Consider the following 72,089-nt stretch of genomic DNA (forward strand, 5'->3'; position numbering starts at 1 on the left):
TAAATGATGTTCTGAGGGTTTAAAACCCTGGAATTGCACATCGTAGTGCTATATTGAGGTGAGACACACGCTTGATGATGAGTGTGGGGTCGTGCACTATTGGGGATTGTGACTTGGTCTGTCCCGATTGATGATTTTACCGCGTATTTGATTGAAAACTATTTGCTATCATCATTATTTGGGCTGAATGTCATATTTGGGCCTAGTTCCAACTATTTGAACTCTTCGGGGATTTTTATTGATATTTCATCACTGTTTTGACTTTACACTTGAACTCAGTCCTGTTATTTTTCACTGCTTTCATACTCAGCCATGTTTACTCAGTTTTAAGATTTAAATGATATTTGGGCTGAGAAACATTGTTTGCTATTGCCCGAGGGGCCTGTGAGTATTTTTGACTGAGTAAGGCCGAGGGTCTAGTTGTGAGGAAACACTGATACTGTTTTGAGGCTGAGGGCCTGAGATATGTACGCCATGAGGTGGCTTGACTGATATGAGGCCGAGGGCCTAGTTTTGATGTCACGAGATGGCTTGTTATTGTGCTTGGGCCGTAAGGGGCTCCTCCAGGAGTTTGCACACCCCCAGTGAGCGCGGGCACCCATCATGATGTGAGATTGAGCCCGAGGGGCTGTTATTGTTCTGAGATGTTGTCCGAGGGGCGAAGTGGTGATACTGTGCCCGAGGGGCGAACTTCTATTTGTTTACTTTGCCTTAATTACCTGTCAGTTACTTGTTTACTTGCTGAAAGAGGATTTTACCTGACTTTCCACTATTTTACTATTTTTAAATGATTTTACTGCTTCATTATAGAATGCCTTGTGTCTTACGTGTATTCTTACTTTCAATCGTTATTTACATTTGTTACTCACTGAGTTGGAGTACTCATTTTACTCACTGCACCCCTATGTGCAGATTCAGGCGTAGCTGATTCCGCTCCCGAGTGCTGATTCATCCCAGCTTCATGCGGATCTTCGAGGAGTCTTTAGGTAGCTGTTGGCGTTCGCAGCCTGGAGCTCCTTCCTATCTATTTCCTTTATGTTCTTAGTTCAGTATTTAAAACTCTGTAGTCACATTTGAGGATTCCGTATTGTTAGATGCTCGTGACTTGTGACACCCCGGTTAGGGCTGTGTTACGTTGTACTTCCGCATTTTTATCGATCGTATCTGCTACTTCGTATTATTAATCATGTCTTAGACTGTTTTACTGTTGTTTTAACTATTTAACGTCGGATTGGGAATAGTTGGCTGGCCTTGTTTTCACGAGAGGCGCCATCACGACCGGGTTCGGGGTTAGGGTCGTGACAATCTCGGATTTTCCAAAAGCCAGTTTGGTTTTCAAAAATTTCTGTTGCGCTTGGTATTACTTTCTTTGCAAAAAACGATGGAAGATATACTGATAGCTAACCGTTTGTAGGGAATAAAAGGGCACGTGAGAAGGTTACTGTTAAAAAACTAACGATGTTTAAGTTATGACTAAAAGTGCACCATTTTGTTAAAGTAAATGGATTATTAATGCTTCATATAAAAGAATATGCATGATTTTGAGTCTAAAGCCAAAGATAATGTATGATTTTGGGTTTTATCTCTACAATTTTTTTTAATAGAACTTACGAAAAAAGAGAAAAAATGATAAAGCAAAAATCTGGGAATGTAAATCTATGATATTGACTGCTTTCTTACATTTCTCTAAAGCCTTTTTTCTTAATATGTTGCTTCTACTATTAATTGCTCATATATAAGTTTCGTAAAATTGACAATTTTTCAATTCTCTCAAATAAAAGTTAATTAAAAAAGTAGAAATAGAAGGATAGAAAAAAGAAAAGAAATTGAAGAAATAAAGAATCAATTCAATGCATTTCTCTTATTTAGTTGACCAAAAAAATCTCTCTTATTTGAGTAATTATTCATCCGAACCTTCTTGCTTTTTAATATTTTAAAACATAGAGTTTCTATACCTCATTTTAACAAAATCTGTTGTTCTAGGCTCAAAATCAGATATTGCACCAAACATGCATGTAGTGAACTTCTTCAATAACAATGGCAGACTCTTCAAGTAGCGTAAACCTCAGAAGAATATGACCCACTTTTGTGAAGACGTTTTATGGCTAATCTTCTACAATATTTCATGTAGTTATTCTTTCCACTCCATATATAGCCCTTGACATAAAGATAACCTAAACCTTGTAAGCAGAATAAAATTGTTGCAAGAATAAGTCACTCTATTGGCTTGATAAAGTTCTTTATACTCTGCCTCTCACGATGTTTGATGACGATGTTAGCATATTTTCAATATTTACCATAGAGTAGGATATCAAAAAGCTAAGTAACCAAAAATTATCAAATTAAAGACAGTTATTTGTCAACAAAATATGAAATCAATAAAATAATACAATTTATCGATGTATTATTACCTCTGGCACTATTGTAGTACCATAAATTACTCATTGGTGAAGTACCGATGAGAATGGGGAAGGAAAACATGTGAACTATAGAATGACTCATAAAAGTCTTACATTTGTTTCATAAAAAAAACGTTGCATTCAAAATAGATGTAGTAAACCCATGCCGGTATCTCTATCGTTAATTTTCTTTTTTCGGCTAACCAAGTGACTTCTTTTATTTGGCTCTTGCCTTCTCTTCTTCCAATTCTTCAGATCTTCAAATATAGGTTTTTTCTCAAGAAGTGCAGTAAGTGCTTTTGGACTTCTAGATGCACTTGACTCAACAGAATAATGTACAAATTATCGGATAAAAAGAAATTTGTGGAGGTTAAAACTTAAGCTTGGAATATGGAAAGACTATTATGCATCCCAAAAAGCACTTATGAAAATTTAATGACCCATTATTTCAATCCAACCCTTGCAACTTTAATGACCTATTTTAATATCAATTCAATCATTGTAACCATTAGTTGAATTGTTGCAACGTTTTACATTCTTCATGTTGGAAAAAAGAAATAAGACATCTAATATAACAAAAAATGAGAGGAAAAGCCAAAAAAAGAGAAAAAAGATAAATGAGTTTCTTGGCCAAAGAGAGGTGTCACCTCACTTTTCTATTGCCTCTTTTATATATATATATATATATATACTAATTAAATTGTCCGCGCTTCGCGCAGGTTAACTTACATTTTTGGAAAAAATTAATAATTAATAAAAATAATTAAAAATTTAACTTAGAAATAAACATAAGTTTAGTTCTAAGGAGTTACAAAAAGAAATCCAAATATTCTAATAACTTCTAACTAATGATGAAGAAATTAGCTATTGCTAAATTTTAATTATATCGGTTGTGTAGGCAAATCATTACAATTGCATATATAATTGATGTGTTAAGTGTGGTTTCAGAACAAAATATTATATTAACGGCATGCTATATCAACCAATCGCAAAAGTGAATATTCTCTTCTTTTTTTTGTAAACATACGAGATCAACCACTATCTTGGAAGAATATTAACGATAGTCGTGGTATATGATCGGCTAATTGCAACCTTCTTTTTAAAAGAAAAAATATAGCAACATAAGCATAACTATATGATCTGCTAATTGCAGCCTTATTTTTACAAGAAAAAAGATAGCAATAACCAGTAAGGAGTAAAATTGCATTAGCATGACTCATAGATACTGTAGAAGCTCAAACATTCATTGTCCCAAGAAAATTTAGCACAATTTCACTCTACTCTACACTTTAACTTTTTGGGCCGATCTTTACAAATACACGTCTCTCTCTAATTTAATTCATCGGATACACCATCGGACGGGCGAGCAATCCATTTTTCATCCACATTCAACACTCTCATACAGTAAAAAGAGAATTCAGTCATTCACTGATACAATTTTATCTCATCATGTGGGCTCTCCTTGACGCTGCAAAATCAAGCCACCACCTTATTCTCCGCCTTCTCTGCCGCCTATGACCACTATGTGAACCCACCTAAATTTCACCTGTATGTATCAACTAACAGTGAATTGTCATTCATCATTTTCACAAAAAAGACTATATATACATTGACAGTGGAGTTTTTGAGTTTAAAGCAATATCGTAACTTATACGTTACAATCTTTTGGTGTGGCCACAATAATAAGGAACGAAATTAATGATACACATTTAAGGAAGAGATAAATAGGGTGTCTTAATTTTCTGCAATTTTTTTAAGGGAATACTAAGAGAAATAAAGCCAAAAAAGTGAGAGAATAGATAAATAGGAATCCTAATATTAGAGAGTGCCACATCACTTTTTTTATTCCCAACTTTATATATATATATATATATATATATATATATATATATATATATAAAGATATATAGATGGATTGTGGTACAAATTGCCAAGATGTCGTTATTCATGCTTATATTGATAGGAACTATGTGATTCATCTATATGCTTGTGATATACTAATATTCATCGTTTTAGGAGATTTTATTCTTTACAACAAGCTGGTTGGCCTATAAAGACTGAAAAACTGTGAGTATATCATGATTTTATTAGTAAATCTAATTAATTAGTCTGTCTTTGCATGTTTGATATATCATTCCCTTTTAGAGGAGTGTGATATATGTCTATGTGCTCAGTGCTCTAGTTACTGGTTTACCTCTAGCCTTAAGTAACTAGATAAGTGCACATGCTGGCACTTGGTATGTTGGGAATAAACCCCGTAAAAATAATATTCGTGGTATTAGTGATAATCGCGGACCACTAAGTTATGGTTAAATCAGCAAGAATAAAAATGCAGCAAAAATGACACCAAGATTTTACGTGGAAACTCTTCTGAATAAGGGAAAAACCACGGCCAAGAAGAGCAACTGATATCACTATAGCGAGGATTTTACACGGTGTAGTAACGAGTACAAATACTCCTAAGATCATTATACCCTCAAAAGAAAAAAATACTATTTTGCTTTTTTCACCTCACTGCAATATCTCTCACACTCTATTTTTCTTCACAGACTATTTTCTTATAGTCTATGGAATACATTGCTCTCTCTCTCTTTTCTCTCTTTGTTGTTGTGATGAAATGAGAGTTGAAGCTCTTCTTTTATAGCCAAAACCTCACTCTCTAAAGCCTACAATATTTGACAATTTTGCACACACTTTTCACAATTCAACAAGATTGGCTACCAAACCAATACAAATTCAACAAGATTGGCCACCAAACCTTTTGAATGAGTGGACACCATCATGGTAAAGGTTCATCCTATTGTTTAATCTACAAAAAAATGTTATGTGTTTCAGTTAATATGTTTCGTTAATTTATTTATTTTTTATCCTTAATATATTTACTTTTTAAATAGTCTTCTACTTATATCTTGTATACGGTGGAAATCGGGGCTACCCAATTTCATTCTTTGGTCGAGATAGGAATGTCACGTCAAAGAGCTAGGACGTTCAGTTCGGGCCGAGGTCAACCTCGGTTGCGGACAGAAAGAGGCAGACTTCAAGTGACACTAGCATGGCTTGATAACTGAAAAGGTGAGATATCCGCGATTGGCCGAGAATCGTGGTGTGAATCTCAGAACAGATCGATCTATAGCAGTTAATTAGATGATTTCTTACTATAATTAGAAGTGTACCTTATTTAGGACTCTTCTCTTAAGCAACACAAGATCAAAGGCCATTCAATTAACCACAAGAAGCACATAGTTGAACAATTAAAAAGTACAAACGACTCAATTATATCAATACGCAATCAAAAATTCATCCAACAATTGGTTCCATCAATTCTAGATGATGGGTTTAGCTACTCATAATACTATGTAAGATTACAATATAAAAAGTTATAACCAACAATGGAAATATGAAGAAGAAAGTGAAAAACTCGTAAAAGAATTCCCCGCCTTGCTCCTGGTGTGTTCTTGCCTCCTAAAGTATTTAACCCTCAAAAACGGCTTTAAGTTGCATTTATGCCAAATAGGGTTGATGTGGGGTGTCCTTGATCTCTCCTAATTCGAAAAGGAAAAGCTGAGTCGCGTGCTCGGGTTGGTGCAATGTGCGACCCCTGGGCACGCTCCCAACTATTTTTTTTGTTCTTTGTTCTTTCGCGTGCCAGGTCCAGTGCCAACCTCCATATTTCATTATTTTTTGGTTCATTTCCTAGTCCATTTCTCGCCTACCTTTCAGGTAATGCACCAATTATGGCACACTCCCAATTCTTGCATCTCTACTCTTTTTGCATCAAATTATCTAATTTTGCCAACTTCCATCTAAATTCTTTCCTATACATAATAAACACGTAATGAGTATATTTCACGTTTGTAATGTTACGCAGCGCCTTCCTAAGATTCCTTGGAAGGGCGACGTAAGGCTAAGCAACTGATGTTAGTGTTAGTGCAGTTACTGTCCGCCAACTGAGGTCTCCTCCGTACGCTAGATTAGATTGTCAATGTCGTATGGGAAAACCAATGTCAAGAGCAAATTGAGAGAACAGTAATGAGAATTGAGAATGAAAGAAATCTTAATTGAATAAATAAAAGCTATTATAGAAAGCAACACGGTGTCGAGGGGGAGAGACACCAGTACAGAGAATTGTGTGTTTGCTAGAAAGTTTGATTGCTTGATCCCCCCTAATAATGTTTAAAAAAAATAAACCAAAGCTACAAGACTAGACTTGACTAAGCTAGAGAAACATAATGGAAGTACATGAAATAAAACTACTCTATATTTACAATGAAAAGGACTTAGTTTTCTACAAGGCAAAAACAGGTCTATTGTCAGCAGCAGCGTCTTTGGCATCATGGTCGGCGCACGCGGCGCTGTAGGCATCTGCCTGCAGCTGGGCGCTGGCAAGGGATATCGGTGGGGCGACAGAGGCACATGTGCGCTTGTCACTTGGCGTGGCTAAGACCACGGGGCCATCCGTGGTGCTAGGCATTGGGAGGCTTGCTAGGACGCCACGGGGCGCGCCCAAGGAGTCATGGGGCATGGCTAGAAAGCTGCTCATGACATTCTCCCCCACCTGATTTAGCGATTTCCTCGGCGTCTTACTTGAAATATAATCTTCAATTAGGCTCTTTTAGGCTTTGAGGTTTGTTCCCCTCTCCCATGTATTCTCCTTTGCATCACATCCCTGCCATTTCACCAAAAACTCTTGGTGATCTTTCCTTGAGGTATGAATCACTCCATCATCAAGGATAGCTTTAACATGCATTTTCCCGGTTGAATTGGGACCTCGAATACTGGGTATTGTGAGCTGGCTCCGTGAAGGATCCTCCGTGTCTTCTCGAAAAGGTTTCAGGAGGTTGACATGGAAGACAGGATAAATTTTCCACCAAGCTGGGGTATCCACCTGGTATGCAACTTTCCCAATGCGCCTTTCAATGGACAAGGGTCCAATGTATTTTTGCAATAGGTGAAGGTCATGGAACCCGCAAATAAGTACCACTTTGGAATTTTGACCATCACTTTGTCTCCTACCTGGTATTCGACAAAGCGACGATTCTGATCAGCATGCCTCTTCATCCGCTTTTGAGCCTTGACAAGATAGCTCCGCACTATCTCCAAATTTCGCTTCCACTCTTTTGAGAAGCTAGCAGCTCAAGGAGATTTAGACATATTTGGTGCATTGACTGTGTATGGGAGTAGTTGTTGCTTTCCGGTAACAATTTCAAAAGCGCTTTTGTTTGTACTAGAGCTCTTTTGTGAATTGAAACACAGTTGAGCAGCATCCAGAAGCTTCACCCAATTCTTCTGTGATTCAGTTACAAAGTGGCAGAGATATTCCTCCAACATACCATTGAACCGCTCCGTCTGGCCATCAGATTGCGGATGAAAACTTGATCTGTGACTCAGCTTTGACCCAAAGAACTTAAGGAGTTGGGTTCAAAAGTTGCTAGTGAAGAGTGAGTCGCGATCACTAACAATGTCTTTGGGCAGGCCCCAATATTTAACGACATGAGAGAAGAAGAGTCGAGCTGCATCTTCTGCTGATATATATTGTGGGGTGGCAATAAAGGTAGCATACTTGGAAAACTAATCTACCATAACCAAGATAGTTGTGAGTTCTCCGACCTTGGGCAATCCGGTGATGAAATCCAAGGAAACGCTTTCCCAAGGTCTCTTTGGGACAGCTAGTGGTTCCAAGAGTCCCACTTGTGTCAAGCGGTCCGACTTGTCCTTCTGGCATACTAGACGAGTCTTCACATACTAAGCAACGTCATCGGCCATTTGAGGCCAATAATATGCACGACAAAGTAACGCCATGGTGTGTTCCTCACCAGGATAGCCGGCCCACATAGTATCATTACATTTCGCCAGAAGAGTCCTTCACAGATCTCCTCCTTTAGGAACATAAAGTCGGTTCCCTTTCACTTTCAGGAAACCATCTTTTATGTAGAACTGGTGAGTCTTGCCCTGTCCTAACAAATCAACCAAATATTGTGCAGCAGGATCCTTGATGAGTAGATCCTATATCTGGTCCTTGATGGAGGTGGCTACTTCGCTCCCACTTAGGGTGGCGAATAGGCACACTGATGCTAGATCAGCTCTCCGATTGAGTGCATCAGCAACATGATTGGTCTTCCCACTTCGGTACTCCAAGTTGAAGTGGAATTCAGCTAGGAGTTCCTGCCACTTGTCCTGTCGACCATTCAACTTCGGCTGGGTCATGAAATGGCTAACAGCGGTGTTGTCTGTTTGACCACAAACGGGGTCCCCAACAGATAGTGCCTCCAAAGGCGCAAGTAGTGGATGACAGCCAATAATTCTTTCTCATGGGCGACATAGCGTCGCTCTGCATCCTTCAGCTTCCGACTCTCGCACGCTACAGGATGCCCTTCTTGTAGCAAGACTCCACTGAGGGCATAGTCGGATGCATCTGTTTGTACCTCGAATGGCTTGGCCAGATCAGGGAGGGCCAAGACTGGGCTACTAGACACAGCCGCTTTTAATGCGTTGAAGGCCTCCGCTCTCCTGGGTCCCCAATTCCAAGGCGTGACCTTCTTGAGGAGTTTTGTCAATGGTACTGCAATGAGGGAGTAGCTTTTCACAAATCGCCGATAGAGATTGCATAGGCCAAGGAACGCCCTCAAGGCGTGGATATCCTTAGGCGGCGGCCAATCTGTGATTGCTTGAATCTTCTGTTGGTCCATCTTGATTCGCCCTTCCTCGATGACATATCCGAGGAAGTCAATTTGCTTTTGAGCAAAGGAGCACTTAGATAGCTTCGCATATAGTTCATCCTCCCGCAATCGAGCTAGGACCTTCCGCAAGTACACCAGGTGTTCCTTCAATGTTTGGCTATATACCACAATGTCATCCAAGTAGACCACCACGAATTCGTCAATGTACTCTCGGAAGACTTGGTTTATCAAGGTGCAAAACATAGCTGGGGCATTAGTCAAGCCAAACGGCATAACCAGGAAGTCGTATGACCCATATTTTGTCACACAGGTCGTCTTGTGTTCATCACCCTCTGCAATCCGAATTTGCCAATAACCTGTCTTCAGGTCTATCTTGGTGAACACCGTCATACCACCCAGTCTATCGAACAAGTCTGCCATTAGCGGAATAGGATACGTGTTCTTCACAGTGATTTTGTTTAGAGCTCGATAATCCACACAGAGTCGCATACTACCATCATGTTTCTTTTAGAATAGAACAGGGGACCCGTATCTCGCATACTACAGAGGGCACAATGATCCATGTATCTAGCATTTCCATCAATTATCTCCGAAGCTCGGTGAGTTCGGATTGTGATATTCTGTAAGGCGCCCGGGCAGGTGTCTTCGCACCCGACACCAACTCAATTTCATGGTCCATAGTGCACCTAGGCGGGAGCTTCTTTGGCATGTCTTGTGGCATAACATCTTCAAACTCCAGTAGTAGCTCCTTCACGGGTTCAGGAATGGGACATGCAGAGGATTGCTAGGAACGTAGGTTCATTTCTTTTGACCCCTTTCTTCAAATACAAGGCCGAGATGTTCTAAACGTCCATCTTCATGGGCATGCACGGGATAATGCAGGGCTTGGCCCTATTAGTTCCCATCATCAGTAGCATGTCTGCAAATGGTACAGGCATGGTGTTGGTTTGCCTTAGGAATTCCAACTCAACTATCAACTCGAAGTCATCTATGATCACCACTCATAGGTTGAATTTTCCTTCGTAAGGACCAAGCTTCACCGGTACCTCTTTGGCTATTCCACCCACTCGTTGGGGAGGTGAGTTGATAGCCTTGACACGACCTTTAACTTTCCCTACAACTAGACCAAGGTGCTCCACCTGAGTCGAGACTAGGTAGCTGTGGGTAGCTTCCGTGTCTATCATAGCCCGAATGGGCTTGCCATTCACCTCCATCTCAATGAACATTAAGGTCCTCTCTTTTTAAGAGGAGTCTTCTCATCCGCCTTCTTTTTTCCTTTCTTGGTGACTGGACATGGGTCCTTCTTCTTGCGGATACCAGCACTGGTGTCTGCTAATGCCTCAGAAATGGAGCCAACAATTGCATTGAAGGCACCTACTGGTTCAGTCTGACCCGCATCATCTGAGTCGTCATCAGTCTCATCATCAAAAGCCTGTTGGGCATTCATCTATGCATGTGGGCACTCATTATTCCAATGTGGTCCGCCGCAATGACGGCATCCTGAAGGAGGCTTTCTCCCCCGATCATTGTTGTTTGACGCAGCACTGTTGTTGCTTGATGAGGGAGCCTTAGATTTGGTTGAGCTCTGATCTCCCCCACTTCCGCTAGGGCCACCATTGCTAGGCTGGCCCCCTTTGAATCCCGCTCGAGCAGGCAGCTGAGGCCTATCCTTTCGAGCTTTCATTTGATAGGCCCCAAGGCATTCAACTGCTTGGATTGCCTTGGGCAGGGTATCTACCCTTTGTCTTTGTAGTTCTACGCGGGCATAAGGATTCAAACCTTCCAGGAAGGTGAAGAGCTTGTCTTTGTCCACCATGTCACGTATGTTTAGCATGACCGCGGAGAATTTCCGCACGTAGTCCCACACTGATTTGGTCTGGCAGAGCTCTCGTAGCTTTCTCCTTGCATTGTATTCAACATTTTCGGGGAAGAACTGTAGGCGTATGGCTGCCTTTAGTTCTGCCCATGTCTCGAGAGCATCTTCACCGGCTCTGATGGCTTCGTACTTCAGCTGCCACCAGAGTTTAGCATCACCCTGAAGATACATGGCAGCAGTTGCTACCTTCTTAGCTTCTTCTAGGCCCCCAACAGCATCGAAATGTTGTTCAACATCAAAGATGAAGTTCTCCACTTCCTTGGCATTCCTAGCTCCAATGTATGGCTTTGGCTCAAGAATTTTTAGTTTTTGTTCGCTGAAGCGGGGTTCGCAGCGCCCCCGATTTGTTTCCACCGCCTCGAAGCAGGCCCTGTAAAGCAGCATTGACAACATTGAGCTTGTCTGTCAAGTCGTCAATAGTTCATTGCATGGCAGTCACCATGTCTGCCTCTTGTGCCCTATAAGCTAAATCCTTGGCATGCTCCTGTTGGAGTCCCTCGAATTTGCCAAAAATTTCGGCTGCCTCTGTGACTGCCGTTTGCCGGTCTCCCTCGGAGTCGCGACTGATGTTTTCTATGTCAACTTTGGCCTGGAGCACCCTGCGGTCCAGGTCGTCCAACTTTTGCCCTAGGCTAGTTCTTAGTTCAGGCACTGTATCCACAATGGGCTGTAATCCGTCAACCGTCTGTTCAAGGGCCGCAATGCAGTCCCCATGATTCACCATGGTCAGAAATGGTGGTAATGGCAATGCGTTCCCTCATCCGATGTCGAGCCTAGGCTCTGATACCAACTGTTACGCGGCGCCTTCCTGAGATTCCTTGAAAGGGCGACCTAAGGCTAAGCAACTGATGTCAGTGCAGTTACTGTCTGCCAACTGAGGTTCTCTCCGTACGCTAGACTAGATTGTCAGTGCCATACAGAAAAACCAATGTCAAGAGCAAATTGAGAGAACATAAATGAGAATTGACAATGAAAGAAAGCTTGATTGCATAAATGAAAGCTATTACAGAAAGCAACACGGTGTCGAGGGGGAGAGACACTAGTACAGAGAATTGTTTGCTTGTTAGAAAGTTTGATTGCTTGATCCCCCCTAATAATGCTTAAAAAAAATAAACCAAAGCTACAAGACTAGACTTGACTAAGCTAGAGAAACAATGGAAGTACATGAAATAAAACTACTCTAAATTTACAATGAAAAGGACTTAGTTTTCTACAAGGCAGAAACAGGTCCGTTGTCAGCAACAGCGTCTTTGGCATCACGGTCGGCGCATGCGGCGTTGTCTGCACTCGCGGCACTGTAGGCATCTGCCTGCGGCTGAGCGCTGACGAGGGATATCGATAGGGCGACAGAGGCACATGCGCGCTTGTCACTTGGCGCGGCCAAGACCCCGTGGCCGTCCATGGCGCTAGGCATTAGAAGGCTTGCTAGGACGCCACAGTGCGCGTCCAAAGAGTCATGGGGCATGGCTGGAAAGCCGCCCATGACATTAAGCATGTTATCTCTCCCAACTCACACAAAATGATATGAAACTACACTAAAAACGTGCATTTTTAGTCATGTATCACTGTTCTACCAAAATTCTTTTAAAGTGTGAAAAGTAACAAACAACAAATGAATAATTAATTTGTCAAAATGATCAAACTAACATGCCATCATACTATTTTATAAAGTATAAAATAATTAATTAGTCAAAAAATGATTGACTCTATTGGTAAATGCCGATGTTGAGATAAAGAAATCTCTGAGTTCAAATACAATATTTTGTAGTATGATTATCTGTATCTAACTTAATGCTAGTAGGATGTATAGTACATGTTTTTATCGATTGGTAGCATATAAATATCGTAATAATAAATTCCTACTTCGTGACAAAGTTTTCTCAAGTTGATGATGCATAAATATTGTACATCATATTTCCACCTCATGATAAACAAAAAACGTTAAAGTCTAAAACTATGAAAATATGAAACAAGAGAGAGAGAAAGCGAAAACGGTTTTTACGCTTCTTATTTAGAAGGGAGTTGTAAATAGGTTTCTTGCAAATATAAGATATTTCTGAAATAATAGGCCCGTAATCATTGCAACGTTGGTTTGTCTCATTACAAATTATTTAAAAATAAAAAAAAGACTACAAAGATCAAACACAAAGCTAGAAGACATGAAGCAACATGCTGCTCTTATCGAAAAAAATTAAAATAAATGGCAACATGTATACAATTTTCAAATGAGTCCAAAAGGGATGATGTTGGTAAGTAGCCACTTTTTAGGCCGGCAATTAAAGTTTAGTCATATTTTGAAGTATATTGGCAAAGTAACCATTTATTAATGCGAAATGTAAGTTTGAACAAAAATATTCCTAACTAAAATACGGAAAAACTCCAAAAATGACTATTGGACTTTGAATATTTATAAGTTCAAAATTCAATAATTATTCCTGAAGTTTGAATGACCTAAAGTAGTAGCTCTCAATTGTTGAAGTATAATGTCAATTCAAAAACCATAAATTGTTTTTGAATTTTCTCGAATTTTGTATTTAAAATTAAAGTTAAAATTGCTGAAATATAATATAAATTCATAAACTATGAATTATTCCTGAATTTTGCAGTAGTATTTCAAAAATCAGTAATTTTTCTTGAATTTTATGTTTAAAGATTAAAAATTGCTGAAATATAATGTGAATTCAAAAATCATGAATCGTTGCTGAATTTTCCTGGATTTTGCACTACAGAGGATTCAAAAACCAGTAATTTTTTCTGAATTTTGTATTTAACAGTTAAAATTTGCTGAAGTATAATTTGAATCCAAAACCATGAATGTTTCTTGATTTATTTTTTTATTTTTTTGAATTTTGCACTAGTAAAGGTTCAAAAATCATTAATATTCCTAGATCTTATATTTAAAGGTTAAAAATTGCTGAAATATAATGTAAATTCAAAAACCATGAAGAGTTCCTGAATTTTTCTGGATTTTGCACTAGTTAAGGTTCAAAAACCAGAAATTATTTTAAGGAGTTTGAATTTTGTACTAGTAAAGGTTCAAAATTACTGAATTACGCTTTGAATTCAAAAACCAGAACCGTTCCTGAATTTTGCGCTAGTAAAGGTTCAAAAATTAGGAAATATTTTTGGATTTTGCACTAGTAAAGGCTAAAAAAATATGAATAATTCCTAGGTTTGAAAATTCAACAAATTTTTGAATTCCAACATAGTTTACCGAGGTTTCACTTGTCAAAGTTTCGAACTCCAATAACGACTATTAGAGTTATGTTTCGTGTTTTTATTGGGGATAAATAAGTCAATTTAATTAGATCAGTGACTACTTTACCACTAAAATTTAAAATAAAGCTAAACTCTAATAGCCTTCCTGAAAGGTGACCAGCCCAACTAATTTTTTCATTCAAAAGTCCTGCCTCCTGAGCCCATAGAGTAACGAGACATTGAAGAAAAGGGACCAAATTTTTATGTGGCGCCCAATTTTGCACCATCAATTGAATTTGTATCCACTTTTTAAAATAACTTTGATTGATACCTAATTTTTGAACAACTTGGGATACATGCACTTTTCTCTTTTTCTTTATTGTTGTTTTCTTCTTTGTGCTTAGAGTTTCTTCTTCTTCTTAGTTGCAAAATGAGTTTGTTAACTATTGTTTTGATGATTGATATTTGTTATTTATGATATCGGAAAGTTATATTTCAAATTTGAGCTCATTTAGAGTAGATTTGGGTACTAAATCGTGTATTGAATTCTTGAAATTCGAAAAACATGTTTATGCTTCAGAATTGAGACCAATTTAGCCTAATTTTTCGTAAAAATAGCACCGGCTAGCCAGTTTCCGGACTGGTCATTAAAAAATAGCCAGTGTTTGCAAAGTCATTGAAAAATAGCCACTATTTTGCTATAATAGGGAGCGGTCCAACATAATATACTGGAGATCGGTGCACCTGTGTATGAATTACCAGCATATTATGCTGGAACTCCAACACGCGGAAAATTCCAGCATAATATACTAGAGATTGGAGCACCTGCGTATGAACTTCCAGCATATTATGCTGGACCGGTATATTACACTGGAACTATGGGTGTCTAACGGGTGGGTCGGGCAGGGCTGGGTAGGGAAATTTAGGAACCGTACGGGTTGTGGTCCGGGCCGGTTACGGGTTGAGGTTTACCAGGTTTAACGGGTTCGGGTTCATCCGGGTAAAAAATAAACCGTAAAGGTTACGGGTACAAGGGGCCGGGCCGAGTTAGTGTAATTTTTATTTTTTTTTATTTTGTATAATTGTTGTAAGTTATATTAATATAAAGTAAAAATATAAAGAATACAATGAATATGAGAAAAATTGCACTTATAAATTGCAAGTGCTACATTTATTTCAAAATTACAAAATCGAAGTTTGCATTTAACAAGTAAATTTACAAAAAAATAGTAAAACTAAATTTTCATGCATAATAAATTAATAATACTTCAAATTAATCTAACAAACTAAAACAATAAACATAAATACGTCTAATAATTTTAAATAACACAAATTGTCTCAAATCAACTTAAATACGAATTTCCGGAGGACGCTCAAGACAACTCTTCATATGCCTCCTTAAACTGCATGTGTCATACTTTGGACGAAGATTTAAGACTCGACCATAACTCTTGCACTTTACTTTCTGAACTTCTTCATTTTCTTCTACCACCTCAAAGTGTTCCCAAACATATGAGCGCACTCTAGAAGTACGAGGCATGATTTAACTTGAATTGAGAATTTGAGATTGAAAAATGAGAGACGAGTGAAGAAATGAAGAAGAGGGGGGTGTATTTATAGTTTTTCAAAGAGGTGTTAATTTTTTTTTTAAAAAACAAAAAAATGGGCTATTTGTGCAATTCAGTCGTTGGGCAACAACCATAATGGGAAATGGACCGTTGCCAACAGTCAGATTTAGGCCCACAAGTAAAAAAAAAGTTACTATTACCGTTATACCGGTCCGGGTCGGGCCGGGCCGGTTAACCGGATGAACAATGATTTGCGTTGACCGGGTTTGACCGGTCCGGTTAACCGGTTGTCAAAACATGAACGGACCAAACCCCCTACCCCTTTAACCCAGCCCCACCTGGCCCCTTTGTACCAATCTGGGCCGGTTTTGGTTTCAATCGGTTTGGGCCGGTCCGAAAACGGACTGACCCGGCCCGTTAGACACCCTTAACTGGAACTCGAGTATACTTATGCTGGAACTCCATTATAATATGTTGGAGTTCCAGTATACTTGTGCTGAAACTCCATTATAATATACTGGAGTTCTAGTATACTTATGCTGGAACAGTATATTATGCTGGAATATTTTTCAGATTTTGAATAGTATTTTGGTTTAGATTTATCTTTACATAAAAAGTGGCTAAATTTCGATTATTTTTAAAATTATGGCTATTTTTGAATGACCACTTATAAATCTGACTATTTTTGAATTTCACGCCGAATCCACAAGTCCTGCCTCCTGGGCCATAATGTAACAAGACATTGAAGATTAAGGCCCAAGACCCGGATGTTGTTTCCGTACGAATCACTCATGCCATGATTATGCCTTCATTAAACCGGCCTCAACATTGACCCAAAACCCAAAAAACCAACGACTGGACCGGTTCGAATCTCATTATCGAACCGGTTTTCCTGCGAATTTTCTTACTGTAGATAGATGTTCCGTGCGTTTCTCTTGGAATTCTGAATCATAGGGTTTGGGATCTCGAAGATCACAAGCTCACAGCGGTTTATTTCTTACTTGTTCATACAGATGGAGGAATCAACTAGCGAAATCCTCTTTGAGACACGTCATCATGCCTCTAGGCCTTATATTTCCAATTATCCTCCACAAATTCACCAGGTTTCTACTGATTTGAATTCTATATTTTTTTGTTTAATGATCTTCCGCCTTTTTTCTCAAATGCTTATTTGCTTATGTTTGATTTAGCTAAATGAAGGCGCCAAAAGCAGTTATTTTTCAAGATTGCTTTCTTCCTCAGGTACATTCGCTTTTTGTTGAAATTCAGTATTTCGTGAAGTTATTATTACTAAATTGGCTAAATTATGTTTAAACTAATTTCTTTCTGCTAGTATGTAATGTAACTTCCAGTTGATAGTTGAGGACAGCTTTCTTTTGTTTTCTTTTCTGGTGTGATTTAAATGTAATCTTTTTTGTATTTCGTAAATGTAAGCCTATTCATGATTTGCTTGGATATTTCTTTGGCCGGATATATTCATATAGTGCAAAGACTTTTGAGTGTGAGTAGATTGTTTTAGTTTTGAAAATAGAAATTTTACACTGATGGATTATGAGGACGACGGGAAGTTTCAATTTTTCTTTCTTTTGGAATTGGATTACAAAAATGCAATTATATAAAGAAAATATGGCGTTATTTATCAAAAATGAAAAGAAGATATGCTGTTATTCTACAAATTTCATTATTATAAACTATGTATTGAAGTCACCCATCATCACTGATTAAAACTGACATGATAATATCATCAAGAAGCTGCATTGCACCCTTGTGAGTTTCTTATTCGATTATAGTGGAACTTGGATGTGATTTTTCGCATATGTGGTCTTATAGTGCATATCATCTTTGAGATGCTTAAATCTTGAGCTTCTTTTCTCTTTTCCTTTTTCTTCTTTTGCATTTCTTTTGGTTTCCCTCTCGTTAGTTTGGAGGCTTTGTATAGCTGGTTCACATTATTTTGCATAAAAACAATCATTTAATATTTCGAATTTTTGAATTCACGTGATCTTTAAGCAATTTCTCCTAAGTTAAATTACATGTGTTTTACTAGTTCAGAGATTCATGAGAAGAAATAATAGATTGTTTTATTGGAGTTTGATAGAGAATGGATTGAAATAATAGGTCGATAAAAGGCAAAATAACTAGTTGACTAAACATAATGTGTAAGTTACGATCTTCATCAAAAATTATCAGAATTACAATAAGATAAGATAGTAGTAGTCTAGTTTAAAAATTCTTGAAGGATAAGAAATTTTCCTTTTAAGGAAATGGACTAAGGAAAATTAGAAAGAAAATAAAAAGTCATTAGGATATTTGACTTTGTATATAGAGAGTATTTTTCATTTCGCTTGTTGTTAAGACCTTTTAGTTTATAGTATCAAATTTTTTACCATGTTTGAAGGTATTGCGCAACTCAAGGAGAGATGGAGAAAGCAGGGGGATCCAACAAAAGTAAGGAGATATGCATCCTTATTTGTTTCCGCAAGGGGTGATCTTGTGGCTGTAGCATCTGGGAATCAGATAACAATAATGCAGAAGGGTGATGACTACCAAAAGCCTTGTGGAATATATATCTGTAAGTTTTAGGAACCTAAAATAGAAAAAAACTGTGGTCGCAGTAACCTCCTTCAGAGTATGTCCTGAATAGGGCCATCATTTTAGCATGTTAAAAGGCTTCTTTGTTCTTAAGGTATCAGTGCTGCCTTCCTGCCTGCAGCTTTTCAGTGTTTTTAATTTTTCCTACTCTTCTGATCCTATTTAATCACTGAACCAACACATTGTGCCCTTTGATATGTATTAGTACCTAACTGGCGCTGGTTTTTTCCTCTGAAAATTCAATTGAATTATGTGGACATAGACAGAACTGTGTCACCGATGTGTTAACTTTCCTCTCTTTTCCGGTTGAGAATTCAATAAACCCAGCCCAGAAATAGATCAAGAGGGTGACGAGGAAGATTAGAATGACTGTCAAGTTACCTACTTTTATATATACAGTTGGTTTCCGGTGCCATTCTTTATGATTATGCAAAAGTATTGCTACATTTATCTATTACTTACTGCTTTTGTATTTCTAGGCAAAAGCATTACTTCATTCTGTTGTGGGGCTTGGTCTGAAACTCATGATGTTCTTGGTGTTGCGGACGATAGTGACACAGTCTATCTCATTAGAGCTAATGGTGAGGAAATTACCAGAATTTCAAAGAGTCATATAAAAAGTTCTTCATCAATAGTTGGCCTGATGGTGCGGGATGATGCTGATTTGAAGAAATCCTGCTTGTAAGCTCAATTAATTGTACAGGTTTCTTCTATCGGATTTTTCATCTTATTTCCTTAGCTTATGTCTTTTTGGGTGGATAACTCTTTTTCAGGTGTACCTTCACTATAGTTACGGCAGATGGCTTGATTCATGACGTTGAGATCAGTCAAGATCCAAGTGCCTCTGTTTTCTCACCCCTTGCCTCGACAAGTGGGAGAATGCTGCAGCAGTTTCCACAGAACATGTTCTGCCTGGATTACCATCCAGAACTGAGCTTATTTTCTGTAGTTAGCAGTGCTGGCAGCTTGCAGCTGACTAGTAATGGTAGCTCAAACTCTTTAACTATATCTGGACATATTTATGATTTTCTTAATTTTGTTTTACCAGACATTTCGAATTGGCACAAACTACTTATTACTTTTCCTTTATTACTGACAGTACTTCTTTTTCTAGGATTGTACAGTCTTTCCCTTTGCCGAAGAAGTGGAAACTTAGCCCTAGAAGTTCTCGTTTCTACTCAGTTTGAGGGTTTCTTTTCTATGCCTAAAGGTTACGTAGGTCATATAACTTCTCCTAAGGTGTCAATATCACCACAGGGAAAATTTGTTGCAACTCTTGATATGGGAGGATCTTTGAGTACCTTTAATTTTGATAAGGAACAGTGTTCTCTCTCAAAATTTGCTTATGGAGAGGAATTACATCATGGAAATAAGGAGTCAGATAAGGGGAACAATCTTGCGAATGAAGTCGTGGATTTTACCTGGTGGTCTGATGATATACTTGCTGTTGCAGAATGGAATGGTAACATCACTATGATTAACATATCTACCGGTGCTATGCTATTTAAGAAGGATGAGACTATGTATTCGCTGCCCCTTTTAGAGAGAGTACCACAGTTGTCGGGAAAACTTTTTCTACTAGAGACAAAACCATCCATTCAGAACAATGAATCAACTGAAGGAATTAGAGCAAGCAGCTTTCGTCTTTTTGAATGCAATCATGGTGATATGAATAATAAGTTTGACTGGGCCAGTATCCAGTGGAGCTTAGTTTCATTTTCTGAGCGATCCATTCCTGAAATGTATGATATATTAATCTCCAGACAAGAGTATCAGGCTGCTCTCACATTTGCGGATCACCATGGGCTAGATAAAGACAAAGCTCTAAAGTCACAGTGGTTGCACTCCTCCCAGGGTGTAAATGAGATAAAGACACTACTTTCGAATGTCAAGGACCAAGTTTTCGTACTTTCTGAATGTGTAGGTCGATTTGGACCAACTGAAGACGCAGTTAGGGCTTTGCTCGATCTTGGACTTGGCATAACTGACTGTTACAGATTTTTTGAGTCTGACGTTGATGAGCATAGTAAGGTTTGGGATTTTCTTGTGGCAAGACTTAAATTGTTGCAATACAGAGACCGACTAGAGACATTTCTTGGGATAAACATGGGCAGGTGATGATATTATTGCTCCCTATTTTTTTTCCAATGGTGAATGTTTCTATTTTTAGTTCTGGATTCATAAGGTTTGCATCAAACATTGAATTGGGATGTCATGATGCTCACAAGCGGTCTTACTGTTATTGCAAAGCAAAGAGCAATATCCTATTATTTAATATTGCTTTGAAGTTTCTACGTACCTAATTAGATTTTCTGGAAGTGTCAAACAGAAGCTGAAAACTTCAAAATTGAGATGAGGTTCCAAAACTTGCCACATTACCTTTGACTTCCAAATTTGACCGGACTTACTAGTTGAGATGGAAATCGTTCATTTTCAAACTGTTGCTTAAACTTTTTCTTGGGGAATAAAGTGGCTTGTTGCTCAATGACCCAAGCGGTGAAATTGATAAGGGATTTTCCTTATATCTAATTTGTTTCTTTCCTTATATTGCATTAGGATTGCTTCTTATTTGGTCGTGTTTTATAATGGTCCTAGTGATCTTTTTCTCCTCCACTGCTTTTACACGACAAATTTTCATGCTTTTAATAGCAGTAGTACTCAAATGGTTTTTACTGACTTGATACTTAATGACTTAGCCTTTTGCAGGTTTTCTTTACTGGAGTATAAGAAATTTTGTAATTTGCCCATTAAAGATGCTGCAGTTGCACTTGCAGAAAGTGGCAAGATTGGGGCATTAAACCTTCTCTTTAAGCGTCATCCTTACTCCTTAACTTCCTCATTGTTGGATGTCTTAGCTGCTATTCCTGAGACGCTTCCGGTGCAGACTTATGGACAGCTCCTTCCTGGGAGTTCCCCTCCTCCAAATATTTCTTTGAGGGAAGAAGATTGGGTTGAGCGTGATGAGATGGTAACTTTTATTATCAGCAGAGTCCCTGAGAGTCATGAGAGCTATATTCAGATCAGGACTGAACCAATTGTCAAACAATTTATGGGGTCTCAATGGCCATCAGTAAGTGAACTCTCTTCTTGGTATAAAAAGAGAGCTAGAGATATTGATACCTTAAGTGGGCAGCTCGACAACTCCATGTGCTTAATCGACTTTGCTTGCCGCAAAGGCATTCATCAATTGCAGCCGTTCCTAGAGGAGATGTCTTACTTACACCAGCTTATCTATTCTGAGGAGAATGACGAAATGAATTTCTCCATGAGTCTTACTATATGGGAAAGCTTACCCAATTATGAAAGATTTAAATTAATGTTGATTGGGGTCAAAGAAGATACTGTTATTAAAAGATTACATAGTAAAGCAATTCCATTCATGAAAAAGAAGTTTAACTCTTTGACTGTGCCTTCCAGAGATGAGAAAACAGACTGCTCATCTTTAGCCAATTCAGCTGAGTCATTTCTGGTCAGATGGCTGAAGGAGATCGCCTCTGAAAATAAATTGGAGATGTGCTCAGCTGTAATTGAAGAGGGTAGCAGAGAGTTTCAGAATAATAGCTTTTTCCAGAATGAGGCTGAGGTTGTAGATTGTGCTCTGCAGTGCATATACTCTTGCTCTGTTACAGATAGGTGGAGTATGATGGCTTCCATTCTGTCTAAACTTCCGTTTTCCCGTGGTACGTCCTTGACAAAATGCTATAATGGGTCAAACAATCTAAACATTGATACTTACCCCCAACCTTGCTAACGAAGAAAGTTCTGCTTCATCATGCTTTTGTTTACTAACTTATCAATCTGTAGCAGTTTTGCTAATCTTCCACCTTCTCTTCTTGGCTCCCTCTTCTACCCCCTGCTGGCATCGAGCTAAAAATTGAGTAAATTTTGGTCTAAGTTTTCTTTGAGACCAGTTCTTGATTCATAAATAATATAAGTTTTGGTTAATAGGTAATGATGGATATTCAATGTATTCTCATCTGTGCTTTTCTGATTATCAAACTTTTGGGGCATATAAATAAAAATATGTCACAGGCTCGCATGAAATGAATGGAATGCCAAAAACTAGTTGAATTCTTACCTGTAGTTGATACAGCACTAATAGAAGTTTTGAAGTTTATTATTTTTTTTCCTTTCTCTCTTTTTCCTTTTTCTCCCTCTCTTTTTAGAGAGAGGGCTGGAAGTTGTCATTTGCCCATCTATAGTTTCAGACTCAGACGAAAGCTCTTATTAAATCCATGGCATAGCTGATAATTTGGATTGTCAGTCATATTACTCCCTTACTAGTTTGTCTCGTTTCATGTGTCTGTTTCTTTGTATTTTCAGTGTCGAACGGCTTGTGATTGACATTGATTTGGTTGCTGTGCGATTGAATATTATTATTTAACTTTACTGAAGTCACTACTGTTTTTCCCTATTACGGATAAAGAAAAGAAATAATTATCCAAATTGTGGTTTAACAGATTCTGAAGATGCAGGCCTCAAGGAACGGGTGAGACTTGCAGAAGGTCATATTGAAGCAGGAAGAATTTTGGCTCTTTACCAGGTTAGGTTTTTCCTTTGTATGAGTAATCATGTATACCAAGATTTTTTTTCTCTATACTCCCATTGGATAGTATTGCTTTCATTCATAAGTTCAGGAATCTGGTGGCTTCGTGTCAAATTGTCATCAGGCCTGGATGCACCTTAAAATTGTTTAAAGCATGCCAAATTGGTTTTACCTTCCACTATTATTGTCAAACATTGACTCCCAATGATTAATGATGATTCCCCTGGTTTTTTTTTCCAACAAATGTGGTGCCATAAACATGCCGACTTGTGGCTACTTACTTCTTTATCTTTTTATATGAAAGGATGATGTTGTAGCTTGTGGTATTGATTGGGTAGTGAATCCTTCATTGCTGTTTGTCACATAACCTAGCTAATAATATTTTCCAATTATTCTTCCGTAACGCTCAGGTCCCAAAGCCTATCAGCTTTTTCAAGGAGGTATATTCTGATGAAAAAGGTGTAAAGCAGATAATTCGTCTCATCTTATCCAAATTTGTTCGGCGACAGCCTGGTCGATCTGATAATGACTGGACAAACATGTGGCTTGACTTGCAGTCTTTGCAAGAGAAAGCATTTCGCTTCATTGATCTTGAATACATGTTAATGGAGTTCTGCAGGGGATTGCTTAAAGCAGGGAAGTTTGCACTTGCGAGGAATTATTTGAAAGGTGTGGGCTCAGTGTCTTTGGCAAATGATAAAGCAGAAAACCTTGTTATTCAAGCTGCCAGAGAATATTTCTTCTCAGCGTCAAGTCTTTCTTGTTCCGAAGTAAGTCCATTTTATTTTTATTACTAGCATAGGAAGGATTACATAATTCCTAAGTTAAAGTTGGGAAGACCGGTAAAATCTGTAAGCCCTGATTGTTGTATCACGTTCTAGAGTAGTTTAACAAATAGATCTCTTCTAACATTGTTCATTTTGCTAAAAAATGTGGCAGTAGCTTTTGGTGTATCTGGGGAGCATTTTGTTTTTCTGACCAATGTGAAGGAATTATTTAGAATCAATTTCTAGGGAGGCTAGAATGAGAAAATGTTGTGCAGGTGCACTATGTTCTAAGAAGTTCTGTTTGGATTGAGTGAAATTGAGGGCATGTTTGATGAATACCTTTGCCTTTTTATCTTAATGAGACCTGCTTTTCCTGAATCATGAATAAGGACATGCTCGCTTGGTATTGTCATGCTACATGAAAGAAGGGATGCTTTATTTGGTCTGCTAGACCTCAAGTCTCCCCCTCCCCCGCAAGCACTCAAAAGGTTCCTCCACAGTGTGTGTTGACTTCAATTATCATTCAGACTAGACCTTCAACTATTCAATAAACATATAAGGATGTGGCCTAGTGGTTAATGAAGTGGGGTTCAAACCTGGTGACCAGGGTTAAATCCCAGCAGACTAGCAGAGACAAAAATCACTGTGATTTCTTACCATCTGTGCATGCGGTGGCGGAGTTACTTGGTACCTGTGCTGATTAGAGGTAGCAAGTTCCCGGTGGAGTAGTTGAGGTGCGGGCAAGCTGGCCTGGAAACCACCATTATTAAAAACAATAAAAAATAACGATGCATTCTGCTTTTGGCTAAAGTGTGTCCAGATTATGTTCTAAGAACTAATTTTTTACATTGGTTACACACGCTCTTCGAAAGTAGTCCAATTCAAATTGACATGTATGACAATTTACTAATTAAGCTGCTAAATTCTGCCAGATTTGGAAGGCTAAAGAATGCTTGAATATCTTTCCAACTAGCAGAAATGTGAGGGTGGAGGCTGATGTTATTGATGCTGTAACTGTTAAACTTCCCAACCTTGGTGTCACCTTGTTGCCAATGCAATTCAGGCAAATTAAAGATCCAATGGAAATAGTTAAGTTGGTTGTTACAAGTCAAGGTGGAGCATATCTGAATGTTGATGAGATCATTGAACTAGCCAAACTTCTTGGGTTGAGCTCGCACGATGACATATCAGCTGTTCAAGAAGCTATTGCAAGAGAAGCTGCAGTGGTTGGAGATCTCCAACTGGCTTTTGATCTATGTCTTGTTTTGGCCAAAAAGGGACATGGTTCAGTGTGGGACTTATGTGCAGCACTGGCAAGAGGTCCTGCTCTTGAGAACATGGATATTGCTTCCCGAAAACAGCTGTTAGGTTTTGCTTTGAGTCACTGTGATGGGGAATCAATTGCAGAGTTACTACATGCATGGAAAGATCTGGATATGCAAGATCAATGTGAATCTTTAATGGTGTTGACTGGGAAAGAGCCTGGAAATGCCTTAGTTCAGGACTCAGCTATCCCATATCAACTTCCTTGTAATCAAGATAAAGCAGACTTAGAGGAATGTTCTGACCAGGAAACACAGCTTAAGCAGATAGAAAATTTACTCTTTCAGCTAGCCAAAGATGTTCAGGTGGATGGTGATTGGAGCATCCCGTCTATCTTGAGAGAAAATGGAAAACTTTTATCATTTGCTGCTGTATGTCTTCCATGGTTACTTGAACTGAGTCAAGAAGCAGAAAGCAATAAGAAATTTACATCCAGCTCATTTTCAGGGATTCGATATGTCAGTCTAAGAACACAGGCACTGATGGCTATCTTGTCCTGGTTGGCAAGGAATGGTTTTGCCCCTAAGGATAGTTTGATTGCCTCTGTTGCTAAGTCCATTATGGAGCCACCTGTCTCTGAGGAGGAAGACATCATAGGATGCTCCTTTTTATTAAATCTTGTCGATGCATTTTCAGGGGTGGAGATAATTGAAAGAAACTTGAGAACAAGAGAGAAATACAATGAAATAACCAGCATAATGAATGTTGGGATGATTTATGGTTTGCTACACAATTGTGAAATCAAGTGCAAGGACCCTGCACAAAGGAGGGACCTGCTTCTAATGAAGTTTCAACAGAAACATAAACTGATTTGCCCAGGTGATTTTGTTAATTTAGACCTATATGATCTACCTTATTATTTTTTACCCTAGGTGGATAACTGTTTGTATTTTGCTTTGCATGTTCATTTTTCTTATCGCTACTCTAACCTCATATTTTAATTCAGACGAAAAAGAACAAATAGACCAAGCACAATCCACATTTTGGAGGGAATGGAAACTGAAGCTAGAAGAGCAAAAACGCATTGCAGAGCGTTCGAGGAGCTTAGAACAAATAATCCCTGGTGTTGAAACTACTCGCTTCTTATCTGGGGACATGGACTACAGAGAGAGTGTTGTTTTTTCATTTGTCCAGTCCATTACCCCAGAGAAGAAACACATTGTGAAGGATGTATTGAAGTTGGCCAATACTTATAGCTTAGATTGCAGCAAGGTATGCAAGATTGTTAAACCAGAAGAGTAACTGAGTAATGAAATTACAATTACAGATACTAAGATGCTAGAAAACTAACTCTTTCTCCTACTGCTCCTCTTCTATTCAGGTGGTGCTGCATTACCTGAGGTCCATCTTTGTTTCTGAGGCTTGGAGCACCGATGATGTTAAAACTGAAGTGTCAAATCACAGAGAAGATATACTTGCTTGTGCTGCAGAAACAATAAAAGTTATTTCCTCGTCAATCTACCCTGCAGTTGATGGACATGATAAGAAGAGGCTTTCTCTAGTATATGGCCTACTCTCTGACTGCTACTTGCAGCTATATGAACGAAAGGATCCAGTGCATTCTGATTCTATTCGTATTGCTCGTTTTTCCAAGACTGTTGAAGAAGAATGTTGCAAGGTGTCCTTTATCGGGGATCTAAACTTCAAAAATATTGCTGGAATTAAAGATTTGAACTTGGATTGCTTCAACAGTGAAGTTTCTGCTCACATCAATGAAAACAACGTTGAGGCATTGGCAAAGATGGTCAACAACATTGTTTCTGCTCATGACGGTCCTGTGCCTGATGGTCTCTTGTCTTGGCAGTATGTATATAAACATCATGTTTTAAGTTTGTTGACAAACTTGGAAGCTAGAGCTAAATCGGGGGTCAATATCCAAAGCTCTGAAAGTCTTCATTGCTTAATCGGTGATATCGAGCAGACTTATAACGCCTGCTGCAAATACTTAAAATTTATTCCAAATCCTGCTCGTCTGGACATTCTAAAAAAATTCTTGGCCGTCATACTACCTGCTGAAATATCTTTCAAGAGGCCTTTTGGCTCAGGTTGGCAGGTGTGCCTTGGCATGCTTGTGGATACTTGGCTCAGAATGATGAATGACATGCATGAAGTTGCACTACTTGAGAATTCGGAAGAAAGATTCTGCTTAGAATGTCTAATGACATGTCTTAAAGTTTTTGCACGTTTAGTTGCTGGACAAAAAGTTTCATCTAGTCAGGGGTGGGCTACAATTATTGCCTATGTAGGCTATGTTCTTGTTGATGATGCTGCCGTTGAAATCTTTAATTTCTGCAAAGCAATGGTTTTCTCTGGTTGTGGTTTTGCGGCCGTTGCAGATGTATATGATGAAGTCATGGCTCACTTCGTTCGTGAAGCTGGATCAGTGACAGAGTTTTCAAAAGAAGCTGTCAGCATCCAGAATCTTCGAGATCTCTATGTTAGTATCTTGGAGACCATCTTGCAGGAATTGGCTGACCATTCACGTGAGCACCAGTGTCTACACCATTACTTATCTTCTTTGAGTAAATTAGATGGTGACTTGGAAAATTTGCAGAGTGTCAGGCAGGCCGTTTGGGAGAGATTGGAAGAGTTTTCTGAGAACTTTCATCTCTCCAACCATGTTCGAGTTTACATGCTGGAGCTTATGCAACTTATTGCAGCTACTGATAAAAACAGCAAGGGATTTTCTTCTGACCTAGAGGTGGAAGTTCATTCTTGGGAAGGTTGGGAGAATTTGCATAGTGCAACTGCAAACTGTGAGAATACTGCTGCTGATGGGATTTCAAAGAAACTAGATGCGTCTAATAAGTTCACAAATACTTTGATTGCTCTAAAATCTACACAGCTGGTCTCCACTATCTCGCCCAGCATAGAGATTACACCTGAAAATCTTTCGACTGTGGAATCTACTGTCTCTTGCTTCCTTGGAGTATCTAAATTTGCTGAATCTGAATCCCATGTAGAAACATTATTGGCTATGTTAAGAGAATGGGAGGGGCAATTTACTCGGGGAGAAACTGAAAAGGATTCTGGTGAGATATCTGATGGTGGAAACAGTTGGAGTAATGATGATTGGGATGAGGGATGGGAAAGCTTCCAAGAACCTATTGAAAGAGCGCCAAAGAAGGATGCTGAACTTTCAGTTCATCCTCTTCATGCCTGTTGGATGGAGATCTTCAGAAAACTGCTAACAATATCCCAATACAACAAAATGTTGAAATTGTTGGACAAATCATTGGCAAAGCCAGGCGAAGTATTACTGGATGAAGAAAATGCTCAAGGTTTGAGCCAGATTGCACTTGGAGTAGATTGCTTTCTAGCCCTTAAGTCGATGCTCTTGTTGCCATACGAAGTAGTCCAGTTGCAGTGCTTGGATATTGTCGAGCAGAAGCTGAAACAAGAAGGCATATCTGACAAAATCAGCATGGATCTTGAATTTTTAGTACTTGTTTTATCTTCTGGAGTTATATCAACTATCATCAGCAAACCTTCATATGGTACAATATTCTCTTATCTTTGCTATATGGTTGGGAACTTTTCCCGACAGTGCCAAGATTCCCAGTTGTCAGATGTTGGATGTGGTGGCTCTGTAGAAAGTGAGAATATTCCAAAAGATCATATTGATCTTTTCACAAGGCTGGTATTTCCCTGTTTTGTCTCGGAGCTTGTGAGATCAGGACAGCAGATTTTAGCAGGATTTCTTGTTGCCAAGTTCATGCACACAAATCCTTCTCTTAGCTTAATTAACATAGCAGGTGCTTGTCTCACCAAGTATTTGGAGAGGCAAATCCAAATACTACAGGAGGGCAACCCCTCTAGGGATAGCGTGAAATTCTCTAACCCATTGTTAAATACAGTATCCAGTTTGAGGGACAGGATGGAAAACCTGATCCAATCCTCACTGTCCTTGCTTTCACTTGATGGTAGATGATTACAGTTTGAGTTTTCCTGACACTTTTTTGTTCACAGTCCAGTCCTTGGTCTTCCATTTTCCTTTCTAAATTATTATATCCAAACTTTGTAGATAGAGCATTTTAGAAATTTTGCTGGAGAGTGAATGGTATATATATCTGAAGGTAGTTGATATTTGTATACCTGGACTCAAGCAACTTAAACAATTGTACTTGCATATCTTTGTACAAAAACCTTTGGACCATGAATGTGCGTGCAAAATAGAGGTCTGCTGCTGCTTTTAGTTTGCTGTTTCTCTCAACCCCTCTCGGGCTCACCTCATCCTTTTGTTTAAGATTTTAAGTTCTGTGCAATGATAGTAAAATTTTTGCACCATCTGATTAGATTGATACTTGCAACAGGTAAATTTATCTGATATAAAAGTTCACGCTGTTTTTTGTTTAATTGTTAAAGTCAGTACACCTTAAATTATTTGAAAGAGGAAGTAAATGTTTTGGGAACTGGTCGATAAAAAGAACAATAGACCACCTTATTGCTTAATTATATTAGAGACAGATTCATATAAATTAGTCTGCCGTACAAGATTATGCAGTACAAGAATATAACTAGACCTGAAAAGGATATTTTCACACTTATATCCTCTAAAGTTCATTTTATTCATAAAGAATTTTTAGATAAACATCTCATAATTTTTAAGTCGAAAACCATATTTCGAAAACTTAACAAACACATACTCCTTTTGTTTCAATTTATATAATTGTAGTTTTAACTTGAGCAAAAATTAAGAAAGAACAAAAAAAATTAAACTTGTAATTTTAAATATATCATAACATCTTATGTGACTATAACATATTTAAAACTTATGTTCTGAAACTTGTTGTGATTTTTTTGTGGTTATGAAAGTTTCCTATTAAAAGTAAATGACAAGTTTAGTGTTAAATTATTTTTAAATCTATAATTCTTTTTAAAATGCATTAATAAAGAAATAGTATTACGTAAAATAAAGTTCAGGAGTAGAACTCTTTGAAAAGGTTTACAAATTCTTTTAAAACCTTTTCCATAGTTATTATCCTTTAATTTAAAGTTTATTTTATTCCTAAGAGAGTTTTTAGAAAAAATTCTTGGTGTTTATAAGGTCAAAAACCGTTTCTCACAAAACTCAACAAACACAAGTTTATATATTCTTTTAAAACTCTTTCTCCCTTGTACCGACACTTGGGAGTCGTTTGGTATGATGTATATTTAAAATTAATCTTGAGATAAAAATTTAGCATAGCCTTATTTCTTATTTGGTTATTAATCCTACGATAAGTTAAGAATTAAAATAGTACTGGAATAACTTACACATGCTATGCTAAAGAATTGAATAATAATCCCATAATAAATAATTTCACAAAAAGCAATAAAATTGACAATCTTTTTATTTTATCCCACAAAAAAAGAGCTAGAGGACAGCATGGCGAGTACAAGCATAAATATACTCGATAAGGCATACAAAAAATTATTTGGACGCAAGTAGAAATCCAGCACACACTAACGTCCAAAAGAGAAGGCAAAAAAAAAGGTGAAGAGTAAAGTGCACTTACAAACTGAAGCAAGTTTACCTCTTCCATTCTCTCAACTCTCTCCTGTAATACCCCTCCCCCCCTCCCACCCCAACCTCTGATGGAGAGGTTGCCACCTGAACTTAGTCTCAGAATTTTCTGCCTCTTGGATCACCGTAATCTTGCAACTGCTCAATTGGGTTAGTCTTAATTCTACTATTTATTCTTCTGATTCATTTGGCAATTTATTACATAATGGATTTGCAGTTAATATGTAGTAATTTTAGTTCTTCTGACAATTGGTTATCTTTCTAATTATGCATTACTTGACTGTGATGATCTGAATTTCGCATGAAACTGTTTCAGTCATATGAATTTGGCACTAAAATTGGATCTCTGTTTTGACCCCAAAAAAAGTCAAAGTTTCATTCTTTTTCGTGCAAATGACTGAATTGTTTCCAAGAATTTGGCAATTATGAAAAAAATGTCTTTTTTTTATGTTGAAAGTTTGCAGAAGGTGGAAAATTATGGGTTCAGATAACAGCTTATGGTGTGATCTGTTTATAGAGAGATGGGGATTAGATCAAGCCACTTTTTATGCTCCTTCAGATTCTAAGACATGGAAACATGTGTATATGGTTCAAGATCGTTGTGATCGCAATGGATTGTAAGCTCAAAATTCAATGTATTTTACATGTTTTTGTTTTGCATTAGAAAACATAATTTTTTTACATGAATGGTTTTTTTTCAGGGGATTGAAGATTATAAGGGAAGGAGATGACTACTACCTTATACACCAAGGTGAAATTCAAAGCCATTTAGGTTCAAGAATATCGAAGATGGAAAACATCTCTGATTCATTAGCTAACTACAAAGATGATGATAAGGAGGAACCTAATTTAGGGATATTGGACAAGATCCTTTTCTTCATTGGGGATTTTGAAGCTGCTTCAGCCCAGGCTAAACGAAGCCGGCTGGTGTAACTGGATCAGTTTACACGCATCTCAACTATTAGGTGACTCTGCCCAACAAGACTTAAAAGCAAATATGTAAAAAGTACCTAACTTTTTTTTTTGTATCTTCTTCAAATTTTATTTTTTCTTGTAATGGTGATATTTCAATGTGACAATGTTTTTCAATGTTTTTGTATGTAATATGATGTATTCATTAATCTTTGAAAGTAAATTTAAGCCCCAACTTCGTCGGTATTCAAGTGTACTTTATAATTATTGAAGAAATTTTTCTTTTTAGATCGGTTTGTCCTGCTCATTATCTTCTACTTCAAATTTTGCTAAACTTTTTGCTCTAATTTAACCAAAACAGTAACTAAATTGGTCAAGAAATAACCAGTATAACTCGAGGTAAGTGCGTAGATAGTCATTCTTAGGGATGTTATTTAGAGATTAGCCAGTATTTATTTTGTCCTAAAATTTTAAACAAAAAATCTTAACTTCAGGACAATGCAACACACTTTTGTCCTGAAAAATTAAACTAAAAATTTGGAATTTAGGATGCACTGACTAATTCCTAAATAGCAGCCCTAAAGGGCTACTTGGTGTCATTTCTACATATAACTCAGCTTTCTTGGATTCTTTTTAATCTAATTAATGGGCAGCCTATGAGCTCCATGAGTACTCCAATTCAAAAGTTCATAAAATTTGAACTTGCAAGTGTTATTTGGCTTGTAAAATATAATATGAACTCCAACCTTGATTTTGTTTAGCAATAGGGGAAGTGAATTATGACAAAGTAAAATTAAGACATGAGTAATAAACTACTAGTTAGATAAACTTGCAAGGATTTATAGTCAATCAATTTAAATGCTGCAGTAGTGAGTCTAGCAAATCTAGGATTTCCAGTATTGTATCAATATCTTACAGAACAACCTATCATTATTCTCAGCATTCAACAACTTAATGTCAGAAAAAACTTAACTACACCCAGTGTTCTCACGAAATCAATGGATATATGTTACTCCCTTCGGTCCATAATAAGTGACCAATTTGCTTTTTATTTTGGTCCAAAATAAGTGTCCATTTATATAATCAAGAAAAAATTCAATTTGTTTTTACAAAATTACCCTTATGTGCATATTGCTAAAAAGTTTTCTTACTCCTCACATTAAATATTTAATTAAGGGTAGTTTAGTCATACTAGGTATTTTTGTATAGAATTTAGTATTTTCTTAATGAGCTTGCCCAAAGCAAATTGATCACTTAGTGTGGACCGGAGGGAGTACTTGCCTTTTACAGACTTCTACCATATTACCGTGATTAATTAAAATATTTTTTGTTAAGTCATCACTTAACCATGATCATTTAATATAATTTGCATGGTGTAAATTTGAAAGCTGCGTCAGTTGTACACCCAGTTCTCATAGTTTCAAGTGTTATCAACATTCTAAGCAGGCTGCCTTCCCAACCTTGATTTCAGAATAAAATTGCACAAACAAGAACTGCTAACATGGTAAATGGAATGCCAAGCTACGAGCACCATTGCGTTCTCTGGTCATTCATTTCCACCAAACAGGAAAAATGTTGTTTGCTTTATAGGAAGATTGTAGTGCAGAGATTGTTTATGCTACGAATTGTTATGTCTGTAAACACTCTAATCCACATTTTGCTAATACAACAATTTTTATCCCACAATCGACAAATTTCGGTGAAACTATCTATGCAAGTTAGATACCAATAATACAACGTTTGGTTTTTGGTATTGAACTAAGCATAACTTATGCAGAATTCAATACTGGAAGCCAAAAGATCTATTGGTATTGACGGCATAACTTATGTAGAGTTCAATACTGGAAACCAAACGATCTAAAATTATACGGATTATATGCTGGAAAAGAACAATGTTATGCTATCCATAAAAGAACAAAATTTTATGGTTCTAGAGAGTAGCGGCTCTGCACCTGAGTCCCCTGTTATGCTATCCACTACTGCACTCTTTCTTTGCCGAAAAAGGCTAAAGCGAATAGAATTTAATGAAATATATATATAGAGAGAGAGAAAATAAACCCATAAAGGAACTCACTTTTAGACATTTGCCTGACATATCAATCACCAACGAATTTCCCAAGAATTGCAGCTTTGCTTAAGAAAAAGAATTGACTTGTGTTTTTCACTATTACATTCGAGATAAATTGTCAAAAAGATTAAAGCTATGACATAAAAGTAGGCCTCGGCCGACACTTGAACCATGGCTAAGGAAACGGGGAAAAAATCATAAAGTAATGGCTATCACAGCAGCACAATCTGAGAGAAATGAAAATAGTCGAAAACGTGTAAGTGTTTGTCTTCTAAGAACACAACCAGGGAACTAGAATAACACCACTAGCTTATCTGCCTCTTCCTTATCTGCTAGGCAGGAACAGCTCCATTTTGAATCCATGGTCATTGCTCTTTAACAATTGTAAGCTCAACTAATATTAAACCCTGATGGCCGATTATGGTAATAAGTAGACCTTTGCAGACAAATTTCTCATTGGATATTTGACTGCTAAATCAAGATGCATTTAATGGATCGGCCTCAGTATCCCTTTCCTTCATTGCTACCCAATCTTCTGCTTCTGCAATCAGCAACAACATTAAGTCAATCCATCGACGTTACATAGAGCAAAATAAGGTAATGCCATATTAAGTCATAATCAAGTACGATTGGTCATGTGTGAGAACTGATCCTGCCTCAGAATTGGTAATGCATGATCTTAAATCTAAGGCATCAATTTCCTTGCAAGCTTTAGAGAGAGCCAAGTACTTACTTGGCTTGTCTGCAATGGCTGCAAGCCGTCTTTGCAGGATGGATGCAACAAAGAGGAAAATTGAGCACATGCCAAACATCACGGTGATGGGGAAAGCATTGACCTTCAAATAGACATGAAAAGATCGTCAAAAACCGGAACGCTGAATTGAAATAAGAATTATGTATTGCAGCACAACAATTGCTCGGGTAACTAAATGTAAGAACCGGAACATGTGCAACACAGTTACTTAGGGCAGAAGAACGATACATACATTGTAAAGCACAATGCACACGAAGATGTTGAGTGGAATCCTGAAGAAGTTCATTATGGTGCTCCTTGCCTCCTCAGGAATGTATTGAGACCTCATCTTCATGATGGATGGCCAGAAGAGGCCACAGCAACCCTCGAAGGTGCAGAAGCCAAGAAGCTGGATACATCCAGAAAAGGAGATGCCTCCCCCTTTCACATTTGAAGGAGATACTAGGAACTGGTTCAATGAAATATGTTAAAAACCAACAAACCACAAGGCAGAAAACTCAAAAGAATAAAGGCATTTCCTACTTACAGTTGTCAGAATGGGCAGCAAGAGAGATGCAGAAGATACGACAAAAACAACTTGCATGTAACTCTCAACTTTAGGTGAGTTCTGGGCCATAAGACGAGCTGCAAATGAGCTTCCCAACATTGAAGCCAACATGAAAGTTGCAAAAATAAAACCATGGGGAATGTCTTCATCATTTGGGCTGAGAGCAGGAGTCCACAGAAACACAAATGTATACATTGAACCTTCAAACAGAGATTGTATAGCACCGAGCAATGCAATCTTCTCATCTGTCAAAGAAACCGTGCAGCAATAAGGATAGTGCAAAAGTAAATGTAAACAAAACAAAAAATCAAGTAATGACACAGTGTGCAAGAGCTACAAACTGAACAGCCAATCATTGAATATATCAAACAGATATACCACAAAGAATGCAGTATCAAGAGACCAGAAAAAGATGTTAAGTCCCTGAAAATGCAACCTACGCCTGCCCTTTTTCAGGCAGCTATGGAGCTTTAAATCATAACAGATAACCTGGGTGCAGAAATGGTGTGTTCCTGTAACCTTAAAGATAGCAGAATGTAATTAATAACCTGGGTGCAGAAATGGTGTGTTCCTGTAACCTTAAAGATAGCAGAATGTAATTAACCTTATAACTTCCCGAAACCACTTTGCTATGCCCCTAGCATGGTGTAACGTCCTCATCGTATAAACTCTAACTCTAAACAGATAAATAGGGAGCACATAGCAAATCTATATCCATGTCAAATCTCATCGGAAGGGAATCACTCTATCCACTTTGACAATGCATAGGTTGAAGATCGTCCACAAAAAAACATAATGAGTAGCATATATACCTGAAGCAATGGCCACAGCTGCACCCTTGAATTGAGTGAGCAAGTCTTTGCTCTCTGATGCATCTCCATAGTTCTCCGACCATGATGATAATATGATAGCCATTCCAATGGCAAGAAAGCAGGCAGCAGCATCAAAAGGAGACACAGGGCCGAGATTTAATGAATCAACAAGAAAATTCCCAAATAATCCAGCGATAATGGCAACAAGACCATTTCCAACGAATATTGCCTTGGAGAAAGTTAGTGAGAGCCATTGGGAGTCAAAACCCCTCTGCACAAAGAAAGCAAGTAATATATTAAAACTTCATAAAAATATATTAGATTAATAATAAAGAAAAACAAAGAGCAAACACTTGCTATGTTCCTTCAAAGGATTGTACGTTGTATCTCAAGGACAATGATAGTACGATCAACAATGTATAAAGATCAAATTTAACAGTTAGGATTTCCTACTTAAAAGGCAGCTTGATAATAAGGACATGTCATGTCACCTTAAAGTGTTCAGCTACAAGCCATGACTCAAATGCTGAAAACAGTAGAGATGTAGCAATGCCACCCAAAACACGTCCAATCATCAGAATCTTGTATTGAGGGGAATGCTTGGTGATGCAGCTCAGTATGTAAGTGATACAGTACGTTACACATGCCCTCTTCCGACCTCTGAAATTTAAAATGCAAGTAGATCATGCAAACAAGAAACTTTTTGGTATTAAAAGATGATTATTGACACAAAATATTCTGAAAGCCTACTGTTTGTCAGCAAGAGATCCAACAATTGTGCCAAACAACATGGAAGATCCAAATCCAGCAATAAAGAGCTGTCCAATATCCCCCTTTCCAAATCCATAAGTGCTGTAAAGGTAGTATACATATGGACCCTGTAGCCAATCACCGGCTATGGCCACAAAATACCCAAGCGTTAGCAAAGGGAAACACCACCATTCACATTTCACACAAATCATAAAGGCTGGAAGTATCACCTACTCATATATATTATTACTCCATATATAATGTAATTGTTAATTATGGAATTATTCCAGCATAGGATCAAGAAGTAAATACTTAGCCTCTTTTGTTTTTTAGTTGTGCTAATGATCACTGGAGCCTCAAATAATCCATAGGCAATATGAAAAAATAGTTGCTTAGATAATACAGCTGGATTGACAAGGAATCATTAAATGAAATGCTCATGCACAGATCTAAAGACCATTAAGCAAATTAGGCTGCATATCAACACTTCAAGACCCAATCTACTCGTTCAATTTGCCTCAAAAGCAACCCAAAACTCAGATCCAAATAGACAAGATTCAAATTCCGATAAAGTCCACGCTCAGATAATCAGATCGAGCATGTAAGTAAGAGAATTCCAACAGACGCTAATGTGAAAATGCAGAGCGATTAAATCAATTAGAGGTAAGAAACGGCTCAGATCTGAGGAGAAGAAAAGGAACGTACCCATCATAAGAGAGTAAACAAGAATGTAATTATTCTTGAATGAATTGAAAGCCTGAGAAGTTGTGATTCGATCTTTGTTGCTCTTTCCACCCAGCTCCAGAGCTGCTACCACTGCGGCCAGAGCCCCAAACACCACGTAATAGAACAACTCCATTTTCGCACCAGTACTCGAACTCGATCTCTACTGGCATTCAGATTATATACTTATACGTACAAATCAGTGTGTGTGTGTGTGTTATATATGCAGAGAAGCGGGGCAATGTATACGCGGTTTCTTCTCCGCTGTAATCCTCTAAAGACATGTTACTTTTACTGTGACGATTTATCAGATTTAATCTCGGCCTTTGGTTATCGACATACTGACACGTGGCGACGAGGAATTGCGTGATGTCTGTCGGTGGTTATGTACCCAACTTCATAGTATCCCTATGCTCCACAACGGAGGATAATTTGGATATTATTAATTTTGTTCATTTCATTTTCGATAGGGGAAACCTTTGTCACGTTCTGTAATTTAAGACGCAATGCCAAAACAATTCATAGATGAATGCACTTGTTTTTATTCGCTTTCAACAGCACCATTTAATATCACATGGGCTTTCTTTGATTTTTTGCTTCTTCTATTAATTTTGCACTGTTCATAACCAGAGGTTAACCGACAGCATATATATGCGTAATATTTTTGAACTTCAATATTTGTAACCATTGGACAAAATTTTTGTTAAGAGTGTTTCAATTGAATTAATAGCTTTTACTAGTAAATAGTAATCTTTTTTTAAATTGATAGTCATGTTCATACGCAATAAATTTTCAACTTCACTAAAATATTCATGTCAATTCTAATGTTGCCAAACAGACAAGTCTGCGATTAATTCTATGTCACACGTTAGGAGCACATTGCGTGATTGGTTTTCCAATGCCCTAATAATTATCTAAAAGAGAATTTCAATGTAGTAGTAGAGTGTTTATCTAGTAGTGGAGTAACGTTAAAATTCCCAATTAAATGATGAAACATACAAGACATTTACTGAGTAGTTATTTAATTACTCGGACGAGCCAACACGTACGTAGTTGTCAATCTCAAAACCTCGCCTAGTACAAAATTGACTTGTGCCTAACAACTGCTTCGTCCTCCGTTTCAGTGTATGTGACTGTATTTCCGTCTAATCAATTTCAAAACTTAGTAATATTAAATTTGAAAATTATTTAGTTTAGGTTTTATGTGATACCTGTAGTGAGAAATTTTATAGTCATACAAATATTTTGACATGTTTAAAGTTATAAGTTTTAAAATTCTTTTATAATCTTGACATGTTTAAAATCTCAAATTCAAAAAATCTTTTATTCCTTCTTAAATTTCGTGCCCAAATCAACTATGTGAATATAAATTAAGTTCCCACTTGATCATAAAATTTTGGAGCTTTTTTTTAAAATTTTGTTTTTAAATATCTATATTTGTTTATAGATATTAATCAGTTTTGGCAAATTTTGAAAATAAAATCTTGAAATTCCAAAAACAACTCTAGGATATTTTTTGAAGTTTTTTATTCACAAAGCTTCGAATTTTTTTCAAGTAGAATACATATCCAAATAATATTTTAACTTTCAAAATCATTTTTAATCTCATCTTCAAAATTTTAGTTTTTTCAAGACGGAGGAAGTAGTAAAATTCTTACTTCCTCAAGGGTGATAATCATCTCTGAAATATGGGATATCACTTTTTTGCCAATTGACTCGTAGTTCTATGATATTTTCATGTTTCCATACGTTTGAATTTAGGAAGAGGTTTCATATTCAAAATATCAATAGATAATGAATCCATATCATGAGCAGACTATACTATGAAAAGAATGCCAAATGAGTAAAATCTATGGCACATAACGGCGTCTTTTATGTAGCATAAATCATTTTCCTCGTGAACTTATTTTATAATATTAGATTGTTTTAAATTATTGAAAAGACATAAAAATATATTTGAAGTGAACAGCAGACTAGCATCATTTCTGGACGCATATGAATAAGATTATTAGTGCACTTTTATTGTATACTTCAGTTCAACCAGTTTCTATAGTCAATTTGTTTCCTTCTCTCAACTGTCAATAAAAACACTACCAGAAGCCCATAGTTCTTGCCATAAATAGCTCATTTTTTAATTTAAAAAAAAAAAAGAATACTATACACACGCTAAAAATGAATTAATTTGTAACCACTATAACTAAACCATTGGTTAAAGCTGGCATAGGTAGCTCATGTCATATGATGAGTGCCTTGCACGAACAGCACTTGCAAATTACAAGTTACTCACAACCACCACTCTACTCAATTGTCAATCGTCATTTGAAAATTCTCTCTCTATGGCTGACAAGCTATTCTATTATTAGGAAAATTGTTAAAATACTGCAGCACTCTCCCCTTTATTCCGGAAGGCTAGTTCAAGACTATTGTCTTTTATCCTAATTTAGTCGGGATCTTTACACAAATAATTCATTATTTACTTTTCCTAATTGGTATGTATAAATTATAGACAGTTATATATAAATTTTATATATACTATATATTGCTCCCAAGGGCCTTGCCTTCAAAAATATAGTCCACGAAACGAGAACTCCGTTGGCCCACGCCCACCTTTAATACTATGATTACCATCAACTTTACTTTTGCATGAAAAAGAATGGAAGAAGATTTTTTAACAGGAATCAAAGAGACCATGGAATCCTCCTCCAATTGAAAAGAATTTTCCTCATGATGTAAACATCAATGCCATCAAATTATAGTTTGACTTATCTTTTAATATCTCAGACAAACTACACAAAATGTAGTATAATATTATAGGCCGACTCATTTTTCTCATAAGATAGTCCTTTTCCAACTAATGTGAAACCAAATAGCAGGCGGACCTCTAATTAAACCACCACCACAAACTTAAATTATCCACATTTCCCATGCATGGTTGCCGACTAATCCCTTCTCTAGATATTCATCAAAACATCTCCAAGAAAAAAGCAACAAACATTTAAGAGGAGAAAAGTTCCTAAGTTTTTTCACAAAAGTGAGAAACTACCCCGAGGTAAAATTTTGGTTCTTTTTTTTTAGTTTTTATAAACTAACAGTGATTCACTCAAGCAGTAATTCCTCTATTTGCCCGATATGCAGGCTCGACCCACGGAGCTGTAATTTGTATGTCAAATTATACAAGGTAAAAAAGGAGTGGATAGCAGAGGGGATAAGCTGCATTTGCCTTTTTTGATATTTTTTCTAGAACAAAATAAATCTTTGAATTTATGGATTAGTAATAATCTATTGAGATGCCATTTCAGTGCCATCTTTCTGTCTAGTCTGATTCACCGGATCAACTAAAACGAATATCATCTTTCCCTTACCAAATTACGAAAGGAAAAAAAAAATGCGAAGATAAAAACTAGGTGTATCCACTAATTATGATAGGTGTATCACAAGTGCAATGGAAAATAAAACGAAGTCTAGGTTGGTCCTGGCTTCCTTAACTGGTTCATGATTCAAAAATTTGGAACCAGCCCAGGCTCCTTATTTTTGGGGTCCGGTCCGGTTAAATAATAGGTGGATCGGGCAGTTTAAGCTTTAAAGGGTCCATTCAGGGGTTCGGTTAAGGGGTCGACCCTGCCCACTTGACAAATCTTGCAGAATGCAAATAGGAAGCAAAGCTATGTCCATTTTTAACTCGGGATTAATGCATGCATATCTTTTACATAGAAAATTAGTACTCGTGTAAACTAGTAACTAGGCTACTTGGTTTAGAAAAGGAACAATGTCTAGAAGCATTGGAGTTTTATTTATGTTTTTTCATTACAAATGCAACATTAAGAGTAGGTAGACATAATTTTCATTTTTGTGTTCCATGTCCTTCTGTTTAAATGGCAAAAACAACTTTTCATTTGTGAAATATATTTCATCGAGCGTGAAAGATAAGTAAGGTAAAGGTAAAGAAGATACGACATATTCAAGTACGAAAGGATGTGAATAGTCGAGACTCCAGATATAGTTTGGGTTTTGATTTAATTCACAGAGGAGACCCGAGTGAAAATTTTGTAAATCTCCAAGGATTAATATTCGAGGACGAATGTTCTAAAAGGGGGAAGGATGTTACACCCCGTAAGCTTAACAACCTTGATATCGTTATATATGTACATTTAATATGGTATTTTGAGTGGAACATTTTTGTAAAAAAATAATAATAATAATTTGAAAAATATAATTTTATACAGTTATTAATATTACTACTTTCGAATATATTTTAAATTATACACATAATATGAGAAGCGTTTACGAGATTCTCTTTATTATAAAGATAGAAATTATTCTATCACAAGAAAAGAGAGTTATTTTTTTACCATTTTAAAAAAAAATTAAGCATACAAAAAATTTGTACTCTTTATATGAAACTAGAAAAATTAGAATATTGAGAAAATATATTTTTACATGGATGTTTTAATGAAATAATAGTTTATGTATTTATTTTATATGGTACCACATGACTGTATGGGTCGAAATTTGGACGATTATGACCGATATCTAGCGGAGCGAGGTCCCTACGATATCGCATCTTAAGGATCGTAATGATGGACGACAATTGACAGTGGCTAGCGAATGCACGACGTCTGTGATCGAGTTGGCATGATAGGAAACAAAGAGAATATGCCTTTCGAATATTCTTTGTGTTGTACTTTTCTCTTTTTGTGTAAAAGGGGAGGTTGCCCCCTATAAAGGAGACCAAACACTCTATAAAAAGGGGAAGATTATTGATCACAATTCTAAGAGAGATATACGATTTTTCACTTAAAGCTGAGGATATCCATTACAAATTCTCTCTACATTCAAAGTTGTCATATTTCTAATTTGTTGTTCAGTTCTGAGATATAAAGTAGTATCGTTCATCCTGTTCGTTCTTTGCATCCTTCAAGCTAGATCTTATTATACTTGGCTGATATTTACCCCTTCAACTTTTCTAATTGACTTAATCAAAAAGGTTTCAATATCTTTTGGTCAAACAATTTGGCGCCGTCTGTGGGGATTTCTTTAGCTAAGATTTTAGTCTCATCTAGACTCTTGAAAGGGATAACCACCTCTTCCTAGCTTTGTATAAACTAACAATGGCAGGGAAAGGAGATGCAAGACTGAAAGCGATAGTAGGCATTACAACCAACCTTCTGAACACCATCAACGAAGATAGCAGGGAAGATAACGAAAATGAAACACCGGGCATCACACCCAGGAGAGACGATTCACCTTCCCGCACGAAAGTGTAACTGCATAACACGAGAAGGAAGCATCCACATTTGCAACAGGAGAGGCACCACCAGTAGTACGAAGACTGCTGGAAGAATGGTTGACGAGTAATCTGAACGCCATACTTGACAAACCTGCCCAAAGGGATAATAGGAATGCTGCACATGCAGATGTCACGATAAACGCTGATGAGCAGGATGCCCCCCATACAGGTAACACTTATGTCGCTAATGACGCAGGTAATGATATGCTTGCCGCTGTTTTAAAGAAAATGGAGAAGATGGAAAATGAGAATAAAGCACTCCGCGACCAAATGAAGGAACACAAAGAGAGGGTGGACAAAATACCAGGCACTCCAAAGTTGTTGCCAAAACGCGATGTTGGTCGATTCATCGAGCAGCCATACAGTGAAGAAGCGACCACCTATGCTATTCCAAAGACCTTCAAAATGCCACCCTAGCTAAAGATATATGATGGTACTATTGATCCAGAGGATCATATCATCCATTACGTTACAACCGTGAAAGGTAACGATCTTTCAAAATAGCAGGTACCATCGGTGCTATTAAAAAAATTTGGCGAAACCCTAACAGGGGGAGCCTTGACATGGTACTCTCAACTGCCGACACGCTCGATAACAACGTTCGAGGAAATGGCAGATAAATTTATCACCGCCCATGCAGGAGCCAAAAAAGCAGAAGCTAGGGTAAATGATATATTTACCGTAAGGCAAATGCACAGCGAAGGACTCAGAGACTTCTTAGCTCGGTTCAACAGGGTGAGGATGAGCCTGCCGAATGTGTCAGAAGGAATGGCGGTAGCAGCCTTCCAGAACGGATCGAGAGCAACCAGAAAATTGCTAAGCAGGCTCATAAAATACCCTCCAACTACTTGGGAAGAAATCCACAATGCTTACTGTGTCGAGGTACGAGCCGATGAGGACGACCTCAACGGTCCGACCCAATGGTTGATGTCAATTCAAACTGAAGCAAGGAAAGATCGTCGCAACGACGATCGAAGAGATCAGTTTAGGCCCCACCTCGGCCGAGTAATGCATCAGCCTTACGTCAGGACGTTTGCCCCACCTCCACCACGGCACACATATGCTCCCCCTCGACATACATCACCATATCGACACGAGAAAGGTATGCCTTCACTCCTATCTACTCACAATTTTTGTGTTTCTCCTTTAGAAATAGTGTACACACTGGAGAAACTCGGTCCAAAGGTGTAATGGCTGCAAAAAATGAGGTCAAACCCCAGCACACTCGGAAGTCAAGCGCTTTCTGCGAATTTCACCAAGAAAGGGGTCACAAAATCAAAGATTGCATAGGACTGCGATAGGAGGTAGTGCGAATGCTGGGCCAGGGACACCTGAAAGAGTTGCTAAGCGATCAAGGACCGGCTAACTTTGCCCGCGGACGCGAACAGCCTTAGGAACCTCCAAAATTGCCTTCTCCCGCTCGCACTATACAGATTGTAGACATATGATTTTTGACCCTCCCCAAGATTTTTTATATATTAGCGTAAAATATTTAATTTAGGCATAATATAGATATTTTAAGTAATTTTGACTCTTTTACTTTATTTTATTACAAGAAAACAAAAAAATCACAAAAATAGGTTCATTAATGTTGTAGTCATTTAATCTTAAAAAAGAAATCTTAAAAAATATATACAACAATAGTATCGTATTTTTACTTTAATATGATATTTGAAAATACCAAAAATAGATTTGTTTTAATGGTTAGTTTTATTTTAATAATTATTTGAATAGTAGGAATAATTAACAAATGAGCCCGTATTTTTAATCTCGTTCGCAGTGAAAGAATAGAGCTTGGGCTCAAGCAACCCATCTTTAGGCCTAATTTTGGACCTAGCCCACAATTGCCAAGACCATAATTATTAGGCCCATACCCCTAAACTAAAACCCTGCAACCTAGACTCTACACTATAAAAGAATGTTTTAAGACTAAAAGAAGAGGTTGGAACGAAAAAAGCAGCAAAAGCTGCGCATGAATAACTAAGAAGGAGGCTGGAAAAAACGAAACAAAACTCCCCCTGCGTCGTCTTCTTCACGACCCCCACCCCCTCGTTTTAATCTCCTTGAGCAGCCATGAACAAGGAAGCAGCCATAAACGACCCCTACTAAACCTTCTCTGAAACTCGCTAGTAGGCAGCAGCAGCCATACACGACCCATGCACGCCGGAGGAACGTACAGACCCCATACTCTCGTCTTCATCTTCTTCACGACTACCTGAGCCGACAACCGCGTAACACCCAAAAAAAAAATGATCCCTCCGGTACTCCATCTGCCTCACACCCCATTAGCGTTTCCTTCACTCTTCAATACTGAACCCATCAGCAGCTGCTGCCTCGCCGGAGCTGATCACCGGTGAGTGGCGACGCTACCGGCGAACCAAACAACACCCTTCATTTTTGCTTGCTTCAACCTAGAACAAGCTCACACCAGTAGCACACGCCATCACACACACACGCACATGCTGAAGCAGCAATGAACGAAAAACGGGCTGAAAATAGTGAGGAGTTCAAAACTCATTTAACACTTTTCCGGCGAGTTTCTGGCCGAGTCCCGATGACTATTCTGCTGGTTCCTTGTCGAGGTTGAGTCCATCTTGGGATTCATTTGCGAGATCCGTACAACGCCATATATTGAGGTTGTCACTGTCCGTCGAGGTCGTTCGAGATTTCGGTGCACTCCCTGTTTGGCCGATTTTATTTCCGACTGAAGCCTATTTTGTCGATCGAAATTTTTTTTTTCTGAAATAATTCAGGTCTGCTTCTATTTCTCTGCTACTATTTAACTTCACAATATATTATTGTGTCATGTTTGTCACGTTTTTGCTTGGTCAATTGTCCGAGTAAACGGTTTTCATTGCTTTGTTCGTTGTGGAATGCTTTAATAGTACTCGTTTGTCGCATTTATTCAGTTGACTGTTATTTGCACTTTGGTTTGGTTTAATACATGTTATTTGAATTTGATGGCCAAGAGCAAGATGATTCTTTTGTTGTTGGAATTGAGTCTACCTAAGTATGCGCATGTCGTTGATTTCCTGGGTTGAAGTATTGAATATGGTTGGGTTTTTGAATTCTTAAGCAAAAATGCTAGGTGACCGTGATTCGAGTTGAACATAAGTCAAGATCTGTTTATTTTGAATTCGCTAGGCGCATGCTAGGCCTGTTAATATCATGTAGTTGCTCTCTTTTATTAGTCCATAAATAGTTTTGTTGTATTCATTAACAATATCGTAGTTTGCTTTAGACGCGTTAAATTTATAATTATCACAACAATTGTTAAAATCCCGGGGTGTATTTCATGTGACCCGGTTCTAATTGCCAATAAGGTTAAATAGAGCGTGTCGTGAACCACGGGTGCATTTCATGTGGTGTGGCTTGCGATATGTCTTAAATGACCTTGAATTAATTCTTTAAATAAGTTAAAAGCGGTTAAAAGGTTAAATTTGCACATAGGTTCAAAATGTTCTAAAATTAGATTATTAAGCCGAATATAACAGTTGAGCGACCGTGCTAGAACCACGGAACTCGGGAATGCCTAACACCTTCTCCCGGGTTAACAGAATTCCTTACCGGATTTCTGGTTTGCGAACTGTTAAACAGAGTCATATTTTTCTTGATTCGGGATTCAACCGGTGACCTGGGACACCATAAATCTCCCAAGTGGCGACTCTGAATCTTTAAATGAAATAATTCTGTTTCGATTGTCCTTTAATTGGAAAAACTCCCTTGTATTTATACCCCTCTCGAGAGTGTAATGAAAAAAGGAGGTGTGACACAGATGATCATCAGCGCAGGCGATGGCGAAACAATCAATCATGTTAAATTCACCACCACACATAAACTCAGACGATCAATCACCCACGAATGGTATGATGACCTCGAAGACAGTATCATCTTTGATAAGTCAAATACCGACGGTTTGTCTTTCCCTCACTATGATACTCTTGTTATCACTTTACATATCGCAGATACTGATGTAAAAAAAATAATGGTAGATAACGGGAGCGGCGCTTGCAATATCCATCCTCGAGTCCTCGGGCAGATGAGACTCGAAGATAAAATAATACCGCGCTGTATAACGCTAACATGTTTTAATAATGCAGTTGAATGGACTTCTAGAGAGATAGTGCTACCCGTCCTAGCTGGAGGAGTCACCCTGAAAATGACATTTCACGTCATGAACCAGGAAACAGCTTACAACGCCATTATAGGATGCCCATGGATACACGCCATGCGAGCGGTCCCTTCTAGTCTCTATCAAGTGATCAAGTTTCCAACCCCATGGGGAATATTCAGCATTCGAGGAGAACAACGCACCGCACAAGAGTACTATCACGTCGCCCAAGATTGAGCACACACCCAACTACTCAAAGGAGCGAGTGCGGAAGAATAGCAATCAGCAATGTCGGGAGCCAAACTTGACATACGGATAGACGTTATTAAGGACCCCGACATCATATAAGCATCCAAATCGACGATAGAAAATCGTGATCCCGTCCTACTAGACGGCAACAACAGCACAAAAAAGGCTTATATCGGGCACAACCTCTCGTAACCAGGTAAGTTTCATAAATTCTTGACTGACCATGCCGATCTGTTTGCCTTTTCCGATGCAGATATGCCAGGCATCCCAAAAAATATCTCCACCCACAAGCTAAATGTTGATTCCTTTTACCCGCCGGTGCGGCAAATGAGAAAGAAGTTCAACGACGCTATCAATGAAGTTGTCAACAAAGAGGTCGATAAGCTGCTTACGAATGGTTCGGTCCGGGAATCAAAATATCCTCAATGGGTCGCCAATGTGGTCATGGTGAAAAAGAAGAACGGAAAGTGGTGGATGTGTGTAGATTTCACGGATCTAAACAAGGCATGTCCGAAAGATTCTTTTCCATTGCCACACATCGACCAGCTCATCGACACAACAACAGGGCACGAGTTGCTAAGCTTCTTGGATTCCTATTCGGTTTACAATCAGATCCTCATGGAAGAAGAAGACCGGGATAAAACCACTTTCATCACTCACCAAGGAACATACTGCTATAAAGTGATGTCGTTCGGGCTAAAGAATGCAGGGGCGACATATCAGAGATTGGTCACCAAAATGTTCAAAAACTAACTTGGTAGAACAATAGAAGTATACATCGACGATATGTTGGTTAAGTCGAAAAGGAAAGAAGATCACATCGATCATCTAAAGGAAGCCTTCGATATATTAAGACGGTATGACATGAAGCCGAACCCCAAAAAATGCACCTTCGGTGTAAGCTCGGGTAAGTTCCTCGATTTCCTGGTATCCCAAAGAGGCATCGAGGTCAACCCAGAACAGATTAAGGCAATTGAAGGAATACCCGAAATGCTGACCAGCAAAAAGCAGGTACAAAAGCTAACGGGACGGATAACCGCCTTGTCGAGGTTCATCTCACGGTCATTGGATAGATGCCGTAGATTTTTTAATGTATTAAGGAAAAATAATAGATTTCAATGGAATTCGGAATGTGTCGACGCCCTAAAGAAACTGAAGGTATACTTGTCTTCACCACCCTTACTCGCCAAGGCAGATCCAGGAGAATGCCTCCTAGTCTACCTGGTTTTATCCAAAGTCGCGGTAAGTGCAGTTCTAGTCCGAGAAGACAAAGGTACGCAATCTCCAATTTACTATATTAGAAAAACCCTAATTGATGCCGAAACGAGGTACCCCCACCTCGAGAAACTAGCTCTAACATTAGTCATAGCTTCACGAAAGCTTACACCATATTTCCAATACCACCCCATAAAGGTAGTAATAACCTTTCCCCTCAGGAGCATCCTACACAAAGCCAAATTATCGGGAAGGTTGGCCAAATGGGCCATAGAATTGAGCGAGCATGATATAACATATCAACCGCGAACCACGATAAAGTCGCAAGTACTTGCCGACTTCAGTGCAGAAATAATGCCCGAAGTCGAATAAGAAGCACTTCGCACTTCACCTGATCGATCTGACCTCTGGGTCCTCTATACCGATAGCGCGTCCAATGCGTCGAGATCAGGACTAGGACTCATACTCGATGTCCCGACAGGTGAAGTAATTCGTCAATCTATACGATGCCTTGAAATGACTAACAATGAGGCCGAGTATAAGGCCGTAATTGCAGGATTAAAATTAGCTCTGAAGTATGGTGCTTGGCGAATCATCCTCTGCTGCGACTCGCAACTCATTGTGAATCAAGTTACTAGAACTTTCCAGATTAAGGAACAAAGGTTGCAAAAATACCATACCGAAATCCACAAACTGCTGCCAGAATCGATGAATGCCAAGGAGAACGGCGACTAAAAACATCATCAAGGAGAACGTGGTCACCCTCTTCCGCTCATCAATAGACCAAGTCGAGGTACATTCTATAAATTTAACTTGGGACTGGCGTAATCTCATCATATCATATCTACTGGAAGGAACACTCCCATAAGATAAAAAAGAAGCCAAAAAGCTCCGAATACAAGCTGCCAGGTACAACCTCATAGACCACAACCTTTATAAAAGGACGTTTGGCGGCCCCTTAGCCAAATGCCTTGGACCAAATCAGACAAGGCATGTGCTTTAAGAGGTACACGAAAGCCATTGCGGCGCCCATACGGGCAATTGGGCCCTCGTCAGGTGTCTTATTCGTGCAGGATACTACTGGCCCACTATGAAAAAAGAGGCTACGAAGTACGTCAAGAAATGTGAGTAATGCCATAAATACAGGGCATTTGCATCTATACCTGCTTTTTGTGTCACATTTTAACTTGTGTCTGCTTGCCAAAAAATTACAAGCGTACCCATTTTTTCGCATAACTTCAGCATACGGGGCTGAAGTAGCAAAGGCAATCACGCAAAACTTCAGCATTCTAGTAGATGGGCCTGGAGTTTTTGTTCTCTATTTGCATTGTGGAAGTTTTTGTTTTTGTAACTGGCGTACTTCAGCTCTAGAACTGAAGTTTTTGTTTTATAACTGGCGAACGTCAGCTCTAGAGCTGAAGTTTTTGTTTTTATAACTGGCGAACTTCAACTCTAGAGCTGAAGTTTTTGTTTTGTAACTGGCGAACTTCAGCTCTAGAGCTGAAGTTTTTGTTTTTGTAACTGGTGAACTTCCGCTCTTGAGCTGAAGTTTTTGTTTTTGTAACTGGCGAACTTCAGCTCTAGAGCTGAAGTTTTTGTTTTGTAACTGGCGAACTTCAGCTCTAGAGATGAAGTTATATAGTTCATTTAGCCATGTGGGTCGGATCCAATGTTGCTAGGTATGCACCACTCCCACAAGGTGCCATTCTTACTCTGTTATACATGTCAATCAAACTACAAGTTGATCTTAGCTAAAGTTTCTGCAACAAAGACACCGCTTTCTGGATATGCCAATCTTTTTGTTCTGTAAATATGCCCCACTGTAACTTTCAGTTATGTTTCTTATAGTGTAGTCAATAGTAGTGGCTGAAACAACCTTAGTATGAGACTGAAGTAGTTGGTTCTTGAATGTAAATGTATAATGACAATTTTTAATGGCTACAAACTTTAACCAGCAGAACTGGAAGTTACTACCCGTATTTATGGCAATTATCCCATGAATTAAAGTTCCATAGCAGCACCAATAGCAGCAGAAGAAAGAAGAAGAAGAAAACGAATGAGGAGAAAGGGGGCTGAATTTATTTTAAAAGTGGGTACAGGTTAAAAGTTTTTTAAAAAATGGGTATAGGTAATGGGGGCGACCAAATAGGGCGCCCCGTGCAATTTTTACCAGAAATACGCCCCTATGATACACCAAGCGGGAGAACTCCTACACTCCGTCACCTCTCCATGACCGTTTATAAAATGGGGGATGGACATCATCGGGCCCCTCATAGTAGGGCGAGGTAAGATACACTTCCTTCTGGTTTTAATTGATTATTTTTCCAAATGGGTGGAGGCAGGTGCGTTCTCTCAAATACACGAACAAGAATTCATCGCATTCATCTGGAAAAATATCATATGTCGCTTCGGCATCCCCAAAGAAATCATTTGCGACAACAGACCCCAGTTCACCGAGAAAAAGACGACTGAATTCTGCGAGAAATGGCACATCAAGCGGATACTCTCCACGCCATATCATCCCGCCGTCAATGGCCAAGAGGAATCCTCCAATAAAACAATATTAAACATATTAAAGAAAAATCTTGAAGATGCCAAAGGGCTATGGCCGAAACTGCTACCGGAGGTGCTATGGGCCTACCGCACAACGCCGAAGACCAGCACATGTGAGACGCCATATTCACTAGTCTATGGCACTGATGCAATTATACCCGTTGAGGTCGGGGAACCTAGCCTGAGATACTCCAATGAGAGTAGATCAAACAACAACGAGAGCAGGCTACAAGACTTAGATGAGGTGGAAAAACGAAGGGATATGGCACACGTAAGAATGGTGGCCCAAAAACAACAAGCAGAAAGATATTATAACAAGAAAGCCAAAATACGACCACTAAAAGTCGGGGACTACGTACTAAAAGCAAAAGCGCAAGCAGCGAAAGACCCAAATGAAGGGAAATTAGGAACAAACTGGGATGTGCCAATTAAAATCACAGCAGCAGCAAGCAAAGGAGCATTTCAACTAGAAACAATGGAAGGAAAACTACTACAAAATAACTAGAATGTCGCCCACCTAAAATACTTCCACTTCTGAAAAGAGACGCCGCCGAAGTCGTACTCTTTTTCCCTCGCCCGGGTTTTGTCCCAATCGAGTTTTCTCGGGGAGGTTTTTAATGAGGCAATGAGGAGGGCACCTCGAGGTGTGAAGTATTGTTCATTTCCCCACCTACTGATTACATCTCCAGGCCGAACAATGAAGGGACTAGATATAAGGAATCTCCATTATATGTACAAAATCGACATGTACCGCCGTTGTACGAGCAAAGTTGACATGTATCTCCGACATATGAATAAAATTACTCCATTATGTACACGAAATCAACACTCATCTCCAATGCATGAATAAAACCAGTACCTACAACATTCCAACAAATAAAATAGAATGCCACCCTCACGATGGGATATTACTTTGGCGCCAGCTCGAAGGTAATATCCCAATGGCTAAGACCATCGACAAAAGAATGGGTTTGATATCATTCGAACCACGACGGGATATTACTTCGGTACCAGCTCGAAAGCAACATCCCAATGGCTAAGGCCATCAACAAAAGAATGGGTTCGACATCATTCGAACCACGACGGGATATTACTTCGACGCTAGCTTGAAACATCCCAATGGCTAAGGCCATCGACAAAAGAATGGGTTTGACATCATTCGAACCACGATGGGATATTACTTCGGTGGCAACTCGAAAGTAACATCCCAATGGCTAAGGCCATCGACAAAAGAATGGGTTCGACATCATTCGAACCACGATGGGATATTACTTCGATGCTAGCTCGAAACATCCCAATGACTAAGGCCATCGAAAAAAGAATAGGTTTAACATCATTCGAACCACGACGGGATATTACTTCAGCGCCAACTCGAAAGTAACATCCCAATGGCTAAGGCCATCGACAAAACAATGGGTTCGACATTATTCGAACCACGACGGGATGTTACTTTGGCACCAGCTCGAAACATCCCAATGGCTAAGGCTATTGACAAAAGAATGGGTTCGACATAATTCGAACCACGACGGGATATTACTTCGGTGCCAGCTCGAAAGTAACATCCTAATGGCTAAGGCTATCGACAAAAGAATGGTTTCGTCATCATTCGAACCATGATGGGATATTACTTCGGCGCCAGCTCGAAAGTAACATCCCAATGGCTAAGGCCATCAACAAAAGAATGGGTTCGACATCATTCGAACCATGACGGGCTCGAAAGTAACATCCCAATGGCTAAGGCCATCGACAAAAGAATGGGTTCGACGTCATTTGAACCACGTCGGGATATTACTTCGGCGCCAGCTTGAAAGTAACATCCCAATGGTCAAGGCCATCACCAAAGAAAATAGTTCGACTTCATACGAACCACGATGGGACATTATTTTGGCACAACTGAAAACAATATCCCTACAGCCAAGTCCATTGCTAACGAACATAGTTCAACTAAATGCAACAAGTTTAGAATTTCGACAAAGCTTCAGAGCGAGGTAACTGCGGCAGAAGCCATCGTCAAAACAAACCAAAGGAAACGACTTAGAGATGCACGACCAAAACGACCTTCATTTACAGCAAATATATTACAAATGTTTGTCTTTACAAAGGGTTCAAAAACGCCCTTACAAAAATCGCGAAGAAAAAAGTAAACCCAAAATTACTACACATAGTTTCTGGTGGCATACACGTCTTCGTACCAAGAGTCGGAGGCAAGTCTGTTCGCATCATCATAATTATTATCATCTCTATCAGGAGTGAGAGGATCATACCCGCATGCCTCACGAGCAGCACGAGCCTCAGCACGTATATCCCGAAGCCCGCCTTAGACGCCCTCCTATCAACATAAAGAACTTTGTACACATCAAGATAAGCCTCGGCGTGAACCCACAACTCATATAAATGTCAGGAACGATAAGATCAGTTGATGTTGAAGGCTGCGACTATCATCGTACATCCTCCGCTTTCAAAGAATCCACTTGCGTTCAGTGCGGACAGTTCTGCCTCCAACCCTTGAATACGCCCCTCAAGTTCCGCCGTCTTAAGTGCAGACATCTCCATCTTCTTAATACGCTCTAACCTACAAACACGAAGGGCATCTTCTGAAACTGCCACCTCAAAAATGGCCTTCGCCCTCTCCCTCTCAGCGTGGGCCAATCTATCAGCATTTGAACTCAAATCACCCTTAAGCTCGTTGACCTCAGCCATCTTTATATCCAGTTCGGCAGTCAAACTAACTACCTTTGCTTGAAGGTCGGCATTTTCGGACAATACTCCCCTACTTAGCTCAAGCTCATCTTCCCTAGCTCTAAGGGCTGCCTCAAGCTCACTATTACGGGCAACGGCCCTCATAATGTCCTCATCTCGTTCCTTCAATTCCTTGACCTTACGCGCCAGTTGATCCTCCCTCTCCTTGAGCCCCTCGCGGAGCAGTTGGAAGTCACGATCTTGATTGAATATGTCGACCATCGTACGATGCTTGGTGCAATATTCTTGGTACTTGGAAGACATATTTCCATAGAGGGTCGTCCTTCTCCTTTCCCGACGCTCACGCTCGATCTCCATGATGAGGGTCTAGCATGAGAAGTAGAAGTTAGAACAAATAGGCCAAAAATAGTAACACAGATCCAACGATGAAATAAAAAGAGAGATATTTACCCGTAGAGCCATGCCAGAAATGCTCCGAGAAAACTCTGCATCACTTATCGCTTTAAGTGCCTCTCTCTCAAGGGCAGCACACAAAGGGGCAAAAACAGATGCCACCTAATCACAGTCCGACAATAAGTCGTAGTCCCTAGGAACGACTATGTGTCTATCAGAACCCTCCATTCCGACCTCTACGTGAGTATGACGCTCTGCAAACTCACTAACCTCCCCTGGGTCGACGTCTGAACCCGAACTGTTGCCCTCGGTGCGCAAACCCCTGCCGAACGTAGATGATGTGCCTCCCTCGGTGGAGCGTGCAGACCCCCCTTCTTGATAAACCTCTTCTGTTTGGGAAGACCTCCCCGCCAAAAAGGCATCAGCCATAAACATGAGTACCAGTGCCATCTCTGATGCACCCGTCCTACTCTTATCGGTCTCAACAACCACGCTCTTCTCGAGCTTTATCCTCCTCTTCTTTCTCAACGAAGACTCGTCCCCATTAGAGGACTCATCCACGAGGTGTTGGACGGGTAAAGAACGGATCTCCTCCCTCACAACCATATCTCAAGAAGAGTCCCTAGCCTGTAACGACTGGGCACAATCCTCTCGGGAGGACTCATCCAAAATGAATTACATCCCAGGAGGCGACGACCCAATGAAATGTAGGGACTGAGGCCCCCCGCCTAGAAGCTCCACGACCTGTCATCATAAAGTGTCATATCAATAGACAATGATATATAGCCGAAGAGTGATACAAAGGATGACACTCACTAGATGAAACTTTCGGCCCAAAACGTTTCACGAAAGAAGGCCAATCTAGATTCTCCGCTCCATAGGGAAGCTGGCGGGCTACCCAATCCCTTATAGCTGCAATGGGATGGGGTGGGCGCCCCATAGCTACAAAAGAGAGCCGCAAATAAACACTAAGGTGAATAAAGAAAAAAGAAAGAGTAAACAAGTGGTGGCACTTACGATTCTCATTCTACCACTCAGGGAATCTAGCGGGGTCAGACACGATGTGTTCGGTTCTGATGAAGAAATATTTATGCCAAAATTTGCGGCTCGCCGGATCATCGGTTCCGACCACCAATCCTTTTGTCCCACGGTGCCTCAGATGCACCATAGTACCCCTGTGAAAGCTGGGTGAAAACAAGTGTAGGAAGTGGTGAACGGTAACTTCACACCCCGCCAACTCCGCTTACTTCATCAACAACAGGAGTATTTTAAGCGTGTACGGGGAAAGTTGCACCAAACAAACCTGATAAAATCGACAGAACTCTTCAGCTAATGGGAGAAGGGGGAAAGAATGACCAATCACAAAGGGGTACTCATAAAAAGCACAGTACCCCGGTCTATGGACTTCCACAAAGTCCCTTCCCGATGGAACCATCTCAATATGAGCGGGAATGTTATATTTTGCATGGAGGGCATTGATGTGGACTTGCTCAGTGTCAGAGAATATTGGGACGGAAGTAGGAGGAGGATCTTTGAGAAAGTCACTTCGAGACATGGGGTGTCTCGGCAGTATCTCATCCACGGTGGGAAAGCTATCCCCCTCCTCCATCGTCAGGTCCTCGCCACTAGGAGGGGGCGCAATGGATAGCGGAGTGGCGTCAGAAATCCCCTCACGTGATCGGTGTGTTCTAGGCATGTCTCTGAAGAGATATGTACTAATGGAACAAGAAAGACCAAGAACAATGAATGAGAAGGAGGAAATGAAGAAAATGCAGAAGCAAAGCTAGAAATGTGAAAGGAAATGATCGGAAGAGAAATGGCCAAACATTTTCGAAAAAACAATCCCTTCCCCTATTTATAGGGTTGGGTGGCGCCAGAATCGAGGTGAAAAGGATTCCTGTGGCAACAAAACCAAAGCGACAGGCCATCATGTTGTTCCTCGGGAAGATGCGCCATGATGACGCAAGTGGAAGTGACGTCACTCCAAAGACAACATACGCCGCCCAAGGTATAGTGAAATGCTTCGTCCTTCTGTCATTCGCCGAAACCGTCAAGTTTAGTAAATCAAATTTCTTCCTAAGCAAGGACGATGTCCGCTTATCAAGGACGCCCCAAGCTGCGACCTTGACAAGCGGAGGGACTAACTGTATGGGTCGAAATTTGGACGACTACGACCGATATCTAGCGTAGCAGAGAGCGAGGTCCCTACAATGCTGCATCTTAAGGATCGTAATGATGGACGACAATTGACAGTGGCTAGCGAATGCACGACGTCTGTGGTCGAGTTGGCATAATAGAAAACAAAGAGAATATGCCTTTCGAATATTCTTTGTGTTGTACTTTTCTCTTTTTCTGTAAAAGGGGAGATTGTCCCCTATAAAAGAGGACCGAATACTCTGTAAAAAGGGGGAGATTATTGATCACAATTCTAAGAGATATATACGATTTTTCACTTAAAGCTAAGGATATCCATTACAAATTCTCTCTACACTCAAAGTTGTCATATTTCTAATTTGTTGTTCAGTTATGAGATATAAAGTAGTATCATTCATTCTGTTCGTTCTTTGCATTCTTCAAGCTAGATCTTATTATACTTGACTGAGATTTACCCTTCAACTTTTCTAATTGATTTAATCAATAAGGTTTCAATATCTTTTGGTCAAACAATGACCATGATAGTATGATGTATAAAGTGTATTAAAAATAAGTAGAATTTTAAGTAATTTGAGACAATTCTTAATTATGCGAGTAATTAGTTAATTACCTGGTATCGGGTTATTACTTAATTAATTAATATATTATTGGATAAGCTAAACCCTCCTCTTAACATGACACCCCTCCCCCCCAATTTATAATTAAAATGACTCTTTAGTTTATACAATAGGTGGCATATTTATATATGGCTTAGTCTTTAGTATAAGAGAAGCCTAATTCCTAAAAGCTACAACATAGTACTGATAATTCAAAGAAACCTACTTGGATATGCTTTTCTGGAAGAGTATTAAAACGGATGAGTCTAAATAAAGAAGTTCTATCATAAGGAAACTATTCATGTGATTTGTAGAATCTGCTCTAAAATGTTAGGTGTATATATATATATATATATATATATATATATATATATATATATATATATATATATATATATATATTAAAGAGTTTTTCTTGATATTCTTTAGTATTATCTTAGCATTTCTATGAAAAATTATTTTTTTGAGGAAGGTTATATAAATCTTGGAATTTTCACTGATTGATACTTTGGGATCTTTGTATTTAAGATTGGAGTCTAACATGGAAAGTGACTGGGCAGGGAAAGTAGCAAATTTGGAAAATAGAACTTTTTTTTTCTAGCGAGAAACTGGAAAATAATTTTTCTAAAATGTAAAAGAATAAAGCATGGGTGGTTTTATTTGAAAAAACTTAACTCAATTAAAGTCGCAGATTTTCATTTTATTTTGTCTGTTTTTTTTTCTCTAAACATTTTTGTATGGGAACGTACGTGCTCCTTTCAAGTAAGTGGTACACTCTAAGAGTTGCTAGAGGCTTATATGCCGCTATGAAGAAAGCATGAAGGACTGCCTGTTTGCCATTTATTCTCTACTATCAACTAGATTTTGTTATGTTGCTAATGGTGAGGTTATTTTTGTTTGAATAGAATAATGGTGATGGTATTTTTGTTTGAATAGTATAATGGAAGTTAAATGTAAACTATTTCCAAAAGTAGAGGGATAAATCTGATCCAGTAAGAACGCAAGATGAATTGTGATGACACATTGAGGAAAAATGAGTTCTCAAGAATATCATACGGAGTTCTCCATATTTCAATCAGTCGTTACATGTTTTGTCGCAATCAACGTGTGTTGGAGAGATTGTCAAGAGAATCGACTCAGGTATGTTAAGGCTATTCCTTCTTTGCTTTTTGACATGATCCATATGATACAACGAAACGAGCAAGCACACAAATTTCAGAAATGATTCTATTCTTAGAAGTACTAAGGTTGCCTATGTTCCTAATTCCCCATATGTCCTACTACCATATTGTCTATTCATGGGCCTCATAACATTCCAAGAGATCATATTAACTTACTTCATTATGTATTGCATTCATTTATATATGTGCGTTTACCCATGATTCAGACGGCGTTATATATGTGTATATATGTATATATATGTATATGGATATGAGAAAAAGGTTACAGCGTTATATATGCACCACCACCTGATCAGCTGGTATACACTGATGATTTGCCCATAGTAGCCGAGATGATACGATGGGATGCCCTCAGAGGCCTGATGATGTTGTGAAACATGTACCTATGCACGACATGACATTCATACGCATATGCATGACGCTATAATTATTAAATCATATACAGAGTTATCTAGACTTATAGGTTGAACCATGTACTCCATGTTTCTTTTATGTCCTTTATATATTGATTTACATTCCTTACATACTCAGTACATTATTCGTGATGTCGTCCTTTTGTTGGGGACGCTGCATTCATGCCTGTATGTATAGATAATCAGTCTGACGAGCCCTCAAGGTAGATGAGGTTAGCATTCAGTGAAGGATCGGTAAGACTCCACCTCATTCGGAGTGCAGCCGAGTCTATAAGTCATCGTGTTAGAGTTTTGCTATAGTCTTATGGGTAGGCCGGTGCCCTGTCCTCTTTGATGTCTAATACTTTTAGAGGCTTTGTAGACAGATGTTCAGTTTATATAGTATTTCAGAGGCCTTGACGGCACATATGTATTCATGTCTTAAGAACGATAGTTTATTGATACACTGTTGTCCACTTATAGTTGTTTATTATGAGTTGTGGCCATGTTGACCCATGATAGTTACAAAAGGAATGAGTTCAGCCTACTCAACCTATGTATATTCTAGTTTTGATCAAATGATTATGAGTTACAAAGTGGTTCGCTCGGGCCAGCTCAGCACCGGGTGCAAGCCACGCCTCCCCAGGTTCGGAGCGTGACACATTCATTGTATCTTCACCTTTGGGTAAGAGATGCAAAACCTCCTTCACACATCATTCAAGAATGCAAGGCATACATTATGTTCTTCATTTAAGTAAGAGACATAAAATCTTCTCTTACGATAAATTGTCCTTGTCTTTTATATACATGAGAATCCAAGACATCAAGTTTCATCCTTTAGGTTGAAACATAATATCTTATCTCACAAATTAATTTAGCGTCACTTGTATCAAAAGGTAAACCTCCAACACTTGTATACACTTATTACAGACAACTTAGACATGATATATTGAGAATATTTCAATGACTCAAATAAACAGACCATTTTGGTGGAATCTATATATTAATCATAACTCTCAATCCATGTAAGATTTATTTCACATGTACAAAGTATTAAGAATTTTCAATGACTCTAAATAAATAGACCTCTTTGGTGGAAACTATTTATTAATCATAAATTATTATTTAGATAATATTATATTCATGTGAAATTAAATAAGCCCGTACAATTCAACTATGACAGTGTTAGGTTTAATTTCATCCTCTGACGTTAAACTCCAATAAGACGTTCAAGCATATTTTAATAACCAACAGAATATTATTTTGCGTATGTCAAATAGCACCAAAGGTAATAAAATAAGAAAGATTCACCAAGTAATTTCCTTCATCATACATAAGGATGTTCCATAATGATTAAAAATTTAACCACCGTCATGTCTTGGAAAGCAAGAAATATTATTTATAAAAGTAGCCACCATTACAATTAAAGGAATATAACAGCCATCTTTATTTCCTAGAAGGCCTCGGTTCATTGGCTAAATCATTTGTGGCCTTTCTTATTTATTTATGGACAATAGTAAAAATTCAACAAACAGATCTTTATATTCCTTTTGTAAAATAACTCAAGAAGCCAATAATCGAAACCAAATAACCAGGATCAATCAAGGTTTTAATAACAAGAGGTCTTTGATACATTCTGTTAAACCACCGCCACCTCCATCAACAAGATTCAAACTCTTTACCTTTTATTTTCTTTTTATAAATTGTTACTCTAATTTTCATTACAATGGGTTAAAACTCATATTGTAGGAACAATACACATAACAGTAGCAGCCGACAAGAAGTTCATCCAAAATAACCGCACAGTGAATCCTTGTGTTATGCCGTGTTCAAAATTGATAGCAGAATGTATATATTTTGGAACTCAAAATTAATCCGTTGATCTTAATGCATTTCTATGGTGGCTCTGATATCAACTGTTAGATTATTAACTCACAGTCATAGCAGAGATTAAGATACAATCATACAAATATAAAATCATAATCTTAAGTTAGAGTCTACGGAAGCATATCGTTAAACTCTATGGATTCAGCAGCGACAACAAACAGCGATTAAGCATGAGACCAACTTCCACGATCCACTAGCTACGCGCTCTCACAGCCCGGAGAACTTGATTGATGGGACGTCTACCGTTACCACGTATTCAAGAGGCAGAATACGCTAGGATTTTTTGATAGTTAGGGAAATGGGGTTGGCATCTATTTATAAAGAGTGTTTACCCATCACAGACCAATAGTTATTGGGCCACACTTATCCACACACGCAGTATTTAATATTAGGCCTTTTATTTATCCACCACTTGAGCCACGTCACTATCCTTTTAGGATATAACCTATTAACGCAAGTCCAAATTCCAACACATAATTCTATAGAAACTAATCTAACATAGTAGAACAAAAACAAATGAGAAAATATCATATGTTAAATTATTTATAACTGTAACGACCTGGCCGGTCATTTTGAGTTCTAGCGCGTCGTTCAACAGTTTGAGGCTATGAGCAGCTTCACTTCAGGTATTATGACTTGTGCGCATGATCGGAATTGAATTCTGGGAAGTTCGGAGTTGATTTGGAAAGAGAATTCTCATTTTGGAAGTTTTAAGTTGAGAGAATTGACTAAGATTGGATTTCAGAGTAAACGATCTCAGAATCGGGATCTGAAGGTTTTAGTAGGTTCGTATGATGATTTCGGACTTGGGCGTATGTCCGGATCGAGTTTTGGATGACCCGGGAACATTTTGGCGCCTATTGTGGAAGTTAGCATTTTGGAAGAAATTTCATAAGTTTGGGTTGAAGTGCATTACTGTGTTATCGATGTCCGTTTGAGATTTTGAGTCTGGGAATAACTCCATATGGTGATCCTGGTATTGGGAGCACGATCGGAAGTGAATTCGGAGGTCTGTAGATCATTTTGGAGTCATTTGGCTAAAGATAGAAATTTGAAGGTTTTTGAGAAAGTTTGACCAAGAGTTGACTTTTTGATATCGGGGCCGGATTCCGATTTCCGAAAGTTGGAGTAGGTCCGTAATATCGAATACTACTTGTGTGCAAAATTTGAGGCCAATCGGACGTGATTTGACGGGTATCGGCATCGAATGTAGAAGTTTGAAATTTCAAAGTTCATTTAAGCTTGGATCGAAGGTTGATTCATGATTTTAGCGTTGTTTGATATGATTTGAGGCCTCGAGCAAGTCCGTAATATGTTTTGGGACTGGTTGGTATGATTGGTCGGGGTCCCGGGGTCCTCGGGTGGATTCCGGGTGGTTAACGGATCGAATTAGAACTTGGAGGAAGAGCTGAAGTTGCTGGTTGCTGGTATAACCGCACCTGCGAGACTTGGACCACAGGTGTGGAGCCGCAAAAACGGCCCTTGTGTCGCAGAAGCGAAAAATTGCTAGGAGTGTAAGGACCGCAGATGCGGTAATCTCGCCGCAGAAGCGGGACCGCACCTGCGGGAGTTGAGGCGCAGAAGCGGAAATGGCAGCCTAGAGAGAAACTGCAGGAGCGGTAGAGGGGCCGCACCAGCGGAACCGCAGAAGCGGTCATGTGCGGAAGTGCTGGAGGTAGTAAGTGCTTTTAAAATCGGGGGGTTGGTCATATTTCCCCCATTTTCATTTGGTGTGGACGATTTTGGAGAGCTTCAAGTAGGGGTTTTCATTATCAACGATAAGGTAAGCTAACCTCACCTATCTTGAGCTAAATATATTGATTATGTATGAAGTTTAGCATGTAAATTGGTAGAAAATTTGAGGAAAACCTAGAAAATTCGTATTCTTGAATTTTGTCCACGATTTTGGGTATGCAATTAAGAGAAAATCATATATTTGAGTTCGTGAGTTCATGGGTAAACTTTATCTTCGAAAAATTTCGGAATCCGGGCATGTGGGCCCAAGGGCAATTTTGTCAACTTTTCGATCGGAGTTAGGAATTTTTATAAATTGGATTGTAATGAGTAATTGAACATATATTATTGGATTTGCATAATTATTGGCTAGTTTTGGAGCATTTTGCATCGATTCGAGTCCTGGGAAGAGCGTGGAATGCCGGTTATGGATCTTCGGAGTGAGGTGAGTCTCCTTTCTGACCTTGTAAGAGGAATTGTCTCCATAGGTAAAATAATTGGTTATGTGCTCCTATTTGTGGGGGCTACATACGGACGAGGTGACGAGTCCGTGCGTAGCTACTAATATGTGTAAGTCCGGGTAGTCTAGGACCCAAAAGCATGCTATACTTGGAATATCTGTAATCTTATTGACAGTTGAATTGCTTAAATCCTATCGAATTGGTAAATGAATTTCTAAAAGGATTAAACTTCATTTTCTTAAATCGTTAAAATAGAATTGGCTTTTATTTGGATAAATGTTCCCCGATAAATTCTTAATTGACTGTTTGAGCATGTATTTCTATGTGTATCTGCGTCGCATGTATGATTCACGAGCAGGATGATTGTTTATTTAAATTTGACCGCGTCGCATGTATGATTCGCGAGCGGGGTAATAGATGCATCTATGATTCGCACCGTTCGACCCTCGGCAGTGCACATTTTACATTTATGATGGATCGGGCCGTACGACCTCGGCATGATTTGTGCATGCTTGTATTTCTTGCCTAGAGATTTATTGATATTGATATTTGCTCTCCTCGACTTGAGATAATTGTTAATTAATAGATTATGAATCCAGAGACTTTTAATATAAAAAGGAACATTTACTTGTTCGTGACTTATTTGAAATTACTGCCGTTCTTAATAAATCCATGACTACTCGCATTAAATATATATTACTATTGGACCACTAGTAAATATCAAAGTCGACCTCTCGTCTCTACTTCTTCGAGATTAGACGGGATATCCATTGGGTACACATTATTTTCGTACTCATACTACACTTGTTGTGCATTTTTGTTGTACAGACTTATGTGTGGCTAGTGGCATAACGGCATGGTTGACACGGAGACTCAGGTGAGTTGCATTTATCGAGACGACCGTAGCCAGCAGAGTCTCCTTCAGAGTATTGTACTATATTTTCATTTCTGTCCACTTGTATTCCGGATGGTTGTTGTATTGTATTGCTTCCTAGAAATAGATCATGCACTTGTGACACCGGGTTTTGGGATAGTTATGGGGTATTTTGTATTGACTTCTTGACATGTATATTTAATTTGAACTGAGTATCTTTTACTAGTAAAAATTGCAGGAAAATTAAAGTTTTTCACAATTGTTTAAACGAGAATTTAATTAAGTATTTTGGTTGGCTTGTCTAACACCTGTCCGACGCCATCATGACCCTTAATGGATTTTGGATCGTGACAATAACTCCATTATATTAACATCAATGTCATACTCCATGATGAATATCAGACGTATAAAGCTACAACTTTAACAATCATTTGAGTAGAAGTATTACGCAGGAGGAAAAGGCTTAAAACTCTTTTTTGCACGAGCATATCACATGCATTTGAACACGATAAAGCAAAGTGGGAATACATATGGTCTAGTGAAATTCAAAATAATTTAAGACATGCCAATCAAACATTTATATCTATATCTATATATATATTAAAACAAAAAGTTACCATATATAATTGACATTTTGATTAAGCCAAGTGGCAAGCTAATAAATGTCAATAGTATATGGTAACTTTATTCTATATTTGACTATTTGTGATGACCCGGCCAGTCGTCTCATGTATTACTGCTCCATTTTCTCCATTTTTGCTTCCTTATGCCTTGTTTATCCATGTTATATGGTATCGAGTCGGTTGGATCGAGTACGGAAAGGATTTGGTAAGGTTTGAGACACTTAGTCTCTTTAGATTGAGTTTAAGTTGGAAAAGTCAATTGGATGTTGACTTGTGTGTTATAGGGCTAGGATGTGAGTTCTGATGGTTTGGTTAGCTTCGGGAGATAATTTGGGACTTAGGAGTATGATCGGAATGAGTTTTGGAGGTTCGGAGTAGATTTAGGCTTGAATTGGCGAAATCGAATTTTTGGCGATTTTCGGTGGATAGATGAGATTTTGATATAAGGGTCGAAATGGAATTCCGACAGTTTCACTAGTTCCGTTGTGTCATTTGGGACGTGTTTGCAAAATTTTAGGTCATTCGGACGTGGTTTGGTCGGATTTTTTATCAAAAGCGAAATTTAGAAGTTTTTGGAAACTTAGGCTTGAATCCGGTGTGTTTTGGTTGATTTGATGTTGTTTGATTTGAATAAAGTTTTGGGATATGTTGGTGCTTTTAGTTGAGGTGTCGGGGGTCTCGGGGTGATTTCGGATGGTTGACGGGGAGTTTGAGGAATTGTTGCAGCTGCAGATTTTTTTTACTGCTTCTGGTATTTCCACATCTGCGGATTGGAGACTGCAGGTGCGACATCGTATCTGCGGGAAAAAGGTCGCAGAAGCAAAAAAGGGGCTTGAAGAGCAGGGACCGCAGAAGCGGTTAGGAGGACCGCATCTGCGAAGTCGCAGATGCGGGTATGGGACCGTAGATGCGGACAATGGGGAGTTAAGTGATTTCCGCAGAAGCAGATGAAGAACCGCAAAGGCGGTACCGCAGAAGCAGTAAATAGGGCCGCAGATGCGAAAATGTCTGGGTAGAAGGTATAAATGGTGTCCTTTTTGGACTATATTCACCGTTCAGAGCTATACTTAATGGAATCTAAGGTTAAAATTAGGGTAGCTAGGGCTTGGAAACTTAGACCTTTGCTTGAGGATTTGAGAGACCTATTATGGTCAGATTTTGGTACTTTTGATATATATGAACTCGTGGGGAGATAAGGAATCTGTTGATGTAAAAATTATTAAATTCCAAGACATGGGCCCGGGGGTCGGGTTTGGCCAATTTCGGATTTTTGGTATAATTTGATTATTTTCGTTTATGCTTCGTTCCCTTAGCATATTTTGACGCCGTTGTGAGCACATGATTTTTGCTTTAACGAAAACTACTCCTAAAATAAATCAAAAAAATAAAATAAATTTCTTTTACTGTGTAATTTTTTGAATTTACGTGGTGTTAAATATTTGTGTTATGTCCGTAAATGTTTATTTTATCATAATAAAATGAAAAAATACATATTGCATGCATATAAGATTTAATTATGCATTTAAGAGATAATTTAAATAAAATCACAAAAAATATGCATTCGTTCTATTTTTAAATGTGTTACTGTGTGATTAATGTTTTGACTATGTGTTAAATAGTTGTTATAGATTAATTAATATATTTTTGTGAAGTTAAAATTGTTTTATAATTAAAATTGAAAATTTAAATTAAAAAAATAAATTAGTTGAAAAAGGAATAAAAAATCGGACCTGGATTTAAATCCAGGCCCAATTACCACAACAGTCCAATCCAACATCCCCTGTCCGGTCCAATTTAGACCAGACCAAACGACGTCGCTTCTGGATTTTTAATCTGGGCCGTTGATTCATGTCAATCAAACGGTCCAGTTCAGCCCCTGCACAAAAGGAACGACGACGTTTAGGGCAATCAAATCTGAACCGTTCATCCATCCTAATCCTACGGCCTCAAAAACTCACCCAGACCCGATCCATTTCACCCCCGGGTTGACCCCTTTCCCCAACTTAAACCAAACGATGTCGTTTGGTTAAGTGGATTGATCCTAGCCATCCATTCTACTTGATCCAACGGACGATACTAACCCACCCCACCCCTATATAAGTCCCCAAGCCTTACCCGGCCCCTAACTGAACACCCCCCCTCCTACACTGTTCATCATCGTCCCCCAGACCCCCCACTCCTAACCCTAGCCGCCTTAGTATTCCCCTTCGCCTGAAACCCGGCGGCATCAACGCCGCCGGTCACCAAAGTAACACCCCAGAACCCCCTGAGCCTCCTCTATCCGAATATGTTACCTGCTTGGTTCGAATCTCCCTGGAGGTTCTCGAATCTTCATTTGAAGATTCGAGCCAAGTTCAGACTTAAACCAATCAACCCCAAATTAACACCATGGCTTCCCCTAACAACCCTTGTTATGGATCTGAAGATAGTTTGGCTCGAATCACTTCAGAGCTTCTCGAATCTTCTTTTGAAGATTCGAGTCAAACAAAAATTACCCAGATCTGTTCCAAAGTGACACCAAATAACCCCTAGGCTTCCCTCACCCTTGTGTCGTACTTGGTTTCTCTCGAATCTAACCAGAAATGATTAGATCCCAAATCGAGCCTTCAGGAAACCTAGAAATACCAAATTTCTGGATTTTTTGTCCAAATTGATTAAAGGATTGAGGTTTAATCGACCTTAGTCGAAGTATTTTCAGTGGAAAATACTTCGACTAAGGTCTGTTTGATTTCAAACAAAAAATCCGAAAGCCGAGTTGAGTTCGAGTCTAATTGAAGATTCAGAGGTATTTTCTATTTCTTTATGTATTCTACGTGTATTGTTGTCTGTCTTAATAGCTTGTTAGTTTTTCATGATTTTATGTGATTAATTCTGTCATCTTTGTCTCATGCCCGTATATATGGTCAAGTATAAAATTAATTCTGTTGGTTGTGAATATTTATAATGTAAGCAATCGACTCGATTAAGTTCGTCGATTAGTTATATTATGAATTCTCATTCATAATATTACTAATTGAAACAATCTGTTTTCTGTTATTATGTATTGTTTGTTGACAGATATTGTAGATAATTGTTTTTAACTAATACTCGTCAGTTAAATCATCCTGGTTTATATGAATCTGTCATAATGAGTGTTGTATATATGATATTGTTTGAACATTAAAGTTTCAGGGCATTGTCAGGATTGACAATGATCCTGTGTGTGTTTGATTTTGGTCCAGTGTTAAATCCAGTCTGAATTGTTATGATAATTTCAGTAATATGTTGTTATAATGTTAATTCTGAATTCAGTATAGTATTGCTGTAATGTCCAATTTAAATTCAAGTTTACAAAAGTTGGTCAAATACAATTGTGTTAGGAGGTTAATAAGATTGGTTATAGCTGGAATAACTAAGTTTGTACAGATTTTAGAATCTGTTTTGCTGTAGGTTCTGATTTTTCAGTAATAACATCAGGATTTCAGGGGCACTTTTGGGAATGAAACAGTAAAAAACAGGGTGTTAAGGCTAGTGTATTATAATGTAGTGATAATGGCTATATTTAAGTAATAAAGGGGGAACAAGGGATAATGGGGCTGCTGAAAATCATGTAGGATCACATAAAGTATTAAAAAGAAGTTTCAATGGAAACTTTCTGGTTGTTAAAGGGATAAAGGGTCCCTCCAATACTAATTAGTATAGAACCAGCCCTGTATAAATACAGGAGCTGGACAGACCTTTAAGGGGGGTCTTTTTGATCAGTTTTTAAGATCCTAGAGAATTTTTAGGAGAGTTTGGAAGGAATTTTAAGAGGGCAGTCTTTTAGAGTTTTAAGAGAGAAAGAGAGTGTGATTTTGGGAAAGCAAACAGATTTTAGGATCAGTTTTCAGAAGAGAGTTTTTAAGACCCTAGAGAATTTTGAGGAGAGTTTTAAAAAGGAACAAGAGGGCAGTCACACACACACACACACAGATATACATCAACAAAAACAGAAAAATCAGAAACAAGAAGTCCAAAACAGGAAAGAAACTGAAAAAAAAAAAATCTGAAAAATGTTGCTCTTCTAGAATCTGTCCGGGTCTGTTTTTAGTGGCAATTTGTGGTTCAAATCTGAAATTTCTCATAAGAATACTGCCATTGTGCATTTGTTTTCCTTGGGTCTCATTATTACTCAAATCTGTGGGAATACTGGTATATTTTGCCGCTTTGCTGCTGCAACTGCTGAAACTTACTACTTCTACCTCCATTTACAGGTATACATCCTTTTAAATTCTATGTTGGAAAGAGATTCAATATGGCGGATAAACGAAGATTGAATTAAAATTCTGTTTTTATTTGTCCAAGTTCCTCAATTTAAATTTCATTTTTTATTTTATGTTAGTCAATTAGTAGTGAATTCAATTTGATAGCTATGAGTTAATTGTCTTACTTTGAAAGTTCGTATAAAGATTTGTAATAACATTAGATCATTATCTCATTAGTTTAATCATATTAAATTGTCGAAGTGGGGAATATGGTATGAATGTTAGTCATTATTTAAATTTTGTTGTTGGTTAAGTAAGAAGTGATGTAGAGGTGCCAAGATAACTATAGTAGTGATATTTATTGTTACATAAGGTTAAGATGGTGACGTCGATAAAATAATAGATGTGTGTATAAAATGGGCGAAAGGCGATATGATGTAGCTTATTACAATACGTTATGAATACGATATACAGTTAAGTTACATGTAAGGTAATTTTATTAAATTAACTTGTATAATAATTCGGCCATTATAGCTCGATGTCTATCTACCTTCATAAAACAAATTAACCAAATAATTAGGCCTATTAGATTAAAAGCAAGCATATAAGAATGAAAAGAGATGTATAAGCATAAATTGCCATACTTCATATCAATGATAGTTAAAAGTAGAATTTGCATTAAGTAAATAATGAAAATTCTCGGAAAATATTTCCTTCCTTTATGAATCATTTATTTTCAGTTTCATATGCAATTTATTCTTTGGCATACATATATATGTCATATTTGTTTAAAATAGTATTAATCATATTTTTATTCTGTTCTTTGAATTTGGATAGACTTGAATGAACATGTTATATGCGGAAATTATAATCAACGAGCAACATTCAATAATTTGTGAATTCTTTTTTTTCAAGAATTAAGGATATCTAAAAATGAAGATTTCTCATAATATAATAAAACAATTTATGGAAAAATCCCTAATATCATTATAAATATGTCGCGCAATTAGGGATACGTTCGCGTACCCTGATTATATTTTAAAAAAAAAAATTTGGATTATGCGTACGCGCAATTTCGAACAAATATTTAATAAAAGGATTTATCCAAAGGCGTTAAATCAATTTCATAAAAAACCTGAGATGTACGGTTCATTATTCAAGAAAAACAAATATTCTTGATTCAACACAATCTCGGAAAAATGATTGCTTAATATATTGTCAAAAAATTATTGTGTACACGTACGCGTGACACAATTCCACATTTTTAAATTTGTAACACGAATATACGTACGCGTAATTCGATTCAAAGAATGTTTCTCAATCACAATAAGTATAAGCGGTAGTAAAATCAGATAACATCCATATTTAATAAAATCAAGATAATTAAGCCGATAATAAAAACAGTTAAGCGACCGTGCTAGAACCACGGAATTCGGAAATGCCTAACACCTTCTTCCGAATTAACAGAATTCCTTACTCAGGATTTCTGGTTCGCAGAATAATAAACAGAGTCATATTCTCCTCGATTCAGGGATTATAATTGGTGACTTGGGACGCCTTAAAATTCCCAGGTGGCGACTCTAAAACAAAATAAACAAATCCCGTTTCGACTGTCCTTCAATTGGAGAAAACTCCCCACGCGCCCTCGCGTGCGCGGCGAAAAGGAGGTGCGATAGCCGTGATTCTGATTTTTGATAGATTCGACATGAGTGGAGGCCGATTCGAGGGGCAAAAGCATCACGGAGTAGTATTTTCACCGGTTTGAGGTAAGTAACCATTGTAAATCTGGAACTGAGGGTACAAACCCTGGTATTTAACTTGTTTTGATAAATGCGGTGATGCACATGCTAGGTGACGAGCGTGTGGGCGTGCACCGGTAGGGACAGTGACTTGGTCCGTCCTGTAGCGACTACTAAGCCGCGTATTTGATTTGGAATCTTATATTATTCTGTACTTTAGTCATTTATACTGTATTATGGGTTGTATGCAATGTTTGGGGCCTTGTGCCGACCTATTGAGACCCTTAGGGGCATTTTTATCATTTTTCCTCACTTTACTTGTTGAAAGCATATCCTCAGTCATGTTTTACCTATTTAGATGTTTAAAACTGGTTTTATCACTCCACTTCTAAATGTGAGGACTATTCAGACTGAGTTCCCTAATTTCTACTGTTGTGCCCGAGAGGCTGTGAGGTTAATAACTGAGAGAGGTTGAGAACCTAATGGTGAGGATATTTATATATGTGTGAGTTATGGATCGGGCTGCACGCCGCAGCGATACTTATATGGATCGGGTTGCACGCCGCAACGATATATATATTGGATCGGGCTGCACGCCGCAACGATATTTGTATTAGATCGGGCTGCACGCTGCAGCGATATGACGCTTGGGCTGTAGGAGCCCCTCCGGAGTCTGTACAACCTCAGTGAGCGTAGTCGACTATAAATTACGGATCGGGTTGTACGCCGTAGCGGTTACTATGATTTCTATTATTATGAGATATTAATGAGCCTGAGTGCTGAGAGTGAGTACTGAGTGACGAGAGTGAGAGTGACTGAGAGGCTGCCCGAGAGGCCACATTCTGAGTGATACCTTGCCCGAGGGGCCCAATTATGATATTTTCACTGATTTCACTCTTCTTTTAAAAACAAGCCTCTGTTGGAAAAATTGCTAAGTATATGATTTCAAGTGTTTAAACTGAAGTTGATAATTTTACGATGAAACTAGTTTTAAACTGTGAAATGGATTTGTTATTCTGTTGTTTATTCAGTTATATGATTTTTAACTGCTCGTCACTGTTTTCAGACCTTATTTACTCTAGTTACTTACTAAGTTGGCGTACTCACATTACTCCCTACACCTTGTGTGCAGATCCAGGTGTCCGAGTGGCAGAGTGAGGGTCCTCAGCTGATCCAGAGGTTGCCGGAGATTTCAAGGTAGCCGCATGGCATCCGCATCCCTGTTTTCTCCTTCTTATCTTATTCATTTCCGTATTTTTCTACACTTTTGTTATATCAGACAGTCAGTTATGTAGTAGAGGCTCTAGACTCGTGATACCAGATATTTGGGGCTGTGTAATTTTCATGTTTATTTGACTTCCGCATATGTAATTGTGTTTTAAAAGCTTATTATAAAAATTTGGTATTTAAACCTGTGTTAGAAAATGGTTTTATAAAAGGAATTTGTTGTAGTTAATGGTTTGGGTTGGCTTGCCTAGCAATGTGATAGGCGCCATCACAACCGGGTATTTGGGGTCGTGAAAAGTTGGTATCAGAACCTAGGTTACATAGGTCTCGCGAGTCATGAGCTAGTTTAGTAGAGTCTCGCAGATCGGTACGGAGACGTCTATATTTAACCTCGAGAGGCTACCTTTAGGAAAATTCATATTCTTGAATTTCTTGTTGTGCGAATCTGTTGATCCGAATACTAAACTTTTGTTATTCCAGCTGGGGCCACCAGAGGATGAGGACGCGGTCGAGGCCGAGAATGCGGTCGATGCCGTGGTAGGGGCAGAGCAGCTAGGGCAGCACCTGCAAATCCACCAGCTGCCCCAGTTCAGGATTAGGTCCCAGTTGTGGACGCTACAACAACACCAGCTCAGGCACCGGCTGTGCCTATTGTGATTCTAGGCCTTCAGGAGGCTCTAGCTCAGATTTTATCAGTGTTTACCAGTTTGGCTCAGGAGGTCTCAGTTACTACGTCCGTAGCTACTTCTCAGGCCGGGGGAGACACCCAGACTCCCGTTGCTCACACACCTGAGCAGGTTGTGCAGGGACTCTAGATAACGGAGACACCTCTAGCCCAGCCGGTTGCACCAGCTCAAGAGTATGTGGTACCAGTTATGCTGGATGACGAGCAACGTCGACTAGAGAGGTTTGGTAGACTCAAGCCTCTGACTTTTAGCGGTGTAAAGGGCGAGGATGCCCAGGGGTTCTTGTATAAGTGCCAGAGGATGCTTCATACAACGGGTATTCTAGAGACCAATGGTGTAGCTTTTACCACCTTTCAGTTTTTTGGGGCTGCCTTCACTTAGTGGGAGGCGTGTGAGAGGCGTAGGCCTGTTGGTGCAGAACTCCTTACCTGGCAACAACTCTCTATTCTCTTTCTGGAAAAGTATGTGCCACAGTCTCGCCGAGAGGAGCTACGTAGGCAGTTCGAGCCGTTGCGTCAAGGAGAGATGACTGTGACACAGTATGAGATGTGATTCTATGAGTTAGCTTGTCATGCGGTCTGGTTGGTTCTGATAGAAAGAGAGAGGATTATGAGGTTTGTTGATAGACTCATATATTAGCTTCGAATACTCATGACTAGGGAGAGGGTGACATGTGCTACTTTCGAGGAGGTTGTTGACATCGCCCGTGAGATTGAGTCGGTTTGCCACCAGGAGCGAGAGGGGAGGGAGGCCAAGAGGCCTCGGAGATCTGGTAGCTTTAGTAGT

At 38.6% G+C, this 72,089-nt stretch overlaps 5 protein-coding genes across 5 annotated transcripts; 2 read left to right on the forward strand and 3 right to left on the reverse strand.

The window, feature by feature from the left end:
• Positions 1-7,011: 7,011 nt before the first annotated feature.
• LOC138888161 (uncharacterized) lies at positions 7,012-7,457 on the reverse strand. Its single transcript, XM_070169977.1, has 2 exons — positions 7,378-7,457; positions 7,012-7,309 (listed from the first exon to the last, which is right to left on the reverse strand). The coding sequence occupies exons 1-2, from the start codon at positions 7,455-7,457 to the stop codon at positions 7,012-7,014; spliced, it is 378 nt and encodes a 125-aa protein (XP_070026078.1).
• A 3,066-nt stretch (positions 7,458-10,523) lies between these two features.
• On the reverse strand, positions 10,524-11,345 carry LOC138888162 (uncharacterized). Its single transcript, XM_070169978.1, has one exon. The coding sequence runs from the start codon at positions 11,343-11,345 to the stop codon at positions 10,524-10,526; it is 822 nt and encodes a 273-aa protein (XP_070026079.1).
• Positions 11,346-16,562: 5,217 nt separating this feature from the next.
• Positions 16,563-29,141, forward strand: LOC104242747 (MAG2-interacting protein 2). The gene is made up of 12 exons (XM_009797829.2): positions 16,563-16,821; positions 16,909-16,960; positions 18,117-18,290; positions 18,790-18,991; positions 19,084-19,295; positions 19,425-20,424; positions 21,017-21,990; positions 22,771-22,853; positions 23,267-23,626; positions 24,556-25,765; positions 25,893-26,158; positions 26,268-29,141. Exons 1-12 carry the CDS (start codon positions 16,732-16,734, stop codon positions 28,875-28,877), a joined length of 7,233 nt encoding a protein of 2,410 aa, XP_009796131.1. The 5' UTR covers positions 16,563-16,731; the 3' UTR covers positions 28,878-29,141.
• A 1,220-nt stretch (positions 29,142-30,361) lies between these two features.
• On the forward strand, positions 30,362-31,652 carry LOC104242746 (uncharacterized). Its single transcript, XM_009797827.2, has 3 exons — positions 30,362-30,602; positions 30,910-31,069; positions 31,154-31,652. The coding sequence occupies exons 1-3, from the start codon at positions 30,524-30,526 to the stop codon at positions 31,383-31,385; spliced, it is 471 nt and encodes a 156-aa protein (XP_009796129.1). The 5' UTR covers positions 30,362-30,523; the 3' UTR covers positions 31,386-31,652.
• Positions 31,653-33,475: 1,823 nt separating this feature from the next.
• Positions 33,476-37,488, reverse strand: LOC104242745 (uncharacterized). Its single transcript, XM_009797826.2, has 8 exons — positions 37,001-37,488; positions 36,296-36,440; positions 36,037-36,205; positions 35,546-35,816; positions 34,713-34,978; positions 34,419-34,634; positions 34,166-34,268; positions 33,476-33,973 (listed from the first exon to the last, which is right to left on the reverse strand). Exons 1-8 carry the CDS (start codon positions 37,152-37,154, stop codon positions 33,909-33,911), a joined length of 1,389 nt encoding a protein of 462 aa, XP_009796128.1. The 5' UTR covers positions 37,155-37,488; the 3' UTR covers positions 33,476-33,908.
• Positions 37,489-72,089: the final 34,601 nt, after the last annotated feature.

Source organism: Nicotiana sylvestris, chromosome 3 (assembly GCF_000393655.2).
Source record: "Nicotiana sylvestris chromosome 3, ASM39365v2, whole genome shotgun sequence".
Lineage (NCBI taxonomy): Eukaryota > Viridiplantae > Streptophyta > Magnoliopsida > Solanales > Solanaceae > Nicotiana > Nicotiana sylvestris.

Bases quoted from the DNA above. Each gene is read 5' to 3' on its own strand.
- LOC138888161 (XM_070169977.1), bottom strand. From the start codon at position 7,457: ATGAAGAGGCATGCTGATCAGAATCGTCGCTTTGTCGAATACCAGGTA. The intron at 7,310-7,377 runs GTACTTATTTGC...GTCCATTGAAAG, and splicing joins ATGGTCAAAATTCCAAAGTG to GCGCATTGGGAAAGTTGCAT.
- LOC138888162 (XM_070169978.1), bottom strand. From the start codon at position 11,345: ATGTTGTCAATGCTGCTTTACAGGGCCTGCTTCGAGGCGGTGGAAACA.
- LOC104242747 (XM_009797829.2), top strand. From the start codon at position 16,732: ATGGAGGAATCAACTAGCGAAATCCTCTTTGAGACACGTCATCATGCC. The intron at 18,291-18,789 runs GTAAGTTTTAGG...TTGTATTTCTAG, and splicing joins GCCTTGTGGAATATATATCT to GCAAAAGCATTACTTCATTC. The intron at 18,992-19,083 runs GTAAGCTCAATT...ACTCTTTTTCAG, and splicing joins GATTTGAAGAAATCCTGCTT to GTGTACCTTCACTATAGTTA.
- LOC104242746 (XM_009797827.2), top strand. From the start codon at position 30,524: ATGGAGAGGTTGCCACCTGAACTTAGTCTCAGAATTTTCTGCCTCTTG. The intron at 30,603-30,909 runs GTTAGTCTTAAT...TTATGTTGAAAG, and splicing joins TCTTGCAACTGCTCAATTGG to TTTGCAGAAGGTGGAAAATT. The intron at 31,070-31,153 runs GTAAGCTCAAAA...GTTTTTTTTCAG, and splicing joins CGTTGTGATCGCAATGGATT to GGGATTGAAGATTATAAGGG.
- LOC104242745 (XM_009797826.2), bottom strand. From the start codon at position 37,154: ATGGAGTTGTTCTATTACGTGGTGTTTGGGGCTCTGGCCGCAGTGGTA. The intron at 34,979-35,545 runs GTATATATGCTA...TTTCTTTGACAG, and splicing joins AGCTGTGGCCATTGCTTCAG to ATGAGAAGATTGCATTGCTC. The intron at 34,269-34,418 runs GTATGTATCGTT...GTCTATTTGAAG, and splicing joins TGTGCATTGTGCTTTACAAT to GTCAATGCTTTCCCCATCAC.